This window comes from Taudactylus pleione, unplaced genomic scaffold (genome assembly GCF_031769625.1).
Source record: "Taudactylus pleione unplaced genomic scaffold, aTauple2 ptg000012l, whole genome shotgun sequence".
Classification (NCBI taxonomy): domain Eukaryota; kingdom Metazoa; phylum Chordata; class Amphibia; order Anura; family Myobatrachidae; genus Taudactylus; species Taudactylus pleione.
In genome coordinates this window covers 22567377-22635874 of record NW_028284415.1, presented here as the reverse complement: position 1 = coordinate 22635874, position 68498 = coordinate 22567377, and the positions used below count along the sequence as shown (strand labels likewise).

Here is a 68498-nt window from a genome sequence, read left to right as displayed (position 1 = left end):
GCAAGGACAATCAATTGGAGAAAGCATCTCGTGGTCTGTGTCTCCCTCCAATGGACCTCAGCAAGCAAGTGCAATACTTGTAAACATCAGAACACACTGACATCAGAGTAGAATGTTGGTTGTTTGAAAATTAGAATGAGAATGCACCAACATTCTGTGTTCTGACTGTCAACATTCTCTTCTTCCTGAACATTCCGTAGACACTGTGAACATTCCGAGCAATGTTTCTGAGCATTTCAATGAAGGGTTACACTGTCTAATAAACTGCAGGGACACGGCTCGAAGAAAGGAAGGCCGCAAAGCGTCTTTTGGGTGGGTGTGGCAGAGGTTTGCAGGAGGCGGTGCCAATGCAAATCATGCAGCTAGCAAGAGAGTATGGGAAAGAAACCCAGAGCACTTCTGCTTGTAACTAAGCTATGGTAAAGGCAAGTGGTGGGCAACAAAAAAAAAAAAAAAAAAAAAAAAAAGGCCCTTGCTGTGGGTCAGTCATTGCAGTAGCTGGAAGCACCTTGGACAGGGCCGCAAGCAGCAGGAGGCCGCTCTTCATAGATTGTTGGTGGCTGCTCTAGCATTCTCCTTGATTGTGTGAGTCAGGTCAGAACGGAGCGTGTTTTTTCCGTGCCCTTAATGGGTTATCGCTTCTCGGCCTTTTGGCTAAGATCAAGTGTAGTATCTGTTCTTGGGAAACATGGGGTGGAGTACCTGTTCTGCCTCCAGAGGTTTGGATGTCGCTTCTGGGGGAGAATGGGGAAAAACCCTGTGGAGTACTGTGCTGGGGGAGGACTGACTCCTGGTAGAGAGTGGGGAAACACTCGGCGCTAGTATCCGCTGTCCTAAAAGGGGGCGAAGGAGGCCCCTGCGTTGGAGCGGAGAACGGCCGGGGCGTAGTACTCACTCTCTTAAGGGTGGTTGGTCCAGTACCCTGGCAGGGAACGGAGAAACACTTGGTCTTGCCAGGGCCGGGAGCAGCCTGAAGCCCGAGGTGCCTGTGCCCCTGGTATGGCAGAGCCAGGGGTGCCTGAAAATGCACGGGTATTGGTCACACCCATTGCACTAGTACGGCACTTTGCACTTGCACTTCACCTACTTCTGTCTGCACTTTCCTTTGCCCCGGCCTTTTGGCTAGGGCAAGGATAATTTTTATTTTTCCCACGGCCTGTAAGGCTGGGGTCTTATTTATTTATTTTACACGTGTGTTTGCACTTTTTTTGCACCTTCACTACACATTTTTATGTTATTTGTGTGTTGTGTCACGTGTTTTGATGGGGTTTAGGTGAGACCCTTATGGGCCACCTCTCCCCTTGTAGCCATGGCCCTCTCCTTTTGGGGAGGGCTGAAGGTTTTGTTCGTTCCCCAGGGGGAAGCTTCGGCCAACCCTGGGGAGAAAGGGACGACCCCGAGCCGTGAGGCGGAGGGAAGTCTGAAGACCCTTGCCCCCTAAGGGGCCTTTTGGCTCCGGGGGTCGGGGACTCAAGGGGTCTCCTCAAGCTTCGGCGAGGGGAGATCCGAAGACCCTTTTCTCCTCAGTTGACCTTTTGGCTCTGAGGAGTTGGGGAGTAACGGGGCCCTTCTCCTTTTGGAGAGGGTCCAAGGTCCTATGCCCCCAGCACAGTTTTGCACTGTTTTCCACTGGGTGTTTGAAGCCATTGCACCTCGGGCTTCGAGAAAAAAAAAAAAAAAAAAAAAAAAATCTGTTCTTATCAGTTTAATATCTGATACGCCCCCTATCTGGGGGCCATATATTAAATGGATTTTTAGAACAGGGAGATGGAAGAAGAGCTTGCTCTGTCCACTCCACGCATTGACCTGGTATTGCATTACTTCCAGGACCGGTGCACCTTTCCTAAACTGTTATCCAAAAATAGAAAAGAACTATTTAACTCTTTCGTTTCACTTTGTTTCATTCTTACAGATTCAACAAACTAGTCTTTTGCCTGTGTCTGCACGTCATGCAATCAAATGACAATACCACCACCTGCTGCGCCTCCTGCACTCACCTGCTTGCACTTTGGCACTTCTTAACACTTCATTTGGTTTATGTACGTAACTACTGAAAATAAACAAGATCTGTTTATTTGGTGTCGTCTCGTCTGGTGCCTTATTGTGTCTACATTTGTTTTTCTCCATTTAGGCCTATGTCTGGGATTGAACCCAAATTATATATCATTGGAGTTGAGTTGCAGAGTAATTTGGAAATCAATTGCACAAAGAACGTATTGCATAATGAACGTATGCTACAGTTTGAGCTCTGATTTTCCAACCCACCCAGGTGATGCCACATTTAGATTTTGAATTCGTTTGCGTCTCTTTTTCACTTTTTTGGCACCAAGAAGTGTCAACCAACCACACGGATAGATTGAACTTTTGCACATGGATAGATTGAACTTTTGCAGTCGTGAATTGGCCATCTTTTCATTTGGACAACTTGAATATTTTGCAAACTTTGTCCCCACATAGAAATTTGGGAGACTAGGTTTATGCTTAATCTTTTGAAATTGGCGCTCATTTGGTCAAGCAATTTGTTTCCAATAAATGGTTTTGTTACGGGTTTAAATGTGCCTCTTTCGGCATCGTGCGACCATCAAGAAACCTTTTTGGGTCCCTATTTGCAAGGACAATCAATTGGAGAAAGCATCTCGTGGTCTGTGTCTCCCTCCAATGGACCTCAGCAAGCAAGTGCAATACTTGTAAACATCAGAACACACTGACATCAGAGTAGAATGTTGGTTGTTTGAAAATTAGAATGAGAATGCACCAACATTCTGTGTTCTGACTGTCAACATTCTCTTCTTCCTGAACATTCCGTAGACACTGTGAACATTCCGAGCAATGTTTCTGAGCATTTCAATGAAGGGTTACACTGTCTAATAAACTGCAGGGACACGGCTCGAAGAAAGGAAGGCCGCAAAGCGTCTTTTGGGTGGGTGTGGCAGAGGTTTGCAGGAGGCGGTGCCAATGCAAATCATGCAGCTAGCAAGAGAGTATGGGAAAGAAACCCAGAGCACTTCTGCTTGTAACTAAGCTATGGTAAAGGCAAGTGGTGGGCAACAAAAAAAAAAAAAAAAAAAAAAAAAAGGCCCTTGCTGTGGGTCAGTCATTGCAGTAGCTGGAAGCACCTTGGACAGGGCCGCAAGCAGCAGGAGGCCGCTCTTCATAGATTATTGGTGGCTGCTCTAGCATTCTCCTTGATTGTGTGAGTCAGGTCAGAACGGAGCGTGTTTTTTCCGTGCCCTTAATGGGTTATCGCTTCTCGGCCTTTTGGCTAAGATCAAGTGTAGTATCTGTTCTTATCAGTTTAATATCTGATACGCCCCCTATCTGGGGGCCATATATTAAATGGATTTTTAGAACAGGGAGATGGAAGAAGAGCTTGCTCTGTCCACTCCACGCATTGACCTGGTATTGCATTACTTCCAGGACCGGTGCACCTTTCCTAAACTGTTATCCAAAAATAGAAAAGAACTATTTAACTCTTTCGTTTCACTTTGTTTCATTCTTACAGATTCAACAAACTAGTCTTTTGCCTGTGTCTGCACGTCATGCAATCAAATGACAATACCACCACCTGCTGCGCCTCCTGCACTCACCTGCTTGCACTTTGGCACTTCTTAACACTTCATTTGGTTTATGTACGTAACTACTGAAAATAAACAAGATCTGTTTATTTGGTGTCGTCTCGTCTGGTGCCTTATTGTGTCTACATTTGTTTTTCTCCATTTAGGCCTATGTCTGGGATTGAACCCAAATTATATATCATTGGAGTTGAGTTGCAGAGTAATTTGGAAATCAATTGCACAAAGAACGTATTGCATAATGAACGTATGCTACAGTTTGAGCTCTGATTTTCCAACCCACCCAGGTGATGCCACATTTAGATTTTGAATTCGTTTGCGTCTCTTTTTCACTTTTTTGGCACCAAGAAGTGTCAACCAACCACACGGATAGATTGAACTTTTGCACATGGATAGATTGAACTTTTGCAGTCGTGAATTGGCCATCTTTTCATTTGGACAACTTGAATATTTTGCAAACTTTGTCCCCACATAGAAATTTGGGAGACTAGGTTTATGCTTAATCTTTTGAAATTGGCGCTCATTTGGTCAAGCAATTTGTTTCCAATAAATGGTTTTGTTACGGGTTTAAATGTGCCTCTTTCGGCATCGTGCGACCATCAAGAAACCTTTTTGGGTCCCTATTTGCAAGGACAATCAATTGGAGAAAGCATCTCGTGGTCTGTGTCTCCCTCCAATGGACCTCAGCAAGCAAGTGCAATACTTGTAAACATCAGAACACACTGACATCAGAGTAGAATGTTGGTTGTTTGAAAATTAGAATGAGAATGCACCAACATTCTGTGTTCTGACTGTCAACATTCTCTTCTTCCTGAACATTCCGTAGACACTGTGAACATTCCGAGCAATGTTTCTGAGCATTTCAATGAAGGGTTACACTGTCTAATAAACTGCAGGGACACGGCTCGAAGAAAGGAAGGCCGCAAAGCGTCTTTTGGGTGGGTGTGGCAGAGGTTTGCAGGAGGCGGTGCCAATGCAAATCATGCAGCTAGCAAGAGAGTATGGGAAAGAAACCCAGAGCACTTCTGCTTGTAACTAAGCTATGGTAAAGGCAAGTGGTGGGCAACAAAAAAAAAAAAAAAAAAAAAAAAAAGGCCCTTGCTGTGGGTCAGTCATTGCAGTAGCTGGAAGCACCTTGGACAGGGCCGCAAGCAGCAGGAGGCCGCTCTTCATAGATTATTGGTGGCTGCTCTAGCATTCTCCTTGATTGTGTGAGTCAGGTCAGAACGGAGCGTGTTTTTTCCGTGCCCTTAATGGGTTATCGCTTCTCGGCCTTTTGGCTAAGATCAAGTGTAGTATCTGTTCTTATCAGTGCTGACTGACTGGACTGTGACTACACTCGGGCTCCAGAGGACCTGCTGCCGCATTTTTTCTGGACCTGCACCGGCCGAGGAAGCTGAAAGAGGACTGCTGAGAGGAAGAAGGATTCGACTTGCCGAGGGTTAGACTTGCTGCTCTGCCCTCTGAAGAAGCGACTGCCAAGCTCCGACCAGCGTCCCCCAGACTGCCGACTGCGACGAGGAAGGACTACAAGTAGCAGAGGGTCAGACTTGTTTGCTCTGCCCTCTGTGAAACCGACCTCCGACCAGCGACGACCAGACCCTGCGACGAGGAAGGACTTCGACCAGCATTGGGCTAGACTTGTTTGCTCTGCCCTCTGCGAAGCCGTCCCCCGACCTCCGACCAGCGGCGACCAGACCCTGCGACCGCGACGAGGAAGGACTTCGACTGGCATTGGGTTAGACTTGTTTGCTCTGCCCTCTGCGAAAGCGACTTCCGACCTCCGACCGCCGCAGACCCTTCTCCAGCCCAACTTCGACCCCGGGCAAGAAGCAGGAGAGATGGCCTCAGCTGCCCCCACCCCGGTGCCAGCCTCAGCCTCCGCTCCAGCCACCTCTGCCAGGAAGAAGGCGGCAAAGAAGGGACCGAAGCCGGCCGAAGCTCTGCCCGACCAGGTCCCATCCACCTCCACCGCCCCTCCAGCAACAGCCACCGAGAAGCCCAGCCAGACCCAGCCCAAGGGTACCCCAGCCTTGGAGCCCTGGATGAGGCAGACCGTCGTGATGAAGCTGAAGGAGGTGGAAGGAAAGATGCCGGACATGACGACGGAGACCTTCGGCAAGAAGATGGTCCTTGAGCAGGGGTTCTCGACTGCTGAAACCCTCAGCATACAGAACTATCTCAAGGGGATCTTTTATGTGACCTTTGCCTCCATTGCAATCTGCAAGAGGTACTGGGAAGCGGTGAAAGCGGCGAGGCCTGAATCCCCTTTCTCTCGCTTTGTGGGCAATTGCCCTATTCAAAGAGAGGAGAGGCGGGTGACGGTTTCAATGCGGAACCCACACACGCCTGGCAAGGACATCGCCACTTTCCTGGGCCGTTTCTGCACGGTGATCAAGGAGCCCTCCAAGATCCTGGACAGGAATGGCTTCTGGACAGGCAAGTGGGCTGTCATCGTCAAGCTCCTAAAAGATAACTGGAGCCCCGATGGAGTTGTGCACCTGCCACAGTTCTTCTCCCTGGGCGCATCTGCAGGATTTCTCAGTTATCCGGACCAGCCGCGGATCTGCAAGACCTGCGGTGGGAAGGACCACATTGGGAGAGACTGCAAGGTGGCAGCCTGCAAGAAGTGCAAGGTGGCGGGACACGACACCAAGGATTGCCCCACCCAGAAGACATGCAACCTCTGTGGGGAGGTGAACCATGTCTACAGAGACTGCCCCAATAGGGCAAAATCCTATGTGGCAGCAGTGACTGGACAAGGCCAGCAGAGGCGCCAGGAGGGTAAGAAACCTTCCACCCCCACCCCACCCCCCCGCACCCGTCCTACCCTTCCTACCCCACCCCTTCCCACCCATCCTACCCCACGCCCTCCTCCCACTGTGACAGCAACTCCCACCCCCACTGCTGGCACAACCCCTCCCCCCTCTCCCTCCCGCTCCCTTCTCCATCCCACTGTCTCTTCCACCCCCCCTGTCTCTCTCCTCTCCGAGGAAGAGTTTCCCCCTCTTGTATCCTCTGCAGGCACTCAACAGTCGAGCAGGAAGCGAAAGGAGTTTGACAGCCCAGCTGCTGACCCCGACCCTTCCAAGAAGTTGGCGGTAGAACAGGTCGAAAACCCTCTTCCACTAGAGGACGAGATGGAGGCGATGGTGGAAAGCCTCGTGGAGGAGGTAGTACCTGACCTTAATGCTGACAACTTAATCGAACAGCTGATCCAGAGCTGTATGCAGCCGCCCCAACAGGGCGACCCAGCAACCGTTCAAGAGGAAGCACCGCCCGACAAGAGTGGTAGCTAAATGTATTTTCCGTGTTCTAACCTTTTTTCTCCCAACTAATGGTGTCTTTTTCCCTTTTTACCATTAATGTGAGGAGTATTAAGGATAAGTTTAGAAGACAGTCTGTGTTTGCATTTTTAGATACTCAGAAATGTGATGTTTACATGTTGCAGGAATGCTCTATTCCTTTTTCCAGGTCTTATAGACATCTGGGCCGGCAGTGGTCTCACGGTCCGTCCTATTGGTCTGGTGGGGGTGAGTGTAAGTCTGCAGGGGTCGCCATTCTTATTAGGGGGAGCCTCTTCACACTAGATTCTGTTCAGGAGCTCGTCTGCGGCAGATTGCTTATCGTAGACGGCTCCTGGGCAGGTGAGCCTATTAGGCTAATCTGTGTGTATGCACCCCCTGGTAAGAACGAGCGTTTGGAGCTTTTCCAGACCCTGCGGCTGCAGCTCGCAACCACTAGGGCAGTAGTGATGGCCGGAGATTTCAACTGCCCCATGGAAGAGGATGGACGCAGCACCTGCAACACTGCTAAGCTTGATTTGACATCTAAACTGCTCATAGAAATGGTAACCGAAGCTTCTCTGCGGGATGCTGTGGGCTCCATGGGGGCTGGCTCCGTGAATTACACGTGGAGCCGCCCCGATGGCTCGGTGCATTCCCGCATTGACTTTGTGTTTACCTCTAGAGCAGTGAAGCAGAACAGGCATGCTATGGTTCCCTGCTTCTTCTCTGACCACAGAGCCATTCTCTTCCAAGGAGACCTGGGCAATGGTTTTCCTCCTGGCCCAGGCTCCTGGAAGTTGAACTGTGCTCTGCTGGAAAGGGAGGAGGTGCTGGCCGAGCTGAAGGATGCCTACATCACATGGAAGAATGATAAATGCTATTTTGAATGCATGAGTGATTGGTGGGAATATGTTAAGGCTAACATTCGCAGTTTCTTTCAGGTCAAAGGAAGACAACAGGCGTGCGACCGAAAGAGGAACTTCAAGGGACTGCAGAGACAACTGCAGTCCCTGCAGGACCTCCAACGGTGCGGCTGGGACGTGAGAGATGATCTGGAGGAGACCAAAAAGAGCCTGAAAGGGCACTTCGAGGAGGAATCCAGACGCATCGTCTTCCGTTCCAAGGTGGAGAACCTGGAGAAGGGTGAGAAATGTAACTCTTTCTTTTTCAGGAAACTCCACTCTGGCCACACGCCCCTGACTGAGCTGCGAGATGAGACCGGTATTCCCAGGCAGGGGAAGGAGGGCGTCATGAAGGTCATCACGGACTACTATGGCGACCTCTACTCCCCAAAGACGACGGACAGTACTGTGGCTGATGAGTTCCTGTCAGGTATCACTAACACTATTGATCCTGCAGGTAAAGCAGCCATGGATGCTCCCTTGGTGTTGGAGGAGTTGCACTCTGCCGCTAAATCCTTTAGGCAGGGCAGGACCCCGGGCAGTGATGGTCTCCCAGCAGAGCTCTATGTAGCGCTGTGGGACCTCATTGGCCCGGACCTGCTCGAGCTGTACAAGGAGATGGTGGTGGAGGGCAAAATGCCTCCTTCACTGAGGGAGGGACTGATCACGATCTTGTATAAGCGTAAGGGGGAGAGATGTGAGCTGAAAAATTGGAGGCCCATCTCTCTCCTGAACGTGGACTACAAGATCCTGGCCAAGGTACTTGCCAACAGGCTGAAGGCTGTCATCGGACAGATCATTCACCCGGACCAGACCTGCGGCATTCCTGGCCGCAGGATTGCAGATAGCCTTGCCCTCCTCAGAGACACGGTCCATTACATCAAGGACCGGAACGTGCATGCGGCTCTGGTCAGCCTTGACCAGGAGAAGGCCTTTGACCGTGTCTCACATGAGTTGATGGGTAGGGTCCTGCAGAGGTTTGGGCTTGGTGAAATGTTTTGCACGTATGTTAACCTGATGTACCTTGATATTCACAGCTCGGTGTTGGTGAACGGCTGGAAGACTGACCCCTTTCCTATTCTATCTGGGGTCAGACAAGGCTGCCCTCTTTCACCTCTTCTTTTTGTTTGTGTTATAGAGCTCCTGGCTGTATGCATCAGACGGAAACCAGAGATCAGAGGGGTCATCGCACCGGGTCCAGACCGTAGAGAGGCCAAGTGCTCGCTGTACATGGACGACGTCACTGTCTTCTGCGCTGACCAGAGTTCGGTGACAGCACTCGTCCAGACCTGCGAGAGCTTCGGCCGAGCTTCAGGGGCAAAAGTCAACTGCGGGAAGTCAGAGGCTATGCTGTTCGGGCAGTGGCACCTGTCATCCTCCGCTCCATTCCCCTTTGCTGTCAAGCCGGACTTCATCAAAATTCTGGGAGTCTGGCTTGGTGGTGAAGGTGCGGCCCTGAAGTGCTGGGACGAAAGACTTGCCACTGTAAGGCAAAAAATTGGACTGTGGAGCCTCAGAGACCTTACCATCGAAGGAAAAGCACTTGTACTGCGCAACGAGATCCTTCCCGTTCTGCAGTACACAGCGCAGGCCTGGCCACCTCTGGTCACGGTCTGCAGGGCCATCACAAGGGCAGTGTTTCACTTCATCTGGGGCTCCAAGATGGACAGAGTAAAGCGGACAGTTATGTACAAGGAGCCCCTCAAAGGTGGAAAGGGAATACCAGATATCCCCACCATGCTGCGAGCCTTCTTTGTTTGCAACTGTATCCGCAGGACTTTGTGTGAGACTGATAATGACTCTGCAGGAAACTCCATGTCTCGCTTTTTCCTCCTACCCCTTTGGAGGGCCCTAGGCTGGGCTAAGTGGGACAGCTCCATCCCTTACAACTGGAACACTCCCTGGTTCTACCTGGACGTGTCCAAGTTTGTGAGGGAGCACCAACTGGAGGGAGTTAAACCTGACTTGTGGAAACCAAAGACTATCCACAAGCTCATCAGAGCAAAAGACGTCATGGAGCCTATTCCAGGGCTCCCTTCAGCAACTGCCAAGCAGGTATGGGACAATGTGGCCTCCAAAAGGCTCACAAATAGACACAAGGACATGTCATGGATGGCAATCCAAGGGGGTCTGCCCCTAAGGACATTCATGCACTCCCGTAACCTGTGCAGGTACAGACATTGCCCCTGGTGCATCTCTCACGAGGAAACAGCTATGCACTTGTTTTGGGACTGTACTTATGCACAGTTGTTGTTAGATGCCCTGGAAAATGAACTCAAAGACTGTGTGCCAAGGAGCAACCTTTCGTACCACTCGGTACTTTACGGACTGTTTCCTGGCACCCACACCTATGGGGCAATCCAGGAGGCCTGGCGCCTTATGAACTGTGTTAAGGACGCTTTGTGGCTTGCCAGGAATCGCCTCATTCTGCGGAGGGAGAGGATGTCTATCCAGGACTGTCGCAGGCTGATTCACAGCCTGCTAAGAGACTATTCCATCATGGACAGCCCTGAGGAAGAAGAGGACTAAACCCCCCTTCTTCTGCCCCCTCCCCCCATGCTTGATTGTCCAACAAGGACTGGGACAGTGGCCCCTTCCCCCATTTTTCACAGAGACTGATGTTTTGTTGATATGTCTTTCTATTTATTTACCCTTCCCATATATGTGTCTGTCTTTCAATAAAAACTTCAGTTCTGTGATTCCCCCCTCCCTTCCCCTCTACCCTCCACACCCATAGACCTTGTTGATTGTTGTTTTTGTTTAAGTAGTGAATGAATAATGCAAAGTATTATGTATAGTATAGGATGCCTTGTGCTATATGTTTTGCAATGCATTATATTGTATGTTTGATTATGTTTGATAGTGTATTGGGTTTAGGCTGTGCTGCGACACAGTACACTTGTATGTGTGATTTATGTATGTTTTTTGCCATCTTTATGTTAATAAAGAATGCTTTTTTCAATCAAAAAAATCTGTTCTTATCAGTTTAATATCTGATACGCCCCCTATCTGGGGGCCATATATTAAATGGATTTTTAGAACAGGGAGATGGAAGAAGAGCTTGCTCTGTCCACTCCACGCATTGACCTGGTATTGCATTACTTCCAGGACCGGTGCACCTTTCCTAAACTGTTATCCAAAAATAGAAAAGAACTATTTAACTCTTTCGTTTCACTTTGTTTCATTCTTACAGATTCAACAAACTAGTCTTTTGCCTGTGTCTGCACGTCATGCAATCAAATGACAATACCACCACCTGCTGCGCCTCCTGCACTCACCTGCTTGCACTTTGGCACTTCTTAACACTTCATTTGGTTTATGTACGTAACTACTGAAAATAAACAAGATCTGTTTATTTGGTGTCGTCTCGTCTGGTGCCTTATTGTGTCTACATTTGTTTTTCTCCATTTAGGCCTATGTCTGGGATTGAACCCAAATTATATATCATTGGAGTTGAGTTGCAGAGTAATTTGGAAATCAATTGCACAAAGAACGTATTGCATAATGAACGTATGCTACAGTTTGAGCTCTGATTTTCCAACCCACCCAGGTGATGCCACATTTAGATTTTGAATTCGTTTGCGTCTCTTTTTCACTTTTTTGGCACCAAGAAGTGTCAACCAACCACACGGATAGATTGAACTTTTGCACATGGATAGATTGAACTTTTGCAGTCGTGAATTGGCCATCTTTTCATTTGGACAACTTGAATATTTTGCAAACTTTGTCCCCACATAGAAATTTGGGAGACTAGGTTTATGCTTAATCTTTTGAAATTGGCGCTCATTTGGTCAAGCAATTTGTTTCCAATAAATGGTTTTGTTACGGGTTTAAATGTGCCTCTTTCGGCATCGTGCGACCATCAAGAAACCTTTTTGGGTCCCTATTTGCAAGGACAATCAATTGGAGAAAGCATCTCGTGGTCTGTGTCTCCCTCCAATGGACCTCAGCAAGCAAGTGCAATACTTGTAAACATCAGAACACACTGACATCAGAGTAGAATGTTGGTTGTTTGAAAATTAGAATGAGAATGCACCAACATTCTGTGTTCTGACTGTCAACATTCTCTTCTTCCTGAACATTCCGTAGACACTGTGAACATTCCGAGCAATGTTTCTGAGCATTTCAATGAAGGGTTACACTGTCTAATAAACTGCAGGGACACGGCTCGAAGAAAGGAAGGCCGCAAAGCGTCTTTTGGGTGGGTGTGGCAGAGGTTTGCAGGAGGCGGTGCCAATGCAAATCATGCAGCTAGCAAGAGAGTATGGGAAAGAAACCCAGAGCACTTCTGCTTGTAACTAAGCTATGGTAAAGGCAAGTGGTGGGCAACAAAAAAAAAAAAAAAAAAAAAAAAAAGGCCCTTGCTGTGGGTCAGTCATTGCAGTAGCTGGAAGCACCTTGGACAGGGCCGCAAGCAGCAGGAGGCCGCTCTTCATAGATTATTGGTGGCTGCTCTAGCATTCTCCTTGATTGTGTGAGTCAGGTCAGAACGGAGCGTGTTTTTTCCGTGCCCTTAATGGGTTATCGCTTCTCGGCCTTTTGGCTAAGATCAAGTGTAGTATCTGTTCTTATCAGTGCTGACTGACTGGACTGTGACTACACTCGGGCCCCAGAGGACCTGCTGCCGCATTTTTTCTGGACCTGCACCGGCCGAGGAAGCTGAAAGAGGACTGCTGAGAGGAAGAAGGATTCGACTTGCCGAGGGTTAGACTTGCTGCTCTGCCCTCTGAAGAAGCGACTGCCAAGCTCCGACCAGCGTCCCCCAGACTGCCGACTGCGACGAGGAAGGACTACAAGTAGCAGAGGGTCAGACTTGTTTGCTCTGCCCTCTGTGAAACCGACCTCCGACCAGCGACGACCAGACCCTGCGACGAGGAAGGACTTCGACCAGCATTGGGCTAGACTTGTTTGCTCTGCCCTCTGCGAAGCCGTCTCCCGACCTCCGACCAGCGGCGACCAGACCCTGCGACCGCGACGAGGAAGGACTTCGACTGGCATTGGGTTAGACTTGTTTGCTCTGCCCTCTGCGAAAGCGACTTCCGACCTCCGACCGCCGCAGACCCTTCTCCAGCCCAACTTCGACCCCGGGCAAGAAGCAGGAGAGATGGCCTCAGCTGCCCCCACCCCGGTGCCAGCCTCAGCCTCCGCTCCAGCCACCTCTGCCAGGAAGAAGGCGGCAAAGAAGGGACCGAAGCCGGCCGAAGCTCTGCCCGACCAGGTCCCATCCACCTCCACCGCCCCTCCAGCAACAGCCCCCGAGAAGCCCAGCCAGACCCAGCCCAAGGGTACCCCAGCCTTGGAGCCCTGGATGAGGCAGACCGTCGTGATGAAGCTGAAGGAGGTGGAAGGAAAGATGCCGGACATGACGACGGAGACCTTCGGCAAGAAGATGATCCTTGAACAGGGGTTCTCGACCGCTGAAACCCTCAGCATACAGAACTACATCAAGGGCATCTTTTACGTGACCTTTGCCTCCATTGCAATCTGCAAGAGGTACTGGGAAGCGGTGAAAGCGGCGAGGCCTGAATCCCCTTTCTCTCGCTTTGTGGGCAATTGCCCTATTCAAAGAGAGGAGAGGCGGGTGACGGTTTCAATGCGGAACCCACACACGCCTGGCAAGGACATCGCCACTTTCCTGGGCCGTTTCTGCACGGTGATCAAGGAGCCCTCCAAGATCCTGGACAGGAATGGCTTCTGGACAGGCAAGTGGGCTGTCATCGTCAAGCTCCTAAAAGACAACTGGAGCCCCGATGGAGTTGTGCACCTGCCACAGTTCTTCTCCCTGGGCGCATCTGCAGGATTTCTCAGTTATCCGGACCAGCCGCGGATCTGCAAGACCTGCGGTGGGAAGGACCACATTGGGAGAGACTGCAAGGTGGCAGCCTGCAAGAAGTGCAAGGTGGCGGGACACGACACCAAGGATTGCCCCACCCAGAAGACATGCAACCTCTGTGGGGAGGTGAACCATGTCTACAGAGACTGCCCCAATAGGGCAAAATCCTACGTGGCAGCAGTGACTGGACAAGGCCAGCAGAGGCGCCAGGAGGGTAAGAAACCTTCCATCCCCACCCCACCCCCCCGCACCCGTCCTACCCTTCCTACCCCACCCCTTCCCACCCATCCTACCCCACGCCCTCCTCCCACTGTGACAGCAACTCCCACCCCCACTGCTGGCACAACCCCTCCCCCCTCTCCCTCCCGCTCCCTTCTCCATCCCACTGTCTCTTCCACCCCCCCTGTCTCTCTCCTCTCCGAGGAAGAGTTTCCCCCTCTTGTATCCTCTGCAGGCACTCAACAGTCGAGCAGGAAGCGAAAGGAGTTTGACAGCCCAGCTGCTGACCCCGACCCTTCCAAGAAGTTGGCGGTAGAACAGGTCGAGAACCCTCTTCCACTAGAGGACGAGATGGAGGCGATGGTGGAAAGCCTCGTGGAGGAGGTAGTACCTGACCTTAATGCTGACAACTTAATCGAACAGCTGATCCAGAGCTGTATGCAGCCGCCCCAACAGGGCGACCCAGCAACCGTTCAAGAGGAAGCACCGCCCGACAAGAGTGGTAGCTAAATGTATTTTCCGTGTTCTAACCTTTTTTCTCCCAACTAATGGTGTCTTTTTCCCTTTTTACCATTAATGTGAGGAGTATTAAGGATAAGTTTAGAAGACAGTCTGTGTTTGCATTTTTAGATACTCAGAAATGTGATGTTTACATGTTGCAGGAATGCTCTATTCCTTTTTCCAGGTCTTATAGACATCTGGGCCGGCAGTGGTCTCACGGTCCGTCCTATTGGTCTGGTGGGGGTGAGTGTAAGTCTGCAGGGGTCGCCATTCTTATTAGGGGGAGCCTCTTCACACTAGATTCTGTTCAGGAGCTCGTCTGCGGCAGATTGCTTATCGTAGACGGCTCCTGGGCAGGTGAGCCTATTAGGCTAATCTGTGTGTATGCACCCCCTGGTAAGAACGAGCGTTTGGAGCTTTTCCAGACCCTGCGGCTGCAGCTCGCAACCACTAGGGCAGTAGTGATGGCCGGAGATTTCAACTGCCCCATGGAAGAGGATGGACGCAGCACCTGCAACACTGCTAAGCTTGATTTGACATCTAAACTGCTCATAGAAATGGTAACCGAAGCTTCTCTGCGGGATGCTGTGGGCTCCATGGGGGCTGGCTCCGTGAATTACACGTGGAGCCGCCCCGATGGCTCGGTGCATTCCCGCATTGACTTTGTGTTTACCTCTAGAGCAGTGAAGCAGAACAGGCATGCTATGGTTCCCTGCTTCTTCTCTGACCACAGAGCCATTCTCTTCCAAGGAGACCTGGGCAATGGTTTTCCTCCTGGCCCAGGCTCCTGGAAGTTGAACTGTGCTCTGCTGGAAAGGGAGGAGGTGCTGGCCGAGCTGAAGGATGCCTACATCACATGGAAGAATGATAAATGCTATTTTGAATGCATGAGTGATTGGTGGGAATATGTTAAGGCTAACATTCGCAGTTTCTTTCAGGTCAAAGGAAGACAACAGGCGTGCGACCGAAAGAGGAACTTCAAGGGACTGCAGAGACAACTGCAGTCCCTGCAGGACCTCCAACGGTGCGGCTGGGACGTGAGAGATGATCTGGAGGAGACCAAAAAGAGCCTGAAAGGGCACTTCGAGGAGGAATCCAGACGCATCGTCTTCCGTTCCAAGGTGGAGAACCTGGAGAAGGGTGAGAAATGTAACTCTTTCTTTTTCAGGAAACTCCACTCTGGCCACACGCCCCTGACTGAGCTGCGAGATGAGACCGGTATTCCCAGGCAGGGGAAGGAGGGCGTCATGAAGGTCATCACGGACTACTATGGCGACCTCTACTCCCCAAAGACGACGGACAGTACTGTGGCTGATGAGTTCCTGTCAGGTATCACTAACACTATTGATCCTGCAGGTAAAGCAGCCATGGATGCTCCCTTGGTGTTGGAGGAGTTGCACTCTGCCGCTAAATCCTTTAGGCAGGGCAGGACCCCGGGCAGTGATGGTCTCCCAGCAGAGCTCTATGTAGCGCTGTGGGACCTCATTGGCCCGGACCTGCTCGAGCTGTACAAGGAGATGGTGGTGGAGGGCAAAATGCCTCCTTCACTGAGGGAGGGACTGATCACGATCTTGTATAAGCGTAAGGGGGAGAGATGTGAGCTGAAAAATTGGAGGCCCATCTCTCTCCTGAACGTGGACTACAAGATCCTGGCCAAGGTACTTGCCAACAGGCTGAAGGCTGTCATCGGACAGATCATTCACCCGGACCAGACCTGCGGCATTCCTGGCCGCAGGATTGCAGATAGCCTTGCCCTCCTCAGAGACACGGTCCATTACATCAAGGACCGGAACGTGCATGCGGCTCTGGTCAGCCTTGACCAGGAGAAGGCCTTTGACCGTGTCTCACATGAGTTGATGGGTAGGGTCCTGCAGAGGTTTGGGCTTGGTGAAATGTTTTGCACGTATGTTAACCTGATGTACCTTGATATTCACAGCTCGGTGTTGGTGAACGGCTGGAAGACTGACCCCTTTCCTATTCTATCTGGGGTCAGACAAGGCTGCCCTCTTTCACCTCTTCTTTTTGTTTGTGTTATAGAGCTCCTGGCTGTATGCATCAGACGGAAACCAGAGATCAGAGGGGTCATCGCACCGGGTCCAGACCGTAGAGAGGCCAAGTGCTCGCTGTACATGGACGACGTCACTGTCTTCTGCGCTGACCAGAGTTCGGTGACAGCACTCGTCCAGACCTGCGAGAGCTTCGGCCGAGCTTCAGGGGCAAAAGTCAACTGCGGGAAGTCAGAGGCTATGCTGTTCGGGCAGTGGCACCTGTCATCCTCCGCTCCATTCCCCTTTGCTGTCAAGCCGGACTTCATCAAAATTCTGGGAGTCTGGCTTGGTGGTGAAGGTGCGGCCCTGAAGTGCTGGGACGAAAGACTTGCCACTGTAAGGCAAAAAATTGGACTGTGGAGCCTCAGAGACCTTACCATCGAAGGAAAAGCACTTGTACTGCGCAACGAGATCCTTCCCGTTCTGCAGTACACAGCGCAGGCCTGGCCACCTCTGGTCACGGTCTGCAGGGCCATCACAAGGGCAGTGTTTCACTTCATCTGGGGCTCCAAGATGGACAGAGTAAAGCGGACAGTTATGTACAAGGAGCCCCTCAAAGGTGGAAAGGGAATACCAGATATCCCCACCATGCTGCGAGCCTTCTTTGTTTGCAACTGTATCCGCAGGACTTTGTGTGAGACTGATAATGACTCTGCAGGAAACTCCATGTCTCGCTTTTTCCTCCTACCCCTTTGGAGGGCCCTAGGCTGGGCTAAGTGGGACAGCTCCATCCCTTACAACTGGAACACTCCCTGGTTCTACCTGGACGTGTCCAAGTTTGTGAGGGAGCACCAACTGGAGGGAGTTAAACCTGACTTGTGGAAACCAAAGACTATCCACAAGCTCATCAGAGCAAAAGACGTCATGGAGCCTATTCCAGGGCTCCCTTCAGCAACTGCCAAGCAGGTATGGGACAATGTGGCCTCCAAAAGGCTCACAAATAGACACAAGGACATGTCATGGATGGCAATCCAAGGGGGTCTGCCCCTAAGGACATTCATGCACTCCCGTAACCTGTGCAGGTACAGACATTGCCCCTGGTGCATCTCTCACGAGGAAACAGCTATGCACTTGTTTTGGGACTGTACTTATGCACAGTTGTTGTTAGATGCCCTGGAAAATGAACTCAAAGACTGTGTGCCAAGGAGCAACCTTTCGTACCACTCGGTACTTTACGGACTGTTTCCTGGCACCCACACCTATGGGGCAATCCAGGAGGCCTGGCGCCTTATGAACTGTGTTAAGGACGCTTTGTGGCTTGCCAGGAATCGCCTCATTCTGCGGAGGGAGAGGATGTCTATCCAGGACTGTCGCAGGCTGATTCACAGCCTGCTAAGAGACTATTCCATCACGGACAGCCCTGAGGAAGAAGAGGACTAAACCCCCCTTCTTCTGCCCCCTCCCCCCATGCTTGATTGTCCAACAAGGACTGGGACAGTGGCCCCTTCCCCCATTTTTCACAGAGACTGATGTTTTGTTGATATGTCTTTCTATTTATTTACCCTTCCCATATATGTGTCTGTCTTTCAATAAAAACTTCAGTTCTGTGATTCCCCCCTCCCTTCCCCTCTACCCTCCACACCCATAGACCTTGTTGATTGTTGTTTTTGTTTAAGTAGTGAATGAATAATGCAAAGTATTATGTATAGTATAGGATGCCTTGTGCTATATGTTTTGCAATGCATTATATTGTATGTTTGATTATGTTTGATAGTGTATTGGGTTTAGGCTGTGCTGCGACACAGTACACTTGTATGTGTGATTTATGTATGTTTTTTGCCATCTTTATGTTAATAAAGAATGCTTTTTTCAATCAAAAAATCTGTTCTTATCAGTGCTGACTGACTGGACTGTGACTACACTCGGGCCCCAGAGGACCTGCTGCCGCATTTTTTCTGGACCTGCACCGGCCGAGGAAGCTGAAAGAGGACTGCTGAGAGGAAGAAGGATTCGACTTGCCGAGGGTTAGACTTGCTGCTCTGCCCTCTGAAGAAGCGACTGCCAAGCTCCGACCAGCGTCCCCCAGACTGCCGACTGCGACGAGGAAGGACTACAAGTAGCAGAGGGTCAGACTTGTTTGCTCTGCCCTCTGTGAAACCGACCTCCGACCAGCGACGACCAGACCCTGCGACGAGGAAGGACTTCGACCAGCATTGGGCTAGACTTGTTTGCTCTGCCCTCTGCGAAGCCGTCTCCCGACCTCCGACCAGCGGCGACCAGACCCTGCGACCGCGACGAGGAAGGACTTCGACTGGCATTGGGTTAGACTTGTTTGCTCTGCCCTCTGCGAAAGCGACTTCCGACCTCCGACCGCCGCAGACCCTTCTCCAGCCCAACTTCGACCCCGGGCAAGAAGCAGGAGAGATGGCCTCAGCTGCCCCCACCCCGGTGCCAGCCTCAGCCTCCGCTCCAGCCACCTCTGCCAGGAAGAAGGCGGCAAAGAAGGGACCGAAGCCGGCCGAAGCTCTGCCCGACCAGGTCCCATCCACCTCCACCGCCCCTCCAGCAACAGCCACCGAGAAGCCCAGCCAGACCCAGCCCAAGGGTACCCCAGCCTTGGAGCCCTGGATGAGGCAGACCGTCGTGATGAAGCTGAAGGAGGTGGAAGGAAAGATGCCGGACATGACGACGGAGACCTTCGGCAAGAAGATGGTCCTTGAGCAGGGGTTCTCGACTGCTGAAACCCTCAGCATACAGAACTATCTCAAGGGGATCTTTTATGTGACCTTTGCCTCCATTGCAATCTGCAAGAGGTACTGGGAAGCGGTGAAAGCGGCGAGGCCTGAATCCCCTTTCTCTCGCTTTGTGGGCAATTGCCCTATTCAAAGAGAGGAGAGGCGGGTGACGGTTTCAATGCGGAACCCACACACGCCTGGCAAGGACATCGCCACTTTCCTGGGCCGTTTCTGCACGGTGATCAAGGAGCCCTCCAAGATCCTGGACAGGAATGGCTTCTGGACAGGCAAGTGGGCTGTCATCGTCAAGCTCCTAAAAGATAACTGGAGCCCCGATGGAGTTGTGCACCTGCCACAGTTCTTCTCCCTGGGCGCATCTGCAGGATTTCTCAGTTATCCGGACCAGCCGCGGATCTGCAAGACCTGCGGTGGGAAGGACCACATTGGGAGAGACTGCAAGGTGGCAGCCTGCAAGAAGTGCAAGGTGGCGGGACACGACACCAAGGACTGCCCCACCCAGAAGACATGCAACCTCTGTGGGGAGGTGAACCATGTCTACAGAGACTGCCCCAATAGGGCAAAATCCTATGTGGCAGCAGTGACTGGACAAGGCCAGCAGAGGCGCCAGGAGGGTAAGAAACCTTCCACCCCCACCCCACCCCCCCGCACCCGTCCTACCCTTCCTACCCCACCCCTTCCCACCCATCCTACCCCACGCCCTCCTCCCACTGTGACAGCAACTCCCACCCCCACTGCTGGCACAACCCCTCCCCCCTCTCCCTCCCGCTCCCTTCTCCATCCCACTGTCTCTTCCACCCCCCCTGTCTCTCTCCTCTCCGAGGAAGAGTTTCCCCCTCTTGTACCCTCTGCAGGCACTCAACAGTCGAGCAGGAAGCGAAAGGAGTTTGACAGCCCAGCTGCTGACCCCGACCCTTCCAAGAAGTTGGCGGTAGAACAGGTCGAGAACCCTCTTCCACTAGAGGACGAGATGGAGGCGATGGTGGAAAGCCTCGTGGAGGAGGTAGTACCTGACCTTAATGCTGACAACTTAATCGAACAGCTGATCCAGAGCTGTATGCAGCCGCCCCAACAGGGCGACCCAGCAACCGTTCAAGAGGAAGCACCGCCCGACAAGAGTGGTAGCTAAATGTATTTTCCGTGTTCTAACCTTTTTTCTCCCAACTAATGGTGTCTTTTTCCCTTTTTACCATTAATGTGAGGAGTATTAAGGATAAGTTTAGAAGACAGTCTGTGTTTGCATTTTTAGATACTCAGAAATGTGATGTTTACATGTTGCAGGAATGCTCTATTCCTTTTTCCAGGTCTTATAGACATCTGGGCCGGCAGTGGTCTCACGGTCCGTCCTATTGGTCTGGTGGGGGTGAGTGTAAGTCTGCAGGGGTCGCCATTCTTATTAGGGGGAGCCTCTTCACACTAGATTCTGTTCAGGAGCTCGTCTGCGGCAGATTGCTTATCGTAGACGGCTCCTGGGCAGGTGAGCCTATTAGGCTAATCTGTGTGTATGCACCCCCTGGTAAGAACGAGCGTTTGGAGCTTTTCCAGACCCTGCGGCTGCAGCTCGCAACCACTAGGGCAGTAGTGATGGCCGGAGATTTCAACTGCCCCATGGAAGAGGATGGACGCAGCACCTGCAACACTGCTAAGCTTGATTTGACATCTAAACTGCTCATAGAAATGGTAACCGAAGCTTCTCTGCGGGATGCTGTGGGCTCCATGGGGGCTGGCTCCGTGAATTACACGTGGAGCCGCCCCGATGGCTCGGTGCATTCCCGCATTGACTTTGTGTTTACCTCTAGAGCAGTGAAGCAGAACAGGCATGCTATGGTTCCCTGCTTCTTCTCTGACCACAGAGCCATTCTCTTCCAAGGAGACCTGGGCAATGGTTTTCCTCCTGGCCCAGGCTCCTGGAAGTTGAACTGTGCTCTGCTGGAAAGGGAGGAGGTGCTGGCCGAGCTGAAGGATGCCTACATCACATGGAAGAATGATAAATGCTATTTTGAATGCATGAGTGATTGGTGGGAATATGTTAAGGCTAACATTCGCAGTTTCTTTCAGGTCAAAGGAAGACAACAGGCGTGCGACCGAAAGAGGAACTTCAAGGGACTGCAGAGACAACTGCAGTCCCTGCAGGACCTCCAACGGTGCGGCTGGGACGTGAGAGATGATCTGGAGGAGACCAAAAAGAGCCTGAAAGGGCACTTCGAGGAGGAATCCAGACGCATCGTCTTCCGTTCCAAGGTGGAGAACCTGGAGAAGGGTGAGAAATGTAACTCTTTCTTTTTCAGGAAACTCCACTCTGGCCACACGCCCCTGACTGAGCTGCGAGATGAGACCGGTATTCCCAGGCAGGGGAAGGAGGGCGTCATGAAGGTCATCACGGACTACTATGGCGACCTCTACTCCCCAAAGACGACGGACAGTACTGTGGCTGATGAGTTCCTGTCAGGTATCACTAACACTATTGATCCTGCAGGTAAAGCAGCCATGGACGCTCCCTTGGTGTTGGAGGAGTTGCACTCTGCCGCTAAATCCTTTAGGCAGGGCAGGACCCCGGGCAGTGATGGTCTCCCAGCAGAGCTCTATGTAGCGCTGTGGGACCTCATTGGCCCGGACCTGCTCGAGCTGTACAAGGAGATGGTGGTGGAGGGCAAAATGCCTCCTTCACTGAGGGAGGGACTGATCACGATCTTGTATAAGCGTAAGGGGGAGAGATGTGAGCTGAAAAATTGGAGGCCCATCTCTCTCCTGAACGTGGACTACAAGATCCTGGCCAAGGTACTTGCCAACAGGCTGAAGGCTGTCATCGGACAGATCATTCACCCGGACCAGACCTGCGGCATTCCTGGCCGCAGGATTGCAGATAGCCTTGCCCTCCTCAGAGACACGGTCCATTACATCAAGGACCGGAACGTGCATGCGGCTCTGGTCAGCCTTGACCAGGAGAAGGCCTTTGACCGTGTCTCACATGAGTTGATGGGTAGGGTCCTGCAGAGGTTTGGGCTTGGTGAAATGTTTTGCACGTATGTTAACCTGATGTACCTTGATATTCACAGCTCGGTGTTGGTGAACGGCTGGAAGACTGACCCCTTTCCCATTCTATCTGGGGTCAGACAAGGCTGCCCTCTTTCACCTCTTCTTTTTGTTTGTGTTATAGAGCTCCTGGCTGTATGCATCAGACGGAAACCAGAGATCAGAGGGGTCATCGCACCGGGTCCAGACCGTAGAGAGGCCAAGTGCTCGCTGTACATGGATGACGTCACTGTCTTCTGCGCTGACCAGAGTTCGGTGACAGCACTCGTCCAGACCTGCGAGAGCTTCGGCCGAGCTTCAGGGGCAAAAGTCAACTGCGGGAAGTCAGAGGCTATGCTGTTCGGGCAGTGGCACCTGTCGTCCTCCGCTCCATTCCCCTTTGCTGTCAAGCCGGACTTCATCAAAATTCTGGGAGTCTGGCTTGGTGGTGAAGGTGCGGCCCTGAAGTGCTGGGACGAAAGACTTGCCACTGTAAGGCAAAAAATTGGACTGTGGAGCCTCAGAGACCTTACCATCGAAGGAAAAGCACTTGTACTGCGCAACGAGATCCTTCCCGTTCTGCAGTACACAGCGCAGGCCTGGCCACCTCTGGTCACGGTCTGCAGGGCCATCACAAGGGCAGTGTTTCACTTCATCTGGGGCTCCAAGATGGACAGAGTAAAGCGGACAGTTATGTACAAGGAGCCCCTCAAAGGTGGAAAGGGAATACCAGATATCCCCACCATGCTGCGAGCCTTCTTTGTTTGCAACTGTATCCGCAGGACTTTGTGTGAGACTGATAATGACTCTGCAGGAAACTCCATGTCTCGCTTTTTCCTCCTACCCCTTTGGAGGGCCCTAGGCTGGGCTAAGTGGGACAGCTCCATCCCTTACAACTGGAACACTCCCTGGTTCTACCTGGACGTGTCCAAGTTTGTGAGGGAGCACCAACTGGAGGGAGTTAAACCTGACTTGTGGAAACCAAAGACTATCCACAAGCTCATCAGAGCAAAAGACGTCATGGAGCCTATTCCAGGGCTCCCTTCAGCAACTGCCAAGCAGGTATGGGACAATGTGGCCTCCAAAAGGCTCACAAATAGACACAAGGACATGTCATGGATGGCAATCCAAGGGGGTCTGCCCCTAAGGACATTCATGCACTCCCGTAACCTGTGCAGGTACAGACATTGCCCCTGGTGCATCTCTCACGAGGAAACAGCTATGCACTTGTTTTGGGACTGTACTTATGCACAGTTGTTGTTAGATGCCCTGGAAAATGAACTCAAAGACTGTGTGCCAAGGAGCAACCTTTCGTACCACTCGGTACTTTACGGACTGTTTCCTGGCACCCACACCTATGGGGCAATCCAGGAGGCCTGGCGCCTTATGAACTGTGTTAAGGACGCTTTGTGGCTTGCCAGGAATCGCCTCATTCTGCGGAGGGAGAGGATGTCTATCCAGGACTGTCGCAGGCTGATTCACAGCCTGCTAAGAGACTATTCCATCATGGACAGCCCTGAGGAAGAAGAGGACTAAACCCCCCTTCTTCTGCCCCCTCCCCCCACGCTTGATTGTCCAACAAGGACTGGGACAGTGGCCCCTTCCCCCATTTTTCACAGAGACTGATGTTTTGTTGATATGTCTTTCTATTTATTTACCCTTCCCATATATGTGTCTGTCTTTCAATAAAAACTTCAGTTCTGTGATTCCCCCCTCCCTTCCCCTCTACCCTCCACACCCATAGACCTTGTTGATTGTTGTTTTTGTTTAAGTAGTGAATGAATAATGCAAAGTATTATGTATAGTATAGGAGGTCTTGTGCTATATGTTTTGCAATGCATTATATTGTATGTTTGATTATGTTTGATAGTGTATTGGGTTTAGGCTGTGCTGCGACACAGTACACTTGTATGTGTGATTTATGTATGTTTTTTGCCATCTTTATGTTAATAAAGAATGCTTTTTTCAATCAAAAAATCTGTTCTTATCAGTTTAATATCTGATACGCCCCCTATCTGGGGGCCATATATTAAATGGATTTTTAGAACAGGGAGATGGAAGAAGAGCTTGCTCTGTCCACTCCACGCATTGACCTGGTATTGCATTACTTCCAGGACCGGTGCACCTTTCCTAAACTGTTATCCAAAAATAGAAAAGAACTATTTAACTCTTTCGTTTCACTTTGTTTCATTCTTACAGATTCAACAAACTAGTCTTTTGCCTGTGTCTGCACGTCATGCAATCAAATGACAATACCACCACCTGCTGCGCCTCCTGCACTCACCTGCTTGCACTTTGGCACTTCTTAACACTTCATTTGGTTTATGTACGTAACTACTGAAAATAAACAAGATCTGTTTATTTGGTGTCGTCTCGTCTGGTGCCTTATTGTGTCTACATTTGTTTTTCTCCATTTAGGCCTATGTCTGGGATTGAACCCAAATTATATATCATTGGAGTTGAGTTGCAGAGTAATTTGGAAATCAATTGCACAAAGAACGTATTGCATAATGAACGTATGCTACAGTTTGAGCTCTGATTTTCCAACCCACCCAGGTGATGCCACATTTAGATTTTGAATTCGTTTGCGTCTCTTTTTCACTTTTTTGGCACCAAGAAGTGTCAACCAACCACACGGATAGATTGAACTTTTGCACATGGATAGATTGAACTTTTGCAGTCGTGAATTGGCCATCTTTTCATTTGGACAACTTGAATATTTTGCAAACTTTGTCCCCACATAGAAATTTGGGAGACTAGGTTTATGCTTAATCTTTTGAAATTGGCGCTCATTTGGTCAAGCAATTTGTTTCCAATAAATGGTTTTGTTACGGGTTTAAATGTGCCTCTTTCGGCATCGTGCGACCATCAAGAAACCTTTTTGGGTCCCTATTTGCAAGGACAATCAATTGGAGAAAGCATCTCGTGGTCTGTGTCTCCCTCCAATGGACCTCAGCAAGCAAGTGCAATACTTGTAAACATCAGAACACACTGACATCAGAGTAGAATGTTGGTTGTTTGCCTCCATTGCAATCTGCAAGAGGTACTGGGAAGCGGTGAAAGCGGCGAGGCCTGAATCCCCTTTCTCTCGCTTTGTGGGCAATTGCCCTATTCAAAGAGAGGAGAGGCGGGTGACGGTTTCAATGCGGAACCCACACACGCCTGGCAAGGACATCGCCACTTTCCTGGGCCGTTTCTGCACGGTGATCAAGGAGCCCTCCAAGATCCTGGACAGGAATGGCTTCTGGACAGGCAAGTGGGCTGTCATCGTCAAGCTCCTAAAAGATAACTGGAGCCCCGATGGAGTTGTGCACCTGCCACAGTTCTTCTCCCTGGGCGCATCTGCAGGATTTCTCAGTTATCCGGACCAGCCGCGGATCTGCAAGACCTGCGGTGGGAAGGACCACATTGGGAGAGACTGCAAGGTGGCAGCCTGCAAGAAGTGCAAGGTGGCGGGACACGACACCAAGGATTGCCCCACCCAGAAGACATGCAACCTCTGTGGGGAGGTGAACCATGTCTACAGAGACTGCCCCAATAGGGCAAAATCCTATGTGGCAGCAGTGACTGGACAAGGCCAGCAGAGGCGCCAGGAAGGTAAGAAACCTTCCACCCCCACCCCACCCCCCCGCACCCGTCCTACCCTTCCTACCCCACCCCTTCCCACCCATCCTACCCCACGCCCTCCTCCCACTGTGACAGCAACTCCCACCCCCACTGCTGGCACAACCCCTCCCCCCTCTCCCTCCCGCTCCCTTCTCCATCCCACTGTCTCTTCCACCCCCCCTGTCTCTCTCCTCTCCGAGGAAGAGTTTCCCCCTCTTGTACCCTCTGCAGGCACTCAACAGTCGAGCAGGAAGCGAAAGGAGTTTGACAGCCCAGCTGCTGACCCCGACCCTTCCAAGAAGTTGGCGGTAGAACAGGTCGAGAACCCTCTTCCACTAGAGGACGAGATGGAGGCGATGGTGGAAAGCCTCGTGGAGGAGGTAGTACCTGACCTTAATGCTGACAACTTAATCGAACAGCTGATCCAGAGCTGTATGCAGCCGCCCCAACAGGGCGACCCAGCAACCGTTCAAGAGGAAGCACCGCCCGACAAGAGTGGTAGCTAAATGTATTTTCCGTGTTCTAACCTTTTTTCTCCCAACTAATGGTGTCTTTTTCCCTTTTTACCATTAATGTGAGGAGTATTAAGGATAAGTTTAGAAGACAGTCTGTGTTTGCATTTTTAGATACTCAGAAATGTGATGTTTACATGTTGCAGGAATGCTCTATTCCTTTTTCCAGGTCTTATAGACATCTGGGCCGGCAGTGGTCTCACGGTCCGTCCTATTGGTCTGGTGGGGGTGAGTGTAAGTCTGCAGGGGTCGCCATTCTTATTAGGGGGAGCCTCTTCACACTAGATTCTGTTCAGGAGCTCGTCTGCGGCAGATTGCTTATCGTAGACGGCTCCTGGGCAGGTGAGCCTATTAGGCTAATCTGTGTGTATGCACCCCCTGGTAAGAACGAGCGTTTGGAGCTTTTCCAGACCCTGCGGCTGCAGCTCGCAACCACTAGGGCAGTAGTGATGGCCGGAGATTTCAACTGCCCCATGGAAGAGGATGGACGCAGCACCTGCAACACTGCTAAGCTTGATTTGACATCTAAACTGCTCATAGAAATGGTAACCGAAGCTTCTCTGCGGGATGCTGTGGGCTCCATGGGGGCTGGCTCCGTGAATTACACGTGGAGCCGCCCCGATGGCTCGGTGCATTCCCGCATTGACTTTGTGTTTACCTCTAGAGCAGTGAAGCAGAACAGGCATGCTATGGTTCCCTGCTTCTTCTCTGACCACAGAGCCATTCTCTTCCAAGGAGACCTGGGCAATGGTTTTCCTCCTGGCCCAGGCTCCTGGAAGTTGAACTGTGCTCTGCTGGAAAGGGAGGAGGTGCTGGCCGAGCTGAAGGATGCCTACATCACATGGAAGAATGATAAATGCTATTTTGAATGCATGAGTGATTGGTGGGAATATGTTAAGGCTAACATTCGCAGTTTCTTTCAGGTCAAAGGAAGACAACAGGCGTGCGACCGAAAGAGGAACTTCAAGGGACTGCAGAGACAACTGCAGTCCCTGCAGGACCTCCAACGGTGCGGCTGGGACGTGAGAGATGATCTGGAGGAGACCAAAAAGAGCCTGAAAGGGCACTTCGAGGAGGAATCCAGACGCATCGTCTTCCGTTCCAAGGTGGAGAACCTGGAGAAGGGTGAGAAATGTAACTCTTTCTTTTTCAGGAAACTCCACTCTGGCCACACGCCCCTGACTGAGCTGCGAGATGAGACCGGTATTCCCAGGCAGGGGAAGGAGGGCGTCATGAAGGTCATCACGGACTACTATGGCGACCTCTACTCCCCAAAGACGACGGACAGTACTGTGGCTGATGAGTTCCTGTCAGGTATCACTAACACTATTGATCCTGCAGGTAAAGCAGCCATGGATGCTCCCTTGGTGTTGGAGGAGTTGCACTCTGCCGCTAAATCCTTTAGGCAGGGCAGGACCCCGGGCAGTGATGGTCTCCCAGCAGAGCTCTATGTAGCGCTGTGGGACCTCATTGGCCCGGACCTGCTCGAGCTGTACAAGGAGATGGTGGTGGAGGGCAAAATGCCTCCTTCACTGAGGGAGGGACTGATCACGATCTTGTATAAGCGTAAGGGGGAGAGATGTGAGCTGAAAAATTGGAGGCCCATCTCTCTCCTGAACGTGGACTACAAGATCCTGGCCAAGGTACTTGCCAACAGGCTGAAGGCTGTCATCGGACAGATCATTCACCCGGACCAGACCTGCGGCATTCCTGGCCGCAGGATTGCAGATAGCCTTGCCCTCCTCAGAGACACGGTCCATTACATCAAGGACCGGAACGTGCATGCGGCTCTGGTCAGCCTTGACCAGGAGAAGGCCTTTGACCGTGTCTCACATGAGTTGATGGGTAGGGTCCTGCAGAGGTTTGGGCTTGGTGAAATGTTTTGCACGTATGTTAACCTGATGTACCTTGATATTCACAGCTCGGTGTTGGTGAACGGCTGGAAGACTGACCCCTTTCCTATTCTATCTGGGGTCAGACAAGGCTGCCCTCTTTCACCTCTTCTTTTTGTTTGTGTTATAGAGCTCCTGGCTGTATGCATCAGACGGAAACCAGAGATCAGAGGGGTCATCGCACCGGGTCCAGACCGTAGAGAGGCCAAGTGCTCGCTGTACATGGACGACGTCACTGTCTTCTGCGCTGACCAGAGTTCGGTGACAGCACTCGTCCAGACCTGCGAGAGCTTCGGCCGAGCTTCAGGGGCAAAAGTCAACTGCGGGAAGTCAGAGGCTATGCTGTTCGGGCAGTGGCACCTGTCATCCTCCGCTCCATTCCCCTTTGCTGTCAAGCCGGACTTCATCAAAATTCTGGGAGTCTGGCTTGGTGGTGAAGGTGCGGCCCTGAAGTGCTGGGACGAAAGACTTGCCACTGTAAGGCAAAAAATTGGACTGTGGAGCCTCAGAGACCTTACCATCGAAGGAAAAGCACTTGTACTGCGCAACGAGATCCTTCCCGTTCTGCAGTACACAGCGCAGGCCTGGCCACCTCTGGTCACGGTCTGCAGGGCCATCACAAGGGCAGTGTTTCACTTCATCTGGGGCTCCAAGATGGACAGAGTAAAGCGGACAGTTATGTACAAGGAGCCCCTCAAAGGTGGAAAGGGAATACCAGATATCCCCACCATGCTGCGAGCCTTCTTTGTTTGCAACTGTATCCGCAGGACTTTGTGTGAGACTGATAATGACTCTGCAGGAAACTCCATGTCTCGCTTTTTCCTCCTACCCCTTTGGAGGGCCCTAGGCTGGGCTAAGTGGGACAGCTCCATCCCTTACAACTGGAACACTCCCTGGTTCTACCTGGACGTGTCCAAGTTTGTGAGGGAGCACCAACTGGAGGGAGTTAAACCTGACTTGTGGAAACCAAAGACTATCCACAAGCTCATCAGAGCAAAAGACGTCATGGAGCCTATTCCAGGGCTCCCTTCAGCAACTGCCAAGCAGGTATGGGACAATGTGGCCTCCAAAAGGCTCACAAATAGACACAAGGACATGTCATGGATGGCAATCCAAGGGGGTCTGCCCCTAAGGACATTCATGCACTCCCGTAACCTGTGCAGGTACAGACATTGCCCCTGGTGCATCTCTCACGAGGAAACAGCTATGCACTTGTTTTGGGACTGTACTTATGCACAGTTGTTGTTAGATGCCCTGGAAAATGAACTCAAAGACTGTGTGCCAAGGAGCAACCTTTCGTACCACTCGGTACTTTACGGACTGTTTCCTGGCACCCACACCTATGGGGCAATCCAGGAGGCCTGGCGCCTTATGAACTGTGTTAAGGACGCTTTGTGGCTTGCCAGGAATCGCCTCATTCTGCGGAGGGAGAGGATGTCTATCCAGGACTGTCGCAGGCTGATTCACAGCCTGCTAAGAGACTATTCCATCATGGACAGCCCTGAGGAAGAAGAGGACTAAACCCCCCTTCTTCTGCCCCCTCCCCCCATGCTTGATTGTCCAACAAGGACTGGGACAGTGGCCCCTTCCCCCATTTTTCACAGAGACTGATGTTTTGTTGATATGTCTTTCTATTTATTTACCCTTCCCATATATGTGTCTGTCTTTCAATAAAAACTTCAGTTCTGTGATTCCCCCCTCCCTTCCCCTCTACCCTCCACACCCATAGACCTTGTTGATTGTTGTTTTTGTTTAAGTAGTGAATGAATAATGCAAAGTATTATGTATAGTATAGGATGTCTTGTGCTATATGTTTTGCAATGCATTATATTGTATGTTTGATTATGTTTGATAGTGTATTGGGTTTAGGCTGTGCTGCGACACAGTACACTTGTATGTGTGATTTATGTATGTTTTTTGCCATCTTTATGTTAATAAAGAATGCTTTTTTCAATCAAAAATCTGTTCTTATCAGTGCTGACTGACTGGACTGTGACTACACTCGGGCTCCAGAGGACCTGCTGCCGCATTTTTTCTGGACCTGCACCGGCCGAGGAAGCTGAAAGAGGACTGCTGAGAGGAAGAAGGATTCGACTTGCCGAGGGTTAGACTTGCTGCTCTGCCCTCTGAAGAAGCGACTGCCAAGCTCCGACCAGCGTCCCCCAGACTGCCGACTGCGACGAGGAAGGACTACAAGTAGCAGAGGGTCAGACTTGTTTGCTCTGCCCTCTGTGAAACCGACCTCCGACCAGCGACGACCAGACCCTGCGACGAGGAAGGACTTCGACCAGCATTGGGCTAGACTTGTTTGCTCTGCCCTCTGCGAAGCCGTCCCCCGACCTCCGACCAGCGGCGACCAGACCCTGCGACCGCGACGAGGAAGGACTTCGACTGGCATTGGGTTAGACTTGTTTGCTCTGCCCTCTGCGAAAGCGACTTCCGACCTCCGACCGCCGCAGACCCTTCTCCAGCCCAACTTCGACCCCGGGCAAGAAGCAGGAGAGATGGCCTCAGCTGCCCCCACCCCGGTGCCAGCCTCAGCCTCCGCTCCAGCCACCTCTGCCAGGAAGAAGGCGGCAAAGAAGGGACCGAAGCCGGCCGAAGCTCTGCCCGACCAGGTCCCATCCACCTCCACCGCCCCTCCAGCAACAGCCACCGAGAAGCCCAGCCAGACCCAGCCCAAGGGTACCCCAGCCTTGGAGCCCTGGATGAGGCAGACCGTCGTGATGAAGCTGAAGGAGGTGGAAGGAAAGATGCCGGACATGACGACGGAGACCTTCGGCAAGAAGATGGTCCTTGAGCAGGGGTTCTCGACTGCTGAAACCCTCAGCATACAGAACTATCTCAAGGGGATCTTTTATGTGACCTTTGCCTCCATTGCAATCTGCAAGAGGTACTGGGAAGCGGTGAAAGCGGCGAGGCCTGAATCCCCTTTCTCTCGCTTTGTGGGCAATTGCCCTATTCAAAGAGAGGAGAGGCGGGTGACGGTTTCAATGCGGAACCCACACACGCCTGGCAAGGACATCGCCACTTTCCTGGGCCGTTTCTGCACGGTGATCAAGGAGCCCTCCAAGATCCTGGACAGGAATGGCTTCTGGACAGGCAAGTGGGCTGTCATCGTCAAGCTCCTAAAAGATAACTGGAGCCCCGATGGAGTTGTGCACCTGCCACAGTTCTTCTCCCTGGGCGCATCTGCAGGATTTCTCAGTTATCCGGACCAGCCGCGGATCTGCAAGACCTGCGGTGGGAAGGACCACATTGGGAGAGACTGCAAGGTGGCAGCCTGCAAGAAGTGCAAGGTGGCGGGACACGACACCAAGGATTGCCCCACCCAGAAGACATGCAACCTCTGTGGGGAGGTGAACCATGTCTACAGAGACTGCCCCAATAGGGCAAAATCCTATGTGGCAGCAGTGACTGGACAAGGCCAGCAGAGGCGCCAGGAGGGTAAGAAACCTTCCACCCCCACCCCACCCCCCCGCACCCGTCCTACCCTTCCTACCCCACCCCTTCCCACCCATCCTACCCCACGCCCTCCTCCCACTGTGACAGCAACTCCCACCCCCACTGCTGGCACAACCCCTCCCCCCTCTCCCTCCCGCTCCCTTCTCCATCCCACTGTCTCTTCCACCCCCCCTGTCTCTCTCCTCTCCGAGGAAGAGTTTCCCCCTCTTGTACCCTCTGCAGGCACTCAACAGTCGAGCAGGAAGCGAAAGGAGTTTGACAGCCCAGCTGCTGACCCCGACCCTTCCAAGAAGTTGGCGGTAGAACAGGTCGAGAACCCTCTTCCACTAGAGGACGAGATGGAGGCGATGGTGGAAAGCCTCGTGGAGGAGGTAGTACCTGACCTTAATGCTGACAACTTAATCGAACAGCTGATCCAGAGCTGTATGCAGCCGCCCCAACAGGGCGACCCAGCAACCGTTCAAGAGGAAGCACCGCCCGACAAGAGTGGTAGCTAAATGTATTTTCCGTGTTCTAACCTTTTTTCTCCCAACTAATGGTGTCTTTTTCCCTTTTTACCATTAATGTGAGGAGTATTAAGGATAAGTTTAGAAGACAGTCTGTGTTTGCATTTTTAGATACTCAGAAATGTGATGTTTACATGTTGCAGGAATGCTCTATTCCTTTTTCCAGGTCTTATAGACATCTGGGCCGGCAGTGGTCTCACGGTCCGTCCTATTGGTCTGGTGGGGGTGAGTGTAAGTCTGCAGGGGTCGCCATTCTTATTAGGGGGAGCCTCTTCACACTAGATTCTGTTCAGGAGCTCGTCTGCGGCAGATTGCTTATCGTAGACGGCTCCTGGGCAGGTGAGCCTATTAGGCTAATCTGTGTGTATGCACCCCCTGGTAAGAACGAGCGTTTGGAGCTTTTCCAGACCCTGTGGCTGCAGCTCGCAACCACTAGGGCAGTAGTGATGGCCGGAGATTTCAACTGCCCCATGGAAGAGGATGGACGCAGCACCTGCAACACTGCTAAGCTTGATTTGACATCTAAACTGCTCATAGAAATGGTAACCGAAGCTTCTCTGCGGGATGCTGTGGGCTCCATGGGGGCTGGCTCCGTGAATTACACGTGGAGCCGCCCCGATGGCTCGGTGCATTCCCGCATTGACTTTGTGTTTACCTCTAGAGCAGTGAAGCAGAACAGGCATGCTATGGTTCCCTGCTTCTTCTCTGACCACAGAGCCATTCTCTTCCAAGGAGACCTGGGCAATGGTTTTCCTCCTGGCCCAGGCTCCTGGAAGTTGAACTGTGCTCTGCTGGAAAGGGAGGAGGTGCTGGCCGAGCTGAAGGATGCCTACATCACATGGAAGAATGATAAATGCTATTTTGAATGCATGAGTGATTGGTGGGAATATGTTAAGGCTAACATTCGCAGTTTCTTTCAGGTCAAAGGAAGACAACAGGCGTGCGACCGAAAGAGGAACTTCAAGGGACTGCAGAGACAACTGCAGTCCCTGCAGGACCTCCAACGGTGCGGCTGGGACGTGAGAGATGATCTGGAGGAGACCAAAAAGAGCCTGAAAGGGCACTTCGAGGAGGAATCCAGACGCATCGTCTTCCGTTCCAAGGTGGAGAACCTGGAGAAGGGTGAGAAATGTAACTCTTTCTTTTTCAGGAAACTCCACTCTGGCCACACGCCCCTGACTGAGCTGCGAGATGAGACCGGTATTCCCAGGCAGGGGAAGGAGGGCGTCATGAAGGTCATCACGGACTACTATGGCGACCTCTACTCCCCAAAGACGACGGACAGTACTGTGGCTGATGAGTTCCTGTCAGGTATCACTAACACTATTGATCCTGCAGGTAAAGCAGCCATGGATGCTCCCTTGGTGTTGGAGGAGTTGCACTCTGCCGCTAAATCCTTTAGGCAGGGCAGGACCCCGGGCAGTGATGGTCTCCCAGCAGAGCTCTATGTAGCGCTGTGGGACCTCATTGGCCCGGACCTGCTCGAGCTGTACAAGGAGATGGTGGTGGAGGGCAAAATGCCTCCTTCACTGAGGGAGGGACTGATCACGATCTTGTATAAGCGTAAGGGGGAGAGATGTGAGCTGAAAAATTGGAGGCCCATCTCTCTCCTGAACGTGGACTACAAGATCCTGGCCAAGGTACTTGCCAACAGGCTGAAGGCTGTCATCGGACAGATCATTCACCCGGACCAGACCTGCGGCATTCCTGGCCGCAGGATTGCAGATAGCCTTGCCCTCCTCAGAGACACGGTCCATTACATCAAGGACCGGAACGTGCATGCGGCTCTGGTCAGCCTTGACCAGGAGAAGGCCTTTGACCGTGTCTCACATGAGTTGATGGGTAGGGTCCTGCAGAGGTTTGGGCTTGGTGAAATGTTTTGCACGTATGTTAACCTGATGTACCTTGATATTCACAGCTCGGTGTTGGTGAACGGCTGGAAGACTGACCCCTTTCCTATTCTATCTGGGGTCAGACAAGGCTGCCCTCTTTCACCTCTTCTTTTTGTTTGTGTTATAGAGCTCCTGGCTGTATGCATCAGACGGAAACCAGAGATCAGAGGGGTCATCGCACCGGGTCCAGACCGTAGAGAGGCCAAGTGCTCGCTGTACATGGACGACGTCACTGTCTTCTGCGCTGACCAGAGTTCGGTGACAGCACTCGTCCAGACCTGCGAGAGCTTCGGCCGAGCTTCAGGGGCAAAAGTCAACTGCGGGAAGTCAGAGGCTATGCTGTTCGGGCAGTGGCACCTGTCATCCTCCGCTCCATTCCCCTTTGCTGTCAAGCCGGACTTCATCAAAATTCTGGGAGTCTGGCTTGGTGGTGAAGGTGCGGCCCTGAAGTGCTGGGATGAAAGACTTGCCACTGTAAGGCAAAAAATTGGACTGTGGAGCCTCAGAGACCTTACCATCGAAGGAAAAGCACTTGTACTGCGCAACGAGATCCTTCCCGTTCTGCAGTACACAGCGCAGGCCTGGCCACCTCTGGTCACGGTCTGCAGGGCCATCACAAGGGCAGTGTTTCACTTCATCTGGGGCTCCAAGATGGACAGAGTAAAGCGGACAGTTATGTACAAGGAGCCCCTCAAAGGTGGAAAGGGAATACCAGATATCCCCACCATGCTGCGAGCCTTCTTTGTTTGCAACTGTATCCGCAGGACTTTGTGTGAGACTGATAATGACTCTGCAGGAAACTCCATGTCTCGCTTTTTCCTCCTACCCCTTTGGAGGGCCCTAGGCTGGGCTAAGTGGGACAGCTCCATCCCTTACAACTGGAACACTCCCTGGTTCTACCTGGACGTGTCCAAGTTTGTGAGGGAGCACCAACTGGAGGGAGTTAAACCTGACTTGTGGAAACCAAAGACTATCCACAAGCTCATCAGAGCAAAAGACGTCATGGAGCCTATTCCAGGGCTCCCTTCAGCAACTGCCAAGCAGGTATGGGACAATGTGGCCTCCAAAAGGCTCACAAATAGACACAAGGACATGTCATGGATGGCAATCCAAGGGGGTCTGCCCCTAAGGACATTCATGCACTCCCGTAACCTGTGCAGGTACAGACATTGCCCCTGGTGCATCTCTCACGAGGAAACAGCTATGCACTTGTTTTGGGACTGTACTTATGCACAGTTGTTGTTAGATGCCCTGGAAAATGAACTCAAAGACTGTGTGCCAAGGAGCAACCTTTCGTACCACTCGGTACTTTACGGACTGTTTCCTGGCACCCACACCTATGGGGCAATCCAGGAGGCCTGGCGCCTTATGAACTGTGTTAAGGACGCTTTGTGGCTTGCCAGGAATCGCCTCATTCTGCGGAGGGAGAGGATGTCTATCCAGGACTGTCGCAGGCTGATTCACAGCCTGCTAAGAGACTATTCCATCATGGACAGCCCTGAGGAAGAAGAGGACTAAACCCCCCCTTCTTCTGCCCCCTCCCCCCATGCTTGATTGTCCAACAAGGATTGGGACAGTGGCCCCTTCCCCCATTTTTCACAGAGACTGATGTTTTGTTGATATGTCTTTCTATTTATTTACCCTTCCCATATATGTGTCTGTCTTTCAATAAAAACTTCAGTTCTGTGATTCCCCCCTCCCTTCCCCTCTACCCTCCACACCCATAGACCTTGTTGATTGTTGTTTTTGTTTAAGTAGCGAATGAATAATGCAAAGTATTATGTATAGTATAGGATGCCTTGTGCTATATGTTTTGCAATGCATTATATTGTATGTTTGATTATGTTTGATAGTGTATTGGGTTCAGGCTGTGCTGCGACACAGTACACTTGTATGTGTGATTTATGTATGTTTTTTGCCATCTTTATGTTAATAAAGAATGCTTTTTTCAATCAAAAAAAAATCTGTTCTTATCAGTGCTGACTGACTGGACTGTGACTACACTCGGGCTCCAGAGGACCTGCTGCCGCATTTTTTCTGGACCTGCACCGGCCGAGGAAGCTGAAAGAGGACTGCTGAGAGGAAGAAGGATTCGACTTGCCGAGGGTTAGACTTGCTGCTCTGCCCTCTGAAGAAGCGACTGCCAAGCTCCGACCAGCGTCCCCCAGACTGCCGACTGCGACGAGGAAGGACTACAAGTAGCAGAGGGTCAGACTTGTTTGCTCTGCCCTCTGTGAAACCGACCTCCGACCAGCGACGACCAGACCCTGCGACGAGGAAGGACTTCGACCAGCATTGGGCTAGACTTGTTTGCTCTGCCCTCTGCGAAGCCGTCCCCCGACCTCCGACCAGCGGCGACCAGACCCTGCGACCGCGACGAGGAAGGACTTCGACTGGCATTGGGTTAGACTTGTTTGCTCTGCCCTCTGCGAAAGCGACTTCCGACCTCCGACCGCCGCAGACCCTTCTCCAGCCCAACTTCGACCCCGGGCAAGAAGCAGGAGAGATGGCCTCAGCTGCCCCCACCCCGGTGCCAGCCTCAGCCTCCGCTCCAGCCACCTCTGCCAGGAAGAAGGCGGCAAAGAAGGGACCGAAGCCGGCCGAAGCTCTGCCCGACCAGGTCCCATCCACCTCCACCGCCCCTCCAGCAACAGCCACCGAGAAGCCCAGCCAGACCCAGCCCAAGGGTACCCCAGCCTTGGAGCCCTGGATGAGGCAGACCGTCGTGATGAAGCTGAAGGAGGTGGAAGGAAAGATGCCGGACATGACGACGGAGACCTTCGGCAAGAAGATGGTCCTTGAGCAGGGGTTCTCGACTGCTGAAACCCTCAGCATACAGAACTATCTCAAGGGGATCTTTTATGTGACCTTTGCCTCCATTGCAATCTGCAAGAGGTACTGGGAAGTGGTGAAAGCGGCGAGGCCTGAATCCCCTTTCTCTCGCTTTGTGGGCAATTGCCCTATTCAAAGAGAGGAGAGGCGGGTGACGGTTTCAATGCGGAACCCACACACGCCTGGCAAGGACATCGCCACTTTCCTGGGCCGTTTCTGCACGGTGATCAAGGAGCCCTCCAAGATCCTGGACAGGAATGGCTTCTGGACAGGCAAGTGGGCTGTCATCGTCAAGCTCCTAAAAGATAACTGGAGCCCCGATGGAGTTGTGCACCTGCCACAGTTCTTCTCCCTGGGCGCATCTGCAGGATTTCTCAGTTATCCGGACCAGCCGCGGATCTGCAAGACCTGCGGTGGGAAGGACCACATTGGGAGAGACTGCAAGGTGGCAGCCTGCAAGAAGTGCAAGGTGGCGGGACACGACACCAAGGATTGCCCCACCCAGAAGACATGCAACCTCTGTGGGGAGGTGAACCATGTCTACAGAGACTGCCCCAATAGGGCAAAATCCTATGTGGCAGCAGTGACTGGACAAGGCCAGCAGAGGCGCCAGGAGGGTAAGAAACCTTCCACCCCCACCCCACCCCCCCGCACCCGTCCTACCCTTCCTACCCCACCCCTTCCCACCCATCCTACCCCACGCCCTCCTCCCACTGTGACAGCAACTCCCACCCCCACTGCTGGCACAACCCCTCCCCCCTCTCCCTCCCGCTCCCTTCTCCATCCCACTGTCTCTTCCACCCCCCCTGTCTCTCTCCTCTCCGAGGAAGAGTTTCCCCCTCTTGTACCCTCTGCAGGCACTCAACAGTCGAGCAGGAAGCGAAAGGAGTTTGACAGCCCAGCTGCTGACCCCGACCCTTCCAAGAAGTTGGCGGTAGAACAGGTCGAGAACCCTCTTCCACTAGAGGACGAGATGGAGGCGATGGTGGAAAGCCTCGTGGAGGAGGTAGTACCTGACCTTAATGCTGACAACTTAATCGAACAGCTGATCCAGAGCTGTATGCAGCCGCCCCAACAGGGCGACCCAGCAACCGTTCAAGAGGAAGCACCGCCCGACAAGAGTGGTAGCTAAATGTATTTTCCGTGTTCTAACCTTTTTTCTCCCAACTAATGGTGTCTTTTTCCCTTTTTACCATTAATGTGAGGAGTATTAAGGATAAGTTTAGAAGACAGTCTGTGTTTGCATTTTTAGATACTCAGAAATGTGATGTTTACATGTTGCAGGAATGCTCTATTCCTTTTTCCAGGTCTTATAGACATCTGGGCCGGCAGTGGTCTCACGGTCCGTCCTATTGGTCTGGTGGGGGTGAGTGTAAGTCTGCAGGGGTCGCCATTCTCATTAGGGGGAGCCTCTTCACACTAGATTCTGTTCAGGAGCTCGTCTGCGGCAGATTGCTTATCGTAGACGGCTCCTGGGCAGGTGAGCCTATTAGGCTAATCTGTGTGTATGCACCCCCTGGTAAGAACGAGCGTTTGGAGCTTTTCCAGACCCTGCGGCTGCAGCTCGCAACCACTAGGGCAGTAGTGATGGCCGGAGATTTCAACTGCCCCATGGAAGAGGATGGACGCAGCACCTGCAACACTGCTAAGCTTGATTTGACATCTAAACTGCTCATAGAAATGGTAACCGAAGCTTCTCTGCGGGATGCTGTGGGCTCCATGGGGGCTGGCTCCGTGAATTACACGTGGAGCCGCCCCGATGGCTCGGTGCATTCCCGCATTGACTTTGTGTTTACCTCTAGAGCAGTGAAGCAGAACAGGCATGCTATGGTTCCCTGCTTCTTCTCTGACCACAGAGCCATTCTCTTCCAAGGAGACCTGGGCAATGGTTTTCCTCCTGGCCCAGGCTCCTGGAAGTTGAACTGTGCTCTGCTGGAAAGGGAGGAGGTGCTGGCCGAGCTGAAGGATGCCTACATCACATGGAAGAATGATAAATGCTATTTTGAATGCATGAGTGATTGGTGGGAATATGTTAAGGCTAACATTCGCAGTTTCTTTCAGGTCAAAGGAAGACAACAGGCGTGCGACCGAAAGAGGAACTTCAAGGGACTGCAGAGACAACTGCAGTCCCTGCAGGACCTCCAACGGTGCGGCTGGGACGTGAGAGATGATCTGGAGGAGACCAAAAAGAGCCTGAAAGGGCACTTCGAGGAGGAATCCAGACGCATCGTCTTCCGTTCCAAGGTGGAGAACCTGGAGAAGGGTGAGAAATGTAACTCTTTCTTTTTCAGGAAACTCCACTCTGGCCACACGCCCCTGACTGAGCTGCGAGATGAGACCGGTATTCCCAGGCAGGGGAAGGAGGGCGTCATGAAGGTCATCACGGACTACTATGGCGACCTCTACTCCCCAAAGACGACGGACAGTACTGTGGCTGATGAGTTCCTGTCAGGTATCACTAACACTATTGATCCTGCAGGTAAAGCAGCCATGGATGCTCCCTTGGTGTTGGAGGAGTTGCACTCTGCCGCTAAATCCTTTAGGCAGGGCAGGACCCCGGGCAGTGATGGTCTCCCAGCAGAGCTCTATGTAGCGCTGTGGGACCTCATTGGCCCGGACCTGCTCGAGCTGTACAAGGAGATGGTGGTGGAGGGCAAAATGCCTCCTTCACTGAGGGAGGGACTGATCACGATCTTGTATAAGCGTAAGGGGGAGAGATGTGAGCTGAAAAATTGGAGGCCCATCTCTCTCCTGAACGTGGACTACAAGATCCTGGCCAAGGTACTTGCCAACAGGCTGAAGGCTGTCATCGGACAGATCATTCACCCGGACCAGACCTGCGGCATTCCTGGCCGCAGGATTGCAGATAGCCTTGCCCTCCTCAGAGACACGGTCCATTACATCAAGGACCGGAACGTGCATGCGGCTCTGGTCAGCCTTGACCAGGAGAAGGCCTTTGACCGTGTCTCACATGAGTTGATGGGTAGGGTCCTGCAGAGGTTTGGGCTTGGTGAAATGTTTTGCACGTATGTTAACCTGATGTACCTTGATATTCACAGCTCGGTGTTGGTGAACGGCTGGAAGACTGACCCCTTTCCTATTCTATCTGGGGTCAGACAAGGCTGCCCTCTTCCACCTCTTCTTTTTGTTTGTGTTATAGAGCTCCTGGCTGTATGCATCAGACGGAAACCAGAGATCAGAGGGGTCATCGCACCGGGTCCAGACCGTAGAGAGGCCAAGTGCTCGCTGTACATGGACGACGTCACTGTCTTCTGCGCTGACCAGAGTTCGGTGACAGCACTCGTCCAGACCTGCGAGAGCTTCGGCCGAGCTTCAGGGGCAAAAGTCAACTGCGGGAAGTCAGAGGCTATGCTGTTCGGGCAGTGGCACCTGTCATCCTCCGCTCCATTCCCCTTTGCTGTCAAGCCGGACTTCATCAAAATTCTGGGAGTCTGGCTTGGTGGTGAAGGTGCGGCCCTGAAGTGCTGGGACGAAAGACTTGCCACTGTAAGGCAAAAAATTGGACTGTGGAGCCTCAGAGACCTTACCATCGAAGGAAAAGCACTTGTACTGCGCAACGAGATCCTTCCCGTTCTGCAGTACACAGCGCAGGCCTGGCCACCTCTGGTCACGGTCTGCAGGGCCATCACAAGGGCAGTGTTTCACTTCATCTGGGGCTCCAAGATGGACAGAGTAAAGCGGACAGTTATGTACAAGGAGCCCCTCAAAGGTGGAAAGGGAATACCAGATATCCCCACCATGCTGCGAGCCTTCTTTGTTTGCAACTGTATCCGCAGGACTTTGTGTGAGACTGATAATGACTCTGCAGGAAACTCCATGTCTCGCTTTTTCCTCCTACCCCTTTGGAGGGCCCTAGGCTGGGCTAAGTGGGACAGCTCCATCCCTTACAACTGGAACACTCCCTGGTTCTACCTGGACGTGTCCAAGTTTGTGAGGGAGCACCAACTGGAGGGAGTTAAACCTGACTTGTGGAAACCAAAGACTATCCACAAGCTCATCAGAGCAAAAGACGTCATGGAGCCTATTCCAGGGCTCCCTTCAGCAACTGCCAAGCAGGTATGGGACAATGTGGCCTCCAAAAGGCTCACAAATAGACACAAGGACATGTCATGGATGGCAATCCAAGGGGGTCTGCCCCTAAGGACATTCATGCACTCCCGTAACCTGTGCAGGTACAGACATTGCCCCTGGTGCATCTCTCACGAGGAAACAGCTATGCACTTGTTTTGGGACTGTACTTATGCACAGTTGTTGTTAGATGCCCTGGAAAATGAACTCAAAGACTGTGTGCCAAGGAGCAACCTTTCGTACCACTCGGTACTTTACGGACTGTTTCCTGGCACCCACACCTATGGGGCAATCCAGGAGGCCTGGTGCCTTATGAACTGTGTTAAGGACGCTTTGTGGCTTGCCAGGAATCGCCTCATTCTGCGGAGGGAGAGGATGTCTATCCAGGACTGTCGCAGGCTGATTCACAGCCTGCTAAGAGACTATTCCATCATGGACAGCCCTGAGGAAGAAGAGGACTAAACCCCCCTTCTTCTGCCCCCTCCCCCCCCATGCTTGATTGTCCAACAAGGACTGGGACAGTGGCCCCTTCCCCCATTTTTCACAGAGACTGATGTTTTGTTGATATGTCTTTCTATTTATTTACCCTTCCCATATATGTGTCTGTCTTTCAATAAAAACTTCAGTTCTGTGATTCCCCCCTCCCTTCCCCTCTACCCTCCACACCCATAGACCTTGTTGATTGTTGTTTTTGTTTAAGTAGTGAATGAATAATGCAAAGTATTATGTATAGTATAGGATGCCTTGTGCTATATGTTTTGCAATGCATTATATTGTATGTTTGATTATGTTTGATAGTGTATTGGGTTTAGGCTGTGCTGCGACACAGTACACTTGTATGTGTGATTTATGTATGTTTTTTGCCATCTTTATGTTAATAAAGAATGCTTTTTTCAATCAAAAAAATCTGTTCTTATCAGTGCTGACTGACTGGACTGTGACTACACTCGGGCTCCAGAGGACTTGCTGCCGCATTTTTTTTCTGGACCTGCACCGGCCGAGGAAGCTGAAAGAGGACTGCTGAGAGGAAGAAGGATTCGACTTGCCGAGGGTTAGACTTGCTGCTCTGCCCTCTGAAGAAGCGACTGCCAAGCTCCGACCAGCGTCCCCCAGACTGCCGACTGCGACGAGGAAGGACTACAAGTAGCAGAGGGTCAGACTTGTTTGCTCTGCCCTCTGTGAAACCGACCTCCGACCAGCGACGACCAGACCCTGCGACGAGGAAGGACTTCGACCAGCATTGGGCTAGACTTGTTTGCTCTGCCCTCTGCGAAGCCGTCTCCCGACCTCCGACCAGCGGCGACCAGACCCTGCGACCGCGACGAGGAAGGACTTCGACTGGCATTGGGTTAGACTTGTTTGCTCTGCCCTCTGCGAAAGCGACTTCCGACCTCCGACCGCCGCAGACCCTTCTCCAGCCCAACTTCGACCCCGGGCAAGAAGCAGGAGAGATGGCCTCAGCTGCCCCCACCCCGGTGCCAGCCTCAGCCTCCGCTCCAGCCACCTCTGCCAGGAAGAAGGCGGCAAAGAAGGGACCGAAGCCGGCCGAAGCTCTGCCCGACCAGGTCCCATCCACCTCCACCGCCCCTCCAGCAACAGCCCCCGAGAAGCCCAGCCAGACCCAGCCCAAGGGTACCCCAGCCTTGGAGCCCTGGATGAGGCAGACCGTCGTGATGAAGCTGAAGGAGGTGGAAGGAAAGATGCCGGACATGACGACGGAGACCTTCGGCAAGAAGATGATCCTTGAACAGGGGTTCTCGACCGCTGAAACCCTCAGCATACAGAACTACATCAAGGGCATCTTTTACGTGACCTTTGCCTCCATTGCAATCTGCAAGAGGTACTGGGAAGCGGTGAAAGCGGCGAGGCCTGAATCCCCTTTCTCTCGCTTTGTGGGCAATTGCCCTATTCAAAGAGAGGAGAGGCGGGTGACGGTTTCAATGCGGAACCCACACACGCCTGGCAAGGACATCGCCACTTTCCTGGGCCGTTTCTGCACGGTGATCAAGGAGCCCTCCAAGATCCTGGACAGGAATGGCTTCTGGACAGGCAAGTGGGCTGTCATCGTCAAGCTCCTAAAAGATAACTGGAGCCCCGATGGAGTTGTGCACCTGCCACAGTTCTTCTCCCTGGGCGCATCTGCAGGATTTCTCAGTTATCCGGACCAGCCGCGGATCTGCAAGACCTGCGGTGGGAAGGACCACATTGGGAGAGACTGCAAGGTGGCAGCCTGCAAGAAGTGCAAGGTGGCGGGACACGACACCAAGGATTGCCCCACCCAGAAGACATGCAACCTCTGTGGGGAGGTGAACCATGTCTACAGAGACTGCCCCAATAGGGCAAAATCCTATGTGGCAGCAGTGACTGGACAAGGCCAGCAGAGGCGCCAGGAAGGTAAGAAACCTTCCACCCCCACCCCACCCCCCCGCACCCGTCCTACCCTTCCTACCCCACCCCTTCCCACCCATCCTACCCCACGCCCTCCTCCCACTGTGACAGCAACTCCCACCCCCACTGCTGGCACAACCCCTCCCCCCTCTCCCTCCCGCTCCCTTCTCCATCCCACTGTCTCTTCCACCCCCCCTGTCTCTCTCCTCTCCGAGGAAGAGTTTCCCCCTCTTGTACCCTCTGCAGGCACTCAACAGTCGAGCAGGAAGCGAAAGGAGTTTGACAGCCCAGCTGCTGACCCCGACCCTTCCAAGAAGTTGGCGGTAGAACAGGTCGAGAACCCTCTTCCACTAGAGGACGAGATGGAGGCGATGGTGGAAAGCCTCGTGGAGGAGGTAGTACCTGACCTTAATGCTGACAACTTAATCGAACAGCTGATCCAGAGCTGTATGCAGCCGCCCCAACAGGGCGACCCAGCAACCGTTCAAGAGGAAGCACCGCCCGACAAGAGTGGTAGCTAAATGTATTTTCCGTGTTCTAACCTTTTTTCTCCCAACTAATGGTGTCTTTTTCCCTTTTTACCATTAATGTGAGGAGTATTAAGGATAAGTTTAGAAGACAGTCTGTGTTTGCATTTTTAGATACTCAGAAATGTGATGTTTACATGTTGCAGGAATGCTCTATTCCTTTTTCCAGGTCTTATAGACATCTGGGCCGGCAGTGGTCTCACGGTCCGTCCTATTGGTCTGGTGGGGGTGAGTGTAAGTCTGCAGGGGTCGCCATTCTTATTAGGGGGAGCCTCTTCACACTAGATTCTGTTCAGGAGCTCGTCTGCGGCAGATTGCTTATCGTAGACGGCTCCTGGGCAGGTGAGCCTATTAGGCTAATCTGTGTGTATGCACCCCCTGGTAAGAACGAGCGTTTGGAGCTTTTCCAGACCCTGCGGCTGCAGCTCGCAACCACTAGGGCAGTAGTGATGGCCGGAGATTTCAACTGCCCCATGGAAGAGGATGGACGCAGCACCTGCAACACTGCTAAGCTTGATTTGACATCTAAACTGCTCATAGAAATGGTAACCGAAGCTTCTCTGCGGGATGCTGTGGGCTCCATGGGGGCTGGCTCCGTGAATTACACGTGGAGCCGCCCCGATGGCTCGGTGCATTCCCGCATTGACTTTGTGTTTACCTCTAGAGCAGTGAAGCAGAACAGGCATGCTATGGTTCCCTGCTTCTTCTCTGACCACAGAGCCATTCTCTTCCAAGGAGACCTGGGCAATGGTTTTCCTCCTGGCCCAGGCTCCTGGAAGTTGAACTGTGCTCTGCTGGAAAGGGAGGAGGTGCTGGCCGAGCTGAAGGATGCCTACATCACATGGAAGAATGATAAATGCTATTTTGAATGCATGAGTGATTGGTGGGAATATGTTAAGGCTAACATTCGCAGTTTCTTTCAGGTCAAAGGAAGACAACAGGCGTGCGACCGAAAGAGGAACTTCAAGGGACTGCAGAGACAACTGCAGTCCCTGCAGGACCTCCAACGGTGCGGCTGGGACGTGAGAGATGATCTGGAGGAGACCAAAAAGAGCCTGAAAGGGCACTTCGAGGAGGAATCCAGACGCATCGTCTTCCGTTCCAAGGTGGAGAACCTGGAGAAGGGTGAGAAATGTAACTCTTTCTTTTTCAGGAAACTCCACTCTGGCCACACGCCCCTGACTGAGCTGCGAGATGAGACCGGTATTCCCAGGCAGGGGAAGGAGGGCGTCATGAAGGTCATCACGGACTACTATGGCGACCTCTACTCCCCAAAGACGACGGACAGTACTGTGGCTGATGAGTTCCTGTCAGGTATCACTAACACTATTGATCCTGCAGGTAAAGCAGCCATGGATGCTCCCTTGGTGTTGGAGGAGTTGCACTCTGCCGCTAAATCCTTTAGGCAGGGCAGGACCCCGGGCAGTGATGGTCTCCCAGCAGAGCTCTATGTAGCGCTGTGGGACCTCATTGGCCCGGACCTGCTCGAGCTGTACAAGGAGATGGTGGTGGAGGGCAAAATGCCTCCTTCACTGAGGGAGGGACTGATCACGATCTTGTATAAGCGTAAGGGGGAGAGATGTGAGCTGAAAAATTGGAGGCCCATCTCTCTCCTGAACGTGGACTACAAGATCCTGGCCAAGGTACTTGCCAACAGGCTGAAGGCTGTCATCGGACAGATCATTCACCCGGACCAGACCTGCGGCATTCCTGGCCGCAGGATTGCAGATAGCCTTGCCCTCCTCAGAGACACGGTCCATTACATCAAGGACCGGAACGTGCATGCGGCTCTGGTCAGCCTTGACCAGGAGAAGGCCTTTGACCGTGTCTCACATGAGTTGATGGGTAGGGTCCTGCAGAGGTTTGGGCTTGGTGAAATGTTTTGCACGTATGTTAACCTGATGTACCTTGATATTCACAGCTCGGTGTTGGTGAACGGCTGGAAGACTGACCCCTTTCCTATTCTATCTGGGGTCAGACAAGGCTGCCCTCTTTCACCTCTTCTTTTTGTTTGTGTTATAGAGCTCCTGGCTGTATGCATCAGACGGAAACCAGAGATCAGAGGGGTCATCGCACCGGGTCCAGACCGTAGAGAGGCCAAGTGCTCGCTGTACATGGACGACGTCACTGTCTTCTGCGCTGACCAGAGTTCGGTGACAGCACTCGTCCAGACCTGCGAGAGCTTCGGCCGAGCTTCAGGGGCAAAAGTCAACTGCGGGAAGTCAGAGGCTATGCTGTTCGGGCAGTGGCACCTGTCATCCTCCGCTCCATTCCCCTTTGCTGTCAAGCCGGACTTCATCAAAATTCTGGGAGTCTGGCTTGGTGGTGAAGGTGCGGCCCTGAAGTGCTGGGACGAAAGACTTGCCACTGTAAGGCAAAAAATTGGACTGTGGAGCCTCAGAGACCTTACCATCGAAGGAAAAGCACTTGTACTGCGCAACGAGATCCTTCCCGTTCTGCAGTACACAGCGCAGGCCTGGCCACCTCTGGTCACGGTCTGCAGGGCCATCACAAGGGCAGTGTTTCACTTCATCTGGGGCTCCAAGATGGACAGAGTAAAGCGGACAGTTATGTACAAGGAGCCCCTCAAAGGTGGAAAGGGAATACCAGATATCCCCACCATGCTGCGAGCCTTCTTTGTTTGCAACTGTATCCGCAGGACTTTGTGTGAGACTGATAATGACTCTGCAGGAAACTCCATGTCTCGCTTTTTCCTCCTACCCCTTTGGAGGGCCCTAGGCTGGGCTAAGTGGGACAGCTCCATCCCTTACAACTGGAACACTCCCTGGTTCTACCTGGACGTGTCCAAGTTTGTGAGGGAGCACCAACTGGAGGGAGTTAAACCTGACTTGTGGAAACCAAAGACTATCCACAAGCTCATCAGAGCAAAAGACGTCATGGAGCCTATTCCAGGGCTCCCTTCAGCAACTGCCAAGCAGGTATGGGACAATGTGGCCTCCAAAAGGCTCACAAATAGACACAAGGACATGTCATGGATGGCAATCCAAGGGGGTCTGCCCCTAAGGACATTCATGCACTCCCGTAACCTGTGCAGGTACAGACATTGCCCCTGGTGCATCTCTCACGAGGAAACAGCTATGCACTTGTTTTGGGACTGTACTTATGCACAGTTGTTGTTAGATGCCCTGGAAAATGAACTCAAAGACTGTGTGCCAAGGAGCAACCTTTCGTACCACTCGGTACTTTACGGACTGTTTCCTGGCACCCACACCTATGGGGCAATCCAGGAGGCCTGGCGCCTTATGAACTGTGTTAAGGACGCTTTGTGGCTTGCCAGGAATCGCCTCATTCTGCGGAGGGAGAGGATGTCTATCCAGGACTGTCGCAGGCTGATTCACAGCCTGCTAAGAGACTATTCCATCATGGACAGCCCTGAGGAAGAAGAGGACTAAACCCCCCTTCTTCTGCCCCCTCCCCCCATGCTTGATTGTCCAACAAGGACTGGGACAGTGGCCCCTTCCCCCATTTTTCACAGAGACTGATGTTTTGTTGATATGTCTTTCTATTTATTTACCCTTCCCATATATGTGTCTGTCTTTCAATAAAAACTTCAGTTCTGTGATTCCCCCCTCCCTTCCCCTCTACCCTCCACACCCATAGACCTTGTTGATTGTTGTTTTTGTTTAAGTAGTGAATGAATAATGCAAAGTATTATGTATAGTATAGGATGTCTTGTGCTATATGTTTTGCAATGCATTATATTGTATGTTTGATTATGTTTGATAGTGTATTGGGTTTAGGCTGTGCTGCGACACAGTACACTTGTATGTGTGATTTATGTATGTTTTTTGCCATCTTTATGTTAATAAAGAATGCTTTTTTCAATCAAAAATCTGTTCTTATCAGTGCTGACTGACTGGACTGTGACTACACTCGGGCTCCAGAGGACCTGCTGCCGCATTTTTTCTGGACCTGCACCGGCCGAGGAAGCTGAAAGAGGACTGCTGAGAGGAAGAAGGATTCGACTTGCCGAGGGTTAGACTTGCTGCTCTGCCCTCTGAAGAAGCGACTGCCAAGCTCCGACCAGCGTCCCCCAGACTGCCGACTGCGACGAGGAAGGACTACAAGTAGCAGAGGGTCAGACTTGTTTGCTCTGCCCTCTGTGAAACCGACCTCCGACCAGCGACGACCAGACCCTGCGACGAGGAAGGACTTCGACCAGCATTGGGCTAGACTTGTTTGCTCTGCCCTCTGCGAAGCCGTCCCCCGACCTCCGACCAGCGGCGACCAGACCCTGCGACCGCGACGAGGAAGGACTTCGACTGGCATTGGGTTAGACTTGTTTGCTCTGCCCTCTGCGAAAGCGACTTCCGACCTCCGACCGCCGCAGACCCTTCTCCAGCCCAACTTCGACCCCGGGCAAGAAGCAGGAGAGATGGCCTCAGCTGCCCCCACCCCGGTGCCAGCCTCAGCCTCCGCTCCAGCCACCTCTGCCAGGAAGAAGGCGGCAAAGAAGGGACCGAAGCCGGCCGAAGCTCTGCCCGACCAGGTCCCATCCACCTCCACCGCCCCTCCAGCAACAGCCACCGAGAAGCCCAGCCAGACCCAGCCCAAGGGTACCCCAGCCTTGGAGCCCTGGATGAGGCAGACCGTCGTGATGAAGCTGAAGGAGGTGGAAGGAAAGATGCCGGACATGACGACGGAGACCTTCGGCAAGAAGATGGTCCTTGAGCAGGGGTTCTCGACTGCTGAAACCCTCAGCATACAGAACTATCTCAAGGGGATCTTTTATGTGACCTTTGCCTCCATTGCAATCTGCAAGAGGTACTGGGAAGCGGTGAAAGCGGCGAGGCCTGAATCCCCTTTCTCTCGCTTTGTGGGCAATTGCCCTATTCAAAGAGAGGAGAGGCGGGTGACGGTTTCAATGCGGAACCCACACACGCCTGGCAAGGACATCGCCACTTTCCTGGGCCGTTTCTGCACGGTGATCAAGGAGCCCTCCAAGATCCTGGACAGGAATGGCTTCTGGACAGGCAAGTGGGCTGTCATCGTCAAGCTCCTAAAAGATAACTGGAGCCCCGATGGAGTTGTGCACCTGCCACAGTTCTTCTCCCTGGGCGCATCTGCAGGATTTCTCAGTTATCCGGACCAGCCGCGGATCTGCAAGACCTGCGGTGGGAAGGACCACATTGGGAGAGACTGCAAGGTGGCAGCCTGCAAGAAGTGCAAGGTGGCGGGACACGACACCAAGGATTGCCCCACCCAGAAGACATGCAACCTCTGTGGGGAGGTGAACCATGTCTACAGAGACTGCCCCAATAGGGCAAAATCCTATGTGGCAGCAGTGACTGGACAAGGCCAGCAGAGGCGCCAGGAGGGTAAGAAACCTTCCACCCCCACCCCACCCCCCCGCACCCGTCCTACCCTTCCTACCCCACCCCTTCCCACCCATCCTACCCCACGCCCTCCTCCCACTGTGACAGCAACTCCCACCCCCACTGCTGGCACAACCCCTCCCCCCTCTCCCTCCCGCTCCCTTCTCCATCCCACTGTCTCTTCCACCCCCCCTGTCTCTCTCCTCTCCGAGGAAGAGTTTCCCCCTCTTGTACCCTCTGCAGGCACTCAACAGTCGAGCAGGAAGCGAAAGGAGTTTGACAGCCCAGCTGCTGACCCCGACCCTTCCAAGAAGTTGGCGGTAGAACAGGTCGAGAACCCTCTTCCACTAGAGGACGAGATGGAGGCGATGGTGGAAAGCCTCGTGGAGGAGGTAGTACCTGACCTTAATGCTGACAACTTAATCGAACAGCTGATCCAGAGCTGTATGCAGCCGCCCCAACAGGGCGACCCAGCAACCGTTCAAGAGGAAGCACCGCCCGACAAGAGTGGTAGCTAAATGTATTTTCCGTGTTCTAACCTTTTTTCTCCCAACTAATGGTGTCTTTTTCCCTTTTTACCATTAATGTGAGGAGTATTAAGGATAAGTTTAGAAGACAGTCTGTGTTTGCATTTTTAGATACTCAGAAATGTGATGTTTACATGTTGCAGGAATGCTCTATTCCTTTTTCCAGGTCTTATAGACATCTGGGCCGGCAGTGGTCTCACGGTCCGTCCTATTGGTCTGGTGGGGGTGAGTGTAAGTCTGCAGGGGTCGCCATTCTTATTAGGGGGAGCCTCTTCACACTAGATTCTGTTCAGGAGCTCGTCTGCGGCAGATTGCTTATCGTAGACGGCTCCTGGGCAGGTGAGCCTATTAGGCTAATCTGTGTGTATGCACCCCCTGGTAAGAACGAGCGTTTGGAGCTTTTCCAGACCCTGTGGCTGCAGCTCGCAACCACTAGGGCAGTAGTGATGGCCGGAGATTTCAACTGCCCCATGGAAGAGGATGGACGCAGCACCTGCAACACTGCTAAGCTTGATTTGACATCTAAACTGCTCATAGAAATGGTAACCGAAGCTTCTCTGCGGGATGCTGTGGGCTCCATGGGGGCTGGCTCCGTGAATTACACGTGGAGCCGCCCCGATGGCTCGGTGCATTCCCGCATTGACTTTGTGTTTACCTCTAGAGCAGTGAAGCAGAACAGGCATGCTATGGTTCCCTGCTTCTTCTCTGACCACAGAGCCATTCTCTTCCAAGGAGACCTGGGCAATGGTTTTCCTCCTGGCCCAGGCTCCTGGAAGTTGAACTGTGCTCTGCTGGAAAGGGAGGAGGTGCTGGCCGAGCTGAAGGATGCCTACATCACATGGAAGAATGATAAATGCTATTTTGAATGCATGAGTGATTGGTGGGAATATGTTAAGGCTAACATTCGCAGTTTCTTTCAGGTCAAAGGAAGACAACAGGCGTGCGACCGAAAGAGGAACTTCAAGGGACTGCAGAGACAACTGCAGTCCCTGCAGGACCTCCAACGGTGCGGCTGGGACGTGAGAGATGATCTGGAGGAGACCAAAAAGAGCCTGAAAGGGCACTTCGAGGAGGAATCCAGACGCATCGTCTTCCGTTCCAAGGTGGAGAACCTGGAGAAGGGTGAGAAATGTAACTCTTTCTTTTTCAGGAAACTCCACTCTGGCCACACGCCCCTGACTGAGCTGCGAGATGAGACCGGTATTCCCAGGCAGGGGAAGGAGGGCGTCATGAAGGTCATCACGGACTACTATGGCGACCTCTACTCCCCAAAGACGACGGACAGTACTGTGGCTGATGAGTTCCTGTCAGGTATCACTAACACTATTGATCCTGCAGGTAAAGCAGCCATGGATGCTCCCTTGGTGTTGGAGGAGTTGCACTCTGCCGCTAAATCCTTTAGGCAGGGCAGGACCCCGGGCAGTGATGGTCTCCCAGCAGAGCTCTATGTAGCGCTGTGGGACCTCATTGGCCCGGACCTGCTCGAGCTGTACAAGGAGATGGTGGTGGAGGGCAAAATGCCTCCTTCACTGAGGGAGGGACTGATCACGATCTTGTATAAGCGTAAGGGGGAGAGATGTGAGCTGAAAAATTGGAGGCCCATCTCTCTCCTGAACGTGGACTACAAGATCCTGGCCAAGGTACTTGCCAACAGGCTGAAGGCTGTCATCGGACAGATCATTCACCCGGACCAGACCTGCGGCATTCCTGGCCGCAGGATTGCAGATAGCCTTGCCCTCCTCAGAGACACGGTCCATTACATCAAGGACCGGAACGTGCATGCGGCTCTGGTCAGCCTTGACCAGGAGAAGGCCTTTGACCGTGTCTCACATGAGTTGATGGGTAGGGTCCTGCAGAGGTTTGGGCTTGGTGAAATGTTTTGCACGTATGTTAACCTGATGTACCTTGATATTCACAGCTCGGTGTTGGTGAACGGCTGGAAGACTGACCCCTTTCCTATTCTATCTGGGGTCAGACAAGGCTGCCCTCTTTCACCTCTTCTTTTTGTTTGTGTTATAGAGCTCCTGGCTGTATGCATCAGACGGAAACCAGAGATCAGAGGGGTCATCGCACCGGGTCCAGACCGTAGAGAGGCCAAGTGCTCGCTGTACATGGACGACGTCACTGTCTTCTGCGCTGACCAGAGTTCGGTGACAGCACTCGTCCAGACCTGCGAGAGCTTCGGCCGAGCTTCAGGGGCAAAAGTCAACTGCGGGAAGTCAGAGGCTATGCTGTTCGGGCAGTGGCACCTGTCATCCTCCGCTCCATTCCCCTTTGCTGTCAAGCCGGACTTCATCAAAATTCTGGGAGTCTGGCTTGGTGGTGAAGGTGCGGCCCTGAAGTGCTGGGATGAAAGACTTGCCACTGTAAGGCAAAAAATTGGACTGTGGAGCCTCAGAGACCTTACCATCGAAGGAAAAGCACTTGTACTGCGCAACGAGATCCTTCCCGTTCTGCAGTACACAGCGCAGGCCTGGCCACCTCTGGTCACGGTCTGCAGGGCCATCACAAGGGCAGTGTTTCACTTCATCTGGGGCTCCAAGATGGACAGAGTAAAGCGGACAGTTATGTACAAGGAGCCCCTCAAAGGTGGAAAGGGAATACCAGATATCCCCACCATGCTGCGAGCCTTCTTTGTTTGCAACTGTATCCGCAGGACTTTGTGTGAGACTGATAATGACTCTGCAGGAAACTCCATGTCTCGCTTTTTCCTCCTACCCCTTTGGAGGGCCCTAGGCTGGGCTAAGTGGGACAGCTCCATCCCTTACAACTGGAACACTCCCTGGTTCTACCTGGACGTGTCCAAGTTTGTGAGGGAGCACCAACTGGAGGGAGTTAAACCTGACTTGTGGAAACCAAAGACTATCCACAAGCTCATCAGAGCAAAAGACGTCATGGAGCCTATTCCAGGGCTCCCTTCAGCAACTGCCAAGCAGGTATGGGACAATGTGGCCTCCAAAAGGCTCACAAATAGACACAAGGACATGTCATGGATGGCAATCCAAGGGGGTCTGCCCCTAAGGACATTCATGCACTCCCGTAACCTGTGCAGGTACAGACATTGCCCCTGGTGCATCTCTCACGAGGAAACAGCTATGCACTTGTTTTGGGACTGTACTTATGCACAGTTGTTGTTAGATGCCCTGGAAAATGAACTCAAAGACTGTGTGCCAAGGAGCAACCTTTCGTACCACTCGGTACTTTACGGACTGTTTCCTGGCACCCACACCTATGGGGCAATCCAGGAGGCCTGGCGCCTTATGAACTGTGTTAAGGACGCTTTGTGGCTTGCCAGGAATCGCCTCATTCTGCGGAGGGAGAGGATGTCTATCCAGGACTGTCGCAGGCTGATTCACAGCCTGCTAAGAGACTATTCCATCATGGACAGCCCTGAGGAAGAAGAGGACTAAACCCCCCTTCTTCTGCCCCCTCCCCCCATGCTTGATTGTCCAACAAGGACTGGGACAGTGGCCCCTTCCCCCATTTTTCACAGAGACTGATGTTTTGTTGATATGTCTTTCTATTTATTTACCCTTCCCATATATGTGTCTGTCTTTCAATAAAAACTTCAGTTCTGTGATTCCCCCCTCCCTTCCCCTCTACCCTCCACACCCATAGACCTTGTTGATTGTTGTTTTTGTTTAAGTAGTGAATGAATAATGCAAAGTATTATGTATAGTATAGGATGCCTTGTGCTATATGTTTTGCAATGCATTATATTGTATGTTTGATTATGTTTGATAGTGTATTGGGTTTAGGCTGTGCTGCGACACAGTACACTTGTATGTGTGATTTATGTATGTTTTTTGCCATCTTTATGTTAATAAAGAATGCTTTTTTCAATCAAAAAATCTGTTCTTATCAGTGCTGACTGACTGGACTGTGACTACACTCGGGCTCCAGAGGACTTGCTGCCGCATTTTTTTCTGGACCTGCACCGGCCGAGGAAGCTGAAAGAGGACTGCTGAGAGGAAGAAGGATTCGACTTGCCGAGGGTTAGACTTGCTGCTCTGCCCTCTGAAGAAGCGACTGCCAAGCTCCGACCAGCGTCCCCCAGACTGCCGACTGCGACGAGGAAGGACTACAAGTAGCAGAGGGTCAGACTTGTTTGCTCTGCCCTCTGTGAAACCGACCTCCGACCAGCGACGACCAGACCCTGCGACGAGGAAGGACTTCGACCAGCATTGGGCTAGACTTGTTTGCTCTGCCCTCTGCGAAGCCGTCTCCCGACCTCCGACCAGCGGCGACCAGACCCTGCGACCGCGACGAGGAAGGACTTCGACTGGCATTGGGTTAGACTTGTTTGCTCTGCCCTCTGCGAAAGCGACTTCCGACCTCCGACCGCCGCAGACCCTTCTCCAGCCCAACTTCGACCCCGGGCAAGAAGCAGGAGAGATGGCCTCAGCTGCCCCCACCCCGGTGCCAGCCTCAGCCTCCGCTCCAGCCACCTCTGCCAGGAAGAAGGCGGCAAAGAAGGGACCGAAGCCGGCCGAAGCTCTGCCCGACCAGGTCCCATCCACCTCCACCGCCCCTCCAGCAACAGCCCCCGAGAAGCCCAGCCAGACCCAGCCCAAGGGTACCCCAGCCTTGGAGCCCTGGATGAGGCAGACCGTCGTGATGAAGCTGAAGGAGGTGGAAGGAAAGATGCCGGACATGACGACGGAGACCTTCGGCAAGAAGATGGTCCTTGAGCAGGGGTTCTCGACTGCTGAAACCCTCAGCATACAGAACTATCTCAAGGGGATCTTTTATGTGACCTTTGCCTCCATTGCAATCTGCAAGAGGTACTGGGAAGCGGTGAAAGCGGCGAGGCCTGAATCCCCTTTCTCTCGCTTTGTGGGCAATTGCCCTATCCAAAGAGAGGAGAGGCGGGTGACGGTTTCAATGCGGAACCCACACACGCCTGGCAAGGACATCGCCACTTTCCTGGGCCGTTTCTGCACGGTGATCAAGGAGCCCTCCAAGATCCTGGACAGGAATGGCTTCTGGACAGGCAAGTGGGCTGTCATCGTCAAGCTCCTAAAAGACAACTGGAGCCCCGATGGAGTTGTGCACCTGCCACAGTTCTTCTCCCTGGGCGCATCTGCAGGATTTCTCAGTTATCCGGACCAGCCGCGGATCTGCAAGACCTGCGGTGGGAAGGACCACATTGGGAGAGACTGCAAGGTGGCAGCCTGCAAGAAGTGCAAGGTGGCGGGACACGACACCAAGGATTGCCCCACCCAGAAGACATGCAACCTCTGTGGGGAGGTGAACCATGTCTACAGAGACTGCCCCAATAGGGCAAAATCCTATGTGGCAGCAGTGACTGGACAAGGCCAGCAGAGGCGCCAGGAGGGTAAGAAACCTTCCATCCCCACCCCACCCCCCCGCACCCGTCCTACCCTTCCTACCCCACCCCTTCCCACCCATCCTACCCCACGCCCCCCTCCCACTGTGACAGCAACTCCCACCCCCACTGCTGGCACAACCCCTCCCCCCTCTCCCTCCCGCTCCCTTCTCCATCCCACTGTCTCTTCCACCCCCCCTGTCTCTCTCCTCTCCGAGGAAGAGTTTCCCCCTCTTGTATCCTCTGCAGGCACTCAACAGTCGAGCAGGAAGCGAAAGGAGTTTGACAGCCCAGCTGCTGACCCCGACCCTTCCAAGAAGTTGGCGGTAGAACAGGTCGAGAACCCTCTTCCACTAGAGGACGAGATGGAGGCGATGGTGGAAAGCCTCGTGGAGGAGGTAGTACCTGACCTGAATGCTGACAACTTAATCGAACAGCTGATCCAGAGCTGTATGCAGCCGCCCCAACAGGGCGACCCAGCAACCGTTCAAGAGGAAGCACCGCCCGACAAGAGTGGTAGCTAAATGTATTTTCCGTGTTCTAACCTTTTTTCTCCCAACTAATGGTGTCTTTTTCCCTTTTTACCATTAATGTGAGGAGTATTAAGGATAAGTTTAGAAGACAGTCTGTGTTTGCATTTTTAGATACTCAGAAATGTGATGTTTACATGTTGCAGGAATGCTCTATTCCTTTTTCCAGGTCTTATAGACATCTGGGCCGGCAGTGGTCTCACGGTCCGTCCTATTGGTCTGGTGGGGGTGAGTGTAAGTCTGCAGGGGTCGCCATTCTTATTAGGGGGAGCCTCTTCACACTAGATTCTGTTCAGGAGCTCGTCTGCGGCAGATTGCTTATCGTAGACGGCTCCTGGGCAGGTGAGCCTATTAGGCTAATCTGTGTGTATGCACCCCCTGGTAAGAACGAGCGTTTGGAGCTTTTCCAGACCCTGCGGCTGCAGCTCGCAACCACTAGGGCAGTAGTGATGGCCGGAGATTTCAACTGCCCCATGGAAGAGGATGGACGCAGCACCTGCAACACTGCTAAGCTTGATTTGACATCTAAACTGCTCATAGAAATGGTAACCGAAGCTTCTCTGCGGGATGCTGTGGGCTCCATGGGGGCTGGCTCCGTGAATTACACGTGGAGCCGCCCCGATGGCTCGGTGCATTCCCGCATTGACTTTGTGTTTACCTCTAGAGCAGTGAAGCAGAACAGGCATGCTATGGTTCCCTGCTTCTTCTCTGACCACAGAGCCATTCTCTTCCAAGGAGACCTGGGCAATGGTTTTCCTCCTGGCCCAGGCTCCTGGAAGTTGAACTGTGCTCTGCTGGAAAGGGAGGAGGTGCTGGCCGAGCTGAAGGATGCCTACATCACATGGAAGAATGATAAATGCTATTTTGAATGCATGAGTGATTGGTGGGAATATGTTAAGGCTAACATTCGCAGTTTCTTTCAGGTCAAAGGAAGACAACAGGCGTGCGACCGAAAGAGGAACTTCAAGGGACTGCAGAGACAACTGCAGTCCCTGCAGGACCTCCAACGGTGCGGCTGGGACGTGAGAGATGATCTGGAGGAGACCAAAAAGAGCCTGAAAGGGCACTTCGAGGAGGAATCCAGACGCATCGTCTTCCGTTCCAAGGTGGAGAACCTGGAGAAGGGTGAGAAATGTAACTCTTTCTTTTTCAGGAAACTCCACTCTGGCCACACGCCCCTGACTGAGCTGCGAGATGAGACCGGTATTCCCAGGCAGGGGAAGGAGGGCGTCATGAAGGTCATCACGGACTACTATGGCGACCTCTACTCCCCAAAGACGACGGACAGTACTGTGGCTGATGAGTTCCTGTCAGGTATCACTAACACTATTGATCCTGCAGGTAAAGCAGCCATGGATGCTCCCTTGGTGTTGGAGGAGTTGCACTCTGCCGCTAAATCCTTTAGGCAGGGCAGGACCCCGGGCAGTGATGGTCTCCCAGCAGAGCTCTATGTAGCGCTGTGGGACCTCATTGGCCCGGACCTGCTCGAGCTGTACAAGGAGATGGTGGTGGAGGGCAAAATGCCTCCTTCACTGAGGGAGGGACTGATCACGATCTTGTATAAGCGTAAGGGGGAGAGATGTGAGCTGAAAAATTGGAGGCCCATCTCTCTCCTGAACGTGGACTACAAGATCCTGGCCAAGGTACTTGCCAACAGGCTGAAGGCTGTCATCGGACAGATCATTCACCCGGACCAGACCTGCGGCATTCCTGGCCGCAGGATTGCAGATAGCCTTGCCCTCCTCAGAGACACGGTCCATTACATCAAGGACCGGAACGTGCATGCGGCTCTGGTCAGCCTTGACCAGGAGAAGGCCTTTGACCGTGTCTCACATGAGTTGATGGGTAGGGTCCTGCAGAGGTTTGGGCTTGGTGAAATGTTTTGCACGTATGTTAACCTGATGTACCTTGATATTCACAGCTCGGTGTTGGTGAACGGCTGGAAGACTGACCCCTTTCCTATTCTATCTGGGGTCAGACAAGGCTGCCCTCTTTCACCTCTTCTTTTTGTTTGTGTTATAGAGCTCCTGGCTGTATGCATCAGACGGAAACCAGAGATCAGAGGGGTCATCGCACCGGGTCCAGACCGTAGAGAGGCCAAGTGCTCGCTGTACATGGACGACGTCACTGTCTTCTGCGCTGACCAGAGTTCGGTGACAGCACTCGTCCAGATCTGCGAGAGCTTCGGCCGAGCTTCAGGGGCAAAAGTCAACTGCGGGAAGTCAGAGGCTATGCTGTTCGGGCAGTGGCACCTGTCATCCTCCGCTCCATTCCCCTTTGCTGTCAAGCCGGACTTCATCAAAATTCTGGGAGTCTGGCTTGGTGGTGAAGGTGCGGCCCTGAAGTGCTGGGACGAAAGACTTGCCACTGTAAGGCAAAAAATTGGACTGTGGAGCCTCAGAGACCTTACCATCGAAGGAAAAGCACTTGTACTGCGCAACGAGATCCTTCCCGTTCTGCAGTACACAGCGCAGGCCTGGCCACCTCTGGTCACGGTCTGCAGGGCCATCACAAGGGCAGTGTTTCACTTCATCTGGGGCTCCAAGATGGACAGAGTAAAGCGGACAGTTATGTACAAGGAGCCCCTCAAAGGTGGAAAGGGAATACCAGATATCCCCACCATGCTGCGAGCCTTCTTTGTTTGCAACTGTATCCGCAGGACTTTGTGTGAGACTGATAATGACTCTGCAGGAAACTCCATGTCTCGCTTTTTCCTCCTACCCCTTTGGAGGGCCCTAGGCTGGGCTAAGTGGGACAGCTCCATCCCTTACAACTGGAACACTCCCTGGTTCTACCTGGACGTGTCCAAGTTTGTGAGGGAGCACCAACTGGAGGGAGTTAAACCTGACTTGTGGAAACCAAAGACTATCCACAAGCTCATCAGAGCAAAAGACGTCATGGAGCCTATTCCAGGGCTCCCTTCAGCAACTGCCAAGCAGGTATGGGACAATGTGGCCTCCAAAAGGCTCACAAATAGACACAAGGACATGTCATGGATGGCAATCCAAGGGGGTCTGCCCCTAAGGACATTCATGCACTCCCGTAACCTGTGCAGGTACAGACATTGCCCCTGGTGCATCTCTCACGAGGAAACAGCTATGCACTTGTTTTGGGACTGTACTTATGCACAGTTGTTGTTAGATGCCCTGGAAAATGAACTCAAAGACTGTGTGCCAAGGAGCAACCTTTCGTACCACTCGGTACTTTACGGACTGTTTCCTGGCACCCACACCTATGGGGCAATCCAGGAGGCCTGGCGCCTTATGAACTGTGTTAAGGACGCTTTGTGGCTTGCCAGGAATCGCCTCATTCTGCGGAGGGAGAGGATGTCTATCCAGGACTGTCGCAGGCTGATTCACAGCCTGCTAAGAGACTATTCCATCATGGACAGCCCTGAGGAAGAAGAGGACTAAACCCCCCCTTCTTCTGCCCCCTCCCCCCATGCTTGATTGTCCAACAAGGATTGGGACAGTGGCCCCTTCCCCCATTTTTCACAGAGACTGATGTTTTGTTGATATGTCTTTCTATTTATTTACCCTTCCCATATATGTGTCTGTCTTTCAATAAAAACTTCAGTTCTGTGATTCCCCCCTCCCTTCCCCTCTACCCTCCACACCCATAGACCTTGTTGATTGTTGTTTTTGTTTAAGTAGCGAATGAATAATGCAAAGTATTATGTATAGTATAGGATGCCTTGTGCTATATGTTTTGCAATGCATTATATTGTATGTTTGATTATGTTTGATAGTGTATTGGGTTTAGGCTGTGCTGCGACACAGTACACTTGTATGTGTGATTTATGTATGTTTTTTGCCATCTTTATGTTAATAAAGAATGCTTTTTTCAATCAAAAAATCTGTTCTTATCAGTGCTGACTGACTGGACTGTGACTACACTCGGGCTCCAGAGGACCTGCTGCCGCATTTTTTCTGGACCTGCACCGGCCGAGGAAGCTGAAAGAGGACTGCTGAGAGGAAGAAGGTTTCGACTTGCCGAGGGTTAGACTTGCTGCTCTGCCCTCTGAAGAAGCGACTGCCAAGCTCCGACCAGCGTCCCCCAGACTGCCGACTGTGACGAGGAAGGACTACAAGTAGCAGAGGGTCAGACTTGTTTGCTCTGCCCTCTGTGAAACCGACCTCCGACCAGCGACGACCAGACCCTGCGACGAGGAAGGACTTCGACCAGCATTGGGCTAGACTTGTTTGCTCTGCCCTCTGCGAAGCCGTCTCCCGACCTCCGACCAGCGGCGACCAGACCCTGCGACCGCGACGAGGAAGGACTTCGACTGGCATTGGGTTAGACTTGTTTGCTCTGCCCTCTGCGAAAGCGACTTCCGACCTCCGACCGCCGCAGACCCTTCTCCAGCCCAACTTCGACCCCGGGCAAGAAGCAGGAGAGATGGCCTCAGCTGCCCCCACCCCGGTGCCAGCCTCAGCCTCCGCTCCAGCCACCTCTGCCAGGAAGAAGGCGGCAAAGAAGGGACCGAAGCCGGCCGAAGCTCTGCCCGACCAGGTCCCATCCACCTCCACCGCCCCTCCAGCAACAGCCCCCGAGAAGCCCAGCCAGACCCAGCCCAAGGGTACCCCAGCCTTGGAGCCCTGGATGAGGCAGACCGTCGTGATGAAGCTGAAGGAGGTGGAAGGAAAGATGCCGGACATGACGACGGAGACCTTCGGCAAGAAGATGGTCCTTGAGCAGGGGTTCTCGACTGCTGAAACCCTCAGCATACAGAACTATCTCAAGGGGATCTTTTATGTGACCTTTGCCTCCATTGCAATCTGCAAGAGGTACTGGGAAGCGGTGAAAGCGGCGAGGCCTGAATCCCCTTTCTCTCGCTTTGTGGGCAATTGCCCTATCCAAAGAGAGGAGAGGCGGGTGACGGTTTCAATGCGGAACCCACACACGCCTGGCAAGGACATCGCCACCTTCCTGGGCCGTTTCTGCACGGTGATCAAGGAGCCCTCCAAGATCCTGGACAGGAATGGCTTCTGGACAGGCAAGTGGGCTGTCATCGTCAAGCTCCTAAAAGACAACTGGAGCCCCGATGGAGTTGTGCACCTGCCACAGTTCTTCTCCCTGGGCGCATCTGCAGGATTTCTCAGTTATCCGGACCAGCCGCGGATCTGCAAGACCTGCGGTGGGAAGGACCACATTGGGAGAGACTGCAAGGTGGCAGCCTGCAAGAAGTGCAAGGTGGCGGGACACGACACCAAGGATTGCCCCACCCAGAAGACATGCAACCTCTGTGGGGAGGTGAACCATGTCTACAGAGACTGCCCCAATAGGGCAAAATCCTATGTGGCAGCAGTGACTGGACAAGGCCAGCAGAGGCGCCAGGAGGGTAAGAAACCTTCCATCCCCACCCCACCCCCCCCGCACCCGTCCTACCCTTCCTACCCCACCCCTTCCCACCCATCCTACCCCACGCCCTCCTCCCACTGTGACAGCAACTCCCACCCCCACTGCTGGCACAACCCCTCCCCCCCTCTCCCTCCCGCTCCCTTCTCCATCCCACTGTCTCTTCCACCCCCCCTGTCTCTCTCCTCTCCGAGGAAGAGTTTCCCCCTCTTGTATCCTCTGCAGGCACTCAACAGTCGAGCAGGAAGCGAAAGGAGTTTGACAGCCCAGCTGCTGACCCCGACCCTTCCAAGAAGTTGGCGGTAGAACAGGTCGAGAACCCTCTTCCACTAGAGGACGAGATGGAGGCGATGGTGGAAAGCCTCGTGGAGGAGGTAGTACCTGACCTGAATGCTGACAACTTAATCGAACAGCTGATCCAGAGCTGTATGCAGCCGCCCCAACAGGGCGACCCAGCAACCGTTCAAGAGGAAGCACCGCCCGACAAGAGTGGTAGCTAAATGTATTTTCCGTGTTCTAACCTTTTTTCTCCCAACTAATGGTGTCTTTTTCCCTTTTTACCATTAATGTGAGGAGTATTAAGGATAAGTTTAGAAGACAGTCTGTGTTTTCATTTTTAGATACTCAGAAATGTGATGTTTACATGTTGCAGGAATGCTCTATTCCTTTTTCCAGGTCTTATAGACATCTGGGCCGGCAGTGGTCTCACGGTCCGTCCTATTGGTCTGGTGGGGGTGAGTGTAAGTCTGCAGGGGTCGCCATTCTTATTAGGGGGAGCCTCTTCACACTAGATTCTGTTCAGGAGCTCGTCTGCGGCAGATTGCTTATCGTAGACGGCTCCTGGGCAGGTGAGCCTATTAGGCTAATCTGTGTGTATGCACCCCCTGGTAAGAACGAGCGTTTGGAGCTTTTCCAGACCCTGCGGCTGCAGCTCGCAACCACTAGGGCAGTAGTGATGGCCGGAGATTTCAACTGCCCCATGGAAGAGGATGGACGCAGCACCTGCAACACTGCTAAGCTTGATTTGACATCTAAACTGCTCATAGAAATGGTAACCGAAGCTTCTCTGCGGGATGCTGTGGGCTCCATGGGGGCTGGCTCCGTGAATTACACGTGGAGCCGCCCCGATGGCTCGGTGCATTCCCGCATTGACTTTGTGTTTACCTCTAGAGCAGTGAAGCAGAACAGGCATGCTATGGTTCCCTGCTTCTTCTCTGACCACAGAGCCATTCTCTTCCAAGGAGACCTGGGCAATGGTTTTCCTCCTGGCCCAGGCTCCTGGAAGTTGAACTGTGCTCTGCTGGAAAGGGAGGAGGTGCTGGCCGAGCTGAAGGATGCCTACATCACATGGAAGAATGATAAATGCTATTTTGAATGCATGAGTGATTGGTGGGAATATGTTAAGGCTAACATTCGCAGTTTCTTTCAGGTCAAAGGAAGACAACAGGCGTGCGACCGAAAGAGGAACTTCAAGGGACTGCAGAGACAACTGCAGTCCCTGCAGGACCTCCAACGGTGCGGCTGGGACGTGAGAGATGATCTGGAGGAGACCAAAAAGAGCCTGAAAGGGCACTTCGAGGAGGAATCCAGACGCATCGTCTTCCGTTCCAAGGTGGAGAACCTGGAGAAGGGTGAGAAATGTAACTCTTTCTTTTTCAGGAAACTCCACTCTGGCCACACGCCCCTGACTGAGCTGCGAGATGAGACCGGTATTCCCAGGCAGGGGAAGGAGGGCGTCATGAAGGTCATCACGGACTACTATGGCGACCTCTACTCCCCAAAGACGACGGACAGTACTGTGGCTGATGAGTTCCTGTCAGGTATCACTAACACTATTGATCCTGCAGGTAAAGCAGCCATGGATGCTCCCTTGGTGTTGGAGGAGTTGCACTCTGCCGCTAAATCCTTTAGGCAGGGCAGGACCCCGGGCAGTGATGGTCTCCCAGCAGAGCTCTATGTAGCGCTGTGGGACCTCATTGGCCCGGACCTGCTCGAGCTGTACAAGGAGATGGTGGTGGAGGGCAAAATGCCTCCTTCACTGAGGGAGGGACTGATCACGATCTTGTATAAGCGTAAGGGGGAGAGATGTGAGCTGAAAAATTGGAGGCCCATCTCTCTCCTGAACGTGGACTACAAGATCCTGGCCAAGGTACTTGCCAACAGGCTGAAGGCTGTCATCGGACAGATCATTCACCCGGACCAGACCTGCGGCATTCCTGGCCGCAGGATTGCAGATAGCCTTGCCCTCCTCAGAGACACGGTCCATTACATCAAGGACCGGAACGTGCATGCGGCTCTGGTCAGCCTTGACCAGGAGAAGGCCTTTGACCGTGTCTCACATGAGTTGATGGGTAGGGTCCTGCAGAGGTTTGGGCTTGGTGAAATGTTTTGCACGTATGTTAACCTGATGTACCTTGATATTCACAGCTCGGTGTTGGTGAACGGCTGGAAGACTGACCCCTTTCCTATTCTATCTGGGGTCAGACAAGGCTGCCCTCTTTCACCTCTTCTTTTTGTTTGTGTTATAGAGCTCCTGGCTGTATGCATCAGACGGAAACCAGAGATCAGAGGGGTCATCGCACCGGGTCCAGACCGTAGAGAGGCCAAGTGCTCGCTGTACATGGACGACGTCACTGTCTTCTGCGCTGACCAGAGTTCGGTGACAGCACTCGTCCAGACCTGCGAGAGCTTCGGCCGAGCTTCAGGGGCAAAAGTCAACTGCGGGAAGTCAGAGGCTATGCTGTTCGGGCAGTGGCACCTGTCATCCTCCGCTCCATTCCCCTTTGCTGTCAAGCCGGACTTCATCAAAATTCTGGGAGTCTGGCTTGGTGGTGAAGGTGCGGCCCTGAAGTGCTGGGACGAAAGACTTGCCACTGTAAGGCAAAAAATTGGACTGTGGAGCCTCAGAGACCTTACCATCGAAGGAAAAGCACTTGTACTGCGCAACGAGATCCTTCCCGTTCTGCAGTACACAGCGCAGGCCTGGCCACCTCTGGTCACGGTCTGCAGGGCCATCACAAGGGCAGTGTTTCACTTCATCTGGGGCTCCAAGATGGACAGAGTAAAGCGGACAGTTATGTACAAGGAGCCCCTCAAAGGTGGAAAGGGAATACCAGATATCCCCACCATGCTGCGAGCCTTCTTTGTTTGCAACTGTATCCGCAGGACTTTGTGTGAGACTGATAATGACTCTGCAGGAAACTCCATGTCTCGCTTTTTCCTCCTACCCCTTTGGAGGGCCCTAGGCTGGGCTAAGTGGGACAGCTCCATCCCTTACAACTGGAACACTCCCTGGTTCTACCTGGACGTGTCCAAGTTTGTGAGGGAGCACCAACTGGAGGGAGTTAAACCTGACTTGTGGAAACCAAAGACTATCCACAAGCTCATCAGAGCAAAAGACGTCATGGAGCCTATTCCAGGGCTCCCTTCAGCAACTGCCAAGCAGGTATGGGACAATGTGGCCTCCAAAAGGCTCACAAATAGACACAAGGACATGTCATGGATGGCAATCCAAGGGGGTCTGCCCCTAAGGACATTCATGCACTCCCGTAACCTGTGCAGGTACAGACATTGCCCCTGGTGCATCTCTCACGAGGAAACAGCTATGCACTTGTTTTGGGACTGTACTTATGCACAGTTGTTGTTAGATGCCCTGGAAAATGAACTCAAAGACTGTGTGCCAAGGAGCAACCTTTCGTACCACTCGGTACTTTACGGACTGTTTCCTGGCACCCACACCTATGGGGCAATCCAGGAGGCCTGGCGCCTTATGAACTGTGTTAAGGACGCTTTGTGGCTTGCCAGGAATCGCCTCATTCTGCGGAGGGAGAGGATGTCTATCCAGGACTGTCGCAGGCTGATTCACAGCCTGCTAAGAGACTATTCCATCATGGACAGCCCTGAGGAAGAAGAGGACTAAACCCCCCTTCTTCTGCCCCCTCCCCCCATGCTTGATTGTCCAACAAGGACTGGGACAGTGGCCCCTTCCCCCATTTTTCACAGAGACTGATGTTTTGTTGATATGTCTTTCTATTTATTTACCCTTCCCATATATGTGTCTGTCTTTCAATAAAAACTTCAGTTCTGTGATTCCCCCCTCCCTTCCCCTCTACCCTCCACACCCATAGACCTTGTTGATTGTTGTTTTTGTTTAAGTAGTGAATGAATAATGCAAAGTATTATGTATAGTATAGGATGCCTTGTGCTATATGTTTTGCAATGCATTATATTGTATGTTTGATTATGTTTGATAGTGTATTGGGTTTAGGCTGTGCTGCGACACAGTACACTTGTATGTGTGATTTATGTATGTTTTTTGCCATCTTTATGTTAATAAAGAATGCTTTTTTCAATCAAAAAATCTGTTCTTATCAGTTTAATATCTGATACGCCCCCTATCTGGGGGCCATATATTAAATGGATTTTTAGAACAGGGAGATGGAAGAAGAGCTTGCTCTGTCCACTCCACGCATTGACCTGGTATTGCATTACTTCCAGGACCGGTGCACCTTTCCTAAACTGTTATCCAAAAATAGAAAAGAACTATTTAACTCTTTCGTTTCACTTTGTTTCATTCTTACAGATTCAACAAACTAGTCTTTTGCCTGTGTCTGCACGTCATGCAATCAAATGACAATACCACCACCTGCTGCGCCTCCTGCACTCACCTGCTTGCACTTTGGCACTTCTTAACACTTCATTTGGTTTATGTACGTAACTACTGAAAATAAACAAGATCTGTTTATTTGGTGTCGTCTCGTCTGGTGCCTTATTGTGTCTACATTTGTTTTTCTCCATTTAGGCCTATGTCTGGGATTGAACCCAAATTATATATCATTGGAGTTGAGTTGCAGAGTAATTTGGAAATCAATTGCACAAAGAACGTATTGCATAATGAACGTATGCTACAGTTTGAGCTCTGATTTTCCAACCCACCCAGGTGATGCCACATTTAGATTTTGAATTCGTTTGCGTCTCTTTTTCACTTTTTTGGCACCAAGAAGTGTCAACCAACCACACGGATAGATTGAACTTTTGCACATGGATAGATTGAACTTTTGCAGTCGTGAATTGGCCATCTTTTCATTTGGACAACTTGAATATTTTGCAAACTTTGTCCCCACATAGAAATTTGGGAGACTAGGTTTATGCTTAATCTTTTGAAATTGGCGCTCATTTGGTCAAGCAATTTGTTTCCAATAAATGGTTTTGTTACGGGTTTAAATGTGCCTCTTTCGGCATCGTGCGACCATCAAGAAACCTTTTTGGGTCCCTATTTGCAAGGACAATCAATTGGAGAAAGCATCTCGTGGTCTGTGTCTCCCTCCAATGGACCTCAGCAAGCAAGTGCAATACTTGTAAACATCAGAACACACTGACATCAGAGTAGAATGTTGGTTGTTTGAAAATTAGAATGAGAATGCACCAACATTCTGTGTTCTGACTGTCAACATTCTCTTCTTCCTGAACATTCCGTAGACACTGTGAACATTCCGAGCAATGTTTCTGAGCATTTCAATGAAGGGTTACACTGTCTAATAAACTGCAGGGACACGGCTCGAAGAAAGGAAGGCCGCAAAGCGTCTTTTGGGTGGGTGTGGCAGAGGTTTGCAGGAGGCGGTGCCAATGCAAATCATGCAGCTAGCAAGAGAGTATGGGAAAGAAACCCAGAGCACTTCTGCTTGTAACTAAGCTATGGTAAAGGCAAGTGGTGGGCAACAAAAAAAAAAAAAAAAAAAAAAAAAGGCCCTTGCTGTGGGTCAGTCATTGCAGTAGCTGGAAGCACCTTGGACAGGGCCGCAAGCAGCAGGAGGCCGCTCTTCATAGATTATTGGTGGCTGCTCTAGCATTCTCCTTGATTGTGTGAGTCAGGTCAGAACGGAGCGTGTTTTTTCCGTGCCCTTAATGGGTTATCGCTTCTCGGCCTTTTGGCTAAGATCAAGTGTGGCCTCCAAAAGGCTCACAAATAGACACAAGGACATGTCATGGATGGCAATCCAAGGGGGTCTGCCCCTAAGGACATTCATGCACTCCCGTAACCTGTGCAGGTACAGACATTGCCCCTGGTGCATCTCTCACGAGGAAACAGCTATGCACTTGTTTTGGGACTGTACTTATGCACAGTTGTTGTTAGATGCCCTGGAAAATGAACTCAAAGACTGTGTGCCAAGGAGCAACCTTTCGTACCACTCGGTACTTTACGGACTGTTTCCTGGCACCCACACCTATGGGGCAATCCAGGAGGCCTGGCGCCTTATGAACTGTGTTAAGGACGCTTTGTGGCTTGCCAGGAATCGCCTCATTCTGCGGAGGGAGAGGATGTCTATCCAGGACTGTCGCAGGCTGATTCACAGCCTGCTAAGAGACTATTCCATCATGGACAGCCCTGAGGAAGAAGAGGACTAAACCCCCCTTCTTCTGCCCCCTCCCCCCATGCTTGATTGTCCAACAAGGACTGGGACAGTGGCCCCTTCCCCCATTTTTCACAGAGACTGATGTTTTGTTGATATGTCTTTCTATTTATTTACCCTTCCCATATATGTGTCTGTCTTTCAATAAAAACTTCAGTTCTGTGATTCCCCCCTCCCTTCCCCTCTACCCTCCACACCCATAGACCTTGTTGATTGTTGTTTTTGTTTAAGTAGTGAATGAATAATGCAAAGTATTATGTATAGTATAGGATGCCTTGTGCTATATGTTTTGCAATGCATTATATTGTATGTTTGATTATGTTTGATAGTGTATTGGGTTTAGGCTGTGCTGCGACACAGTACACTTGTATGTGTGATTTATGTATGTTTTTTGCCATCTTTATGTTAATAAAGAATGCTTTTTTCAATCAAATCTGTTCTTATCAGTGCTGACTGACTGGACTGTGACTACACTCGGGCTCCAGAGGACCTGCTGCCGCATTTTTTCTGGACCTGCACCGGCCGAGGAAGCTGAAAGAGGACTGCTGAGAGGAAGAAGGATTCGACTTGCCGAGGGTTAGACTTGCTGCTCTGCCCTCTGAAGAAGCGACTGCCAAGCTCCGACCAGCGTCCCCCAGACTGCCGACTGCGACGAGGAAGGACTACAAGTAGCAGAGGGTCAGACTTGTTTGCTCTGCCCTCTGTGAAACCGACCTCCGACCAGCGACGACCAGACCCTGCGACGAGGAAGGACTTCGACCAGCATTGGGCTAGACTTGTTTGCTCTGCCCTCTGCGAAGCCGTCCCCCGACCTCCGACCAGCGGCGACCAGACCCTGCGACCGCGACGAGGAAGGACTTCGACTGGCATTGGGTTAGACTTGTTTGCTCTGCCCTCTGCGAAAGCGACTTCCGACCTCCGACCGCCGCAGACCCTTCTCCAGCCCAACTTCGACCCCGGGCAAGAAGCAGGAGAGATGGCCTCAGCTGCCCCCACCCCGGTGCCAGCCTCAGCCTCCGCTCCAGCCACCTCTGCCAGGAAGAAGGCGGCAAAGAAGGGACCGAAGCCGGCCGAAGCTCTGCCCGACCAGGTCCCATCCACCTCCACCGCCCCTCCAGCAACAGCCACCGAGAAGCCCAGCCAGACCCAGCCCAAGGGTACCCCAGCCTTGGAGCCCTGGATGAGGCAGACCGTCGTGATGAAGCTGAAGGAGGTGGAAGGAAAGATGCCGG

At 52.3% G+C, this 68498-nt stretch overlaps 7 protein-coding genes, 2 non-coding genes and 7 pseudogenes across 9 annotated transcripts; all 16 read left to right on the top strand.

Annotated features, from left to right (window-relative positions):
* The first annotated feature begins 634 nt into the window (after window positions 1-634).
* LOC148542590 (U2 spliceosomal RNA) lies at window positions 635-707 on the top strand (annotated as a pseudogene).
* Window positions 708-1645: 938 nt separating this feature from the next.
* On the top strand, window positions 1646-1843 carry LOC148542589 (U2 spliceosomal RNA). The gene has a single exon (XR_015877892.1). It is a non-coding gene; the product is annotated as a U2 spliceosomal RNA (small nuclear RNA).
* A 1399-nt stretch (window positions 1844-3242) lies between these two features.
* Window positions 3243-3433, top strand: LOC148542588 (U2 spliceosomal RNA). The gene has a single exon (XR_015877939.1). It is a non-coding gene; the product is annotated as a U2 spliceosomal RNA (small nuclear RNA).
* A 1399-nt stretch (window positions 3434-4832) lies between these two features.
* On the top strand, window positions 4833-4932 carry LOC148542587 (U2 spliceosomal RNA; annotated as a pseudogene).
* Window positions 4933-10709: 5777 nt separating this feature from the next.
* Window positions 10710-10885, top strand: LOC148542586 (U2 spliceosomal RNA; annotated as a pseudogene).
* Window positions 10886-12284: 1399 nt separating this feature from the next.
* LOC148542585 (U2 spliceosomal RNA) lies at window positions 12285-12384 on the top strand (annotated as a pseudogene).
* Window positions 12385-13054: 670 nt separating this feature from the next.
* On the top strand, window positions 13055-14323 carry LOC148542584 (uncharacterized). Its single transcript, XM_088468496.1, has one exon. It carries the CDS (start codon window positions 13070-13072, stop codon window positions 14321-14323), a length of 1254 nt encoding a protein of 417 aa, XP_088324622.1. The 5' UTR covers window positions 13055-13069.
* Window positions 14324-19215: 4892 nt separating this feature from the next.
* LOC148542583 (uncharacterized) lies at window positions 19216-22346 on the top strand (the record flags this gene model as incomplete). The annotated part of the gene is made up of 2 exons (XM_088468511.1): window positions 19216-20110; window positions 21532-22346. Coding segments are annotated over exons 1-2 (1710 nt in total), but the record flags the coding sequence as incomplete, so codon positions are not given.
* A 1676-nt stretch (window positions 22347-24022) lies between these two features.
* LOC148542582 (U2 spliceosomal RNA) lies at window positions 24023-24197 on the top strand (annotated as a pseudogene).
* Window positions 24198-26634: 2437 nt separating this feature from the next.
* Window positions 26635-29598, top strand: LOC148542581 (uncharacterized). The gene is made up of 2 exons (XM_088468495.1): window positions 26635-27499; window positions 28208-29598. Exons 1-2 carry the CDS (start codon window positions 26635-26637, stop codon window positions 29596-29598), a joined length of 2256 nt encoding a protein of 751 aa, XP_088324621.1.
* Window positions 29599-31070: 1472 nt separating this feature from the next.
* Window positions 31071-36742, top strand: LOC148542580 (uncharacterized). The gene is made up of 2 exons (XM_088468510.1): window positions 31071-31965; window positions 36660-36742. Exons 1-2 carry the CDS (start codon window positions 31071-31073, stop codon window positions 36740-36742), a joined length of 978 nt encoding a protein of 325 aa, XP_088324636.1.
* A 193-nt stretch (window positions 36743-36935) lies between these two features.
* LOC148542579 (uncharacterized) lies at window positions 36936-41885 on the top strand. The gene is made up of 2 exons (XM_088468509.1): window positions 36936-37830; window positions 41782-41885. The coding sequence occupies exons 1-2, from the start codon at window positions 36936-36938 to the stop codon at window positions 41883-41885; spliced, it is 999 nt and encodes a 332-aa protein (XP_088324635.1).
* Window positions 41886-42444: 559 nt separating this feature from the next.
* Window positions 42445-43770, top strand: LOC148542578 (uncharacterized). Its single transcript, XM_088468494.1, has one exon. The coding sequence runs from the start codon at window positions 42517-42519 to the stop codon at window positions 43768-43770; it is 1254 nt and encodes a 417-aa protein (XP_088324620.1). The 5' UTR covers window positions 42445-42516.
* A 4891-nt stretch (window positions 43771-48661) lies between these two features.
* On the top strand, window positions 48662-55492 carry LOC148542577 (uncharacterized). Its single transcript, XM_088468508.1, has 2 exons — window positions 48662-49542; window positions 54097-55492. Exons 1-2 carry the CDS (start codon window positions 48662-48664, stop codon window positions 55490-55492), a joined length of 2277 nt encoding a protein of 758 aa, XP_088324634.1.
* A 1358-nt stretch (window positions 55493-56850) lies between these two features.
* Window positions 56851-61133, top strand: LOC148542576 (uncharacterized; annotated as a pseudogene).
* A 4061-nt stretch (window positions 61134-65194) lies between these two features.
* LOC148542575 (U2 spliceosomal RNA) lies at window positions 65195-65369 on the top strand (annotated as a pseudogene).
* The last annotated feature ends 3129 nt before the right edge of the window (window positions 65370-68498 follow it).

Bases quoted from the DNA above. Each gene is read 5' to 3' on its own strand.
- LOC148542581 (XM_088468495.1), top strand. From the start codon at position 26,635: ATGGCCGGAGATTTCAACTGCCCCATGGAAGAGGATGGACGCAGCACC. The intron at 27,500-28,207 runs GTATCACTAACA...TTTGTGTTATAG, and splicing joins GGCTGATGAGTTCCTGTCAG to AGCTCCTGGCTGTATGCATC.
- LOC148542584 (XM_088468496.1), top strand. From the start codon at position 13,070: ATGAGGCAGACCGTCGTGATGAAGCTGAAGGAGGTGGAAGGAAAGATG.
- LOC148542579 (XM_088468509.1), top strand. From the start codon at position 36,936: ATGCGGAACCCACACACGCCTGGCAAGGACATCGCCACTTTCCTGGGC. The intron at 37,831-41,781 runs GTATGCAGCCGC...TGTTCTTATCAG, and splicing joins CGAACAGCTGATCCAGAGCT to TGCTGACTGACTGGACTGTG.
- LOC148542580 (XM_088468510.1), top strand. From the start codon at position 31,071: ATGCGGAACCCACACACGCCTGGCAAGGACATCGCCACTTTCCTGGGC. The intron at 31,966-36,659 runs GTATGCAGCCGC...TGGATGAGGCAG, and splicing joins CGAACAGCTGATCCAGAGCT to ACCGTCGTGATGAAGCTGAA.
- LOC148542578 (XM_088468494.1), top strand. From the start codon at position 42,517: ATGAGGCAGACCGTCGTGATGAAGCTGAAGGAGGTGGAAGGAAAGATG.
- LOC148542577 (XM_088468508.1), top strand. From the start codon at position 48,662: ATGCGGAACCCACACACGCCTGGCAAGGACATCGCCACTTTCCTGGGC. The intron at 49,543-54,096 runs GCTGATCCAGAG...CACCTCTGCCAG, and splicing joins GCTGACAACTTAATCGAACA to GAAGAAGGCGGCAAAGAAGG.